The 72,089-nt window shown below is 34.1% G+C and overlaps 2 protein-coding genes and 1 long non-coding RNA gene across 5 annotated transcripts; 2 read left to right on the plus strand and 1 right to left on the minus strand.

Moving 5' to 3' along the window:
• The first annotated feature begins 14,314 nt into the window (after positions 1–14,314).
• LOC105762570 (uncharacterized) lies at positions 14,315–23,774 on the plus strand. 2 transcript variants are annotated; one of them, XR_008191828.1, is made up of 5 exons: positions 14,315–14,525; positions 15,045–15,203; positions 15,374–15,431; positions 22,612–22,696; positions 23,493–23,774. It is a non-coding gene; the product is annotated as an uncharacterized LOC105762570 (long non-coding RNA). The 2 variants fall into 2 exon arrangements; XR_001123989.2 differs by having other exon boundaries at positions 14,317–15,203.
• An 8,817-nt stretch (positions 23,775–32,591) lies between these two features.
• Positions 32,592–38,510, plus strand: LOC105762564 (T-complex protein 1 subunit eta). Its single transcript, XM_012580316.2, has 14 exons — positions 32,592–32,752; positions 32,844–33,104; positions 33,363–33,488; positions 33,585–33,788; positions 34,196–34,365; positions 34,446–34,581; positions 35,022–35,138; positions 35,265–35,384; positions 35,465–35,563; positions 35,653–35,742; positions 36,374–36,461; positions 36,572–36,660; positions 36,777–36,851; positions 38,150–38,510. The coding sequence occupies exons 1-14, from the start codon at positions 32,738–32,740 to the stop codon at positions 38,246–38,248; spliced, it is 1,689 nt and encodes a 562-aa protein (XP_012435770.1). The 5' UTR covers positions 32,592–32,737; the 3' UTR covers positions 38,249–38,510.
• Positions 38,511–59,267: 20,757 nt separating this feature from the next.
• Positions 59,268–64,408, minus strand: LOC105762573 (mitogen-activated protein kinase kinase kinase 3). 2 transcript variants are annotated; one of them, XM_012580331.2, is made up of 11 exons: positions 63,777–64,408; positions 62,979–63,299; positions 62,675–62,762; positions 62,479–62,541; positions 62,155–62,315; positions 61,976–62,051; positions 61,811–61,870; positions 61,560–61,667; positions 61,216–61,452; positions 60,408–60,511; positions 59,268–60,317 (listed from the first exon to the last, which is right to left on the minus strand). In XM_012580331.2, the coding sequence occupies exons 1-11, from the start codon at positions 64,262–64,264 to the stop codon at positions 60,059–60,061; spliced, it is 1,965 nt and encodes a 654-aa protein (XP_012435785.1). In that variant the 5' UTR covers positions 64,265–64,408; the 3' UTR covers positions 59,268–60,058. The 2 variants fall into 2 exon arrangements, with proteins under 2 accessions (XP_012435785.1, XP_012435784.1); XM_012580330.2 differs by having other exon boundaries at positions 62,979–63,317.
• Between the last annotated feature and the right edge of the window lie 7,681 nt (positions 64,409–72,089).

Consider the following 72,089-nt stretch of genomic DNA (forward strand, 5'->3'; position numbering starts at 1 on the left):
TTTCGGTTCGTCTTTTCAAATCTATGGATGTCTTTGTGGTTGCTCGTGTTGGATGCTTTAGGAAAGAAAGAAACTCTGGCTCTGCAAGATTTCACCAGCAATGGCCTCTCTTTTGCAGTCAACTACTTTCTTATTCACATCCTCTATTACATTGATTCTTATCCCAAATAGACACGCTATTCCTTTCATCGTATTGCACGGTAATGTTCTTATCCCAATAGCTTTTCTTTTCAATTTTAATGTTCATATGCACTCTCCCATGGCTTAAATTCATTCTTTAATGCCCTAAAGCTTAAGATGAATGGGGATTAGATGCCAGTTTAACCTGATACCCATATTTCTTTTATGGATATAATGCTTAAAGTTCAACTAAGACCACATAACTTTATTTCTAGTGAAATTGTTTAAGCAATTTTGCCTTTGTATAAATTGTTAAAATTCTGTTAAATGTACGGGTTAAACATGGTTCTACTTATCAGGGAATTCGTTTGACAATAGGGTTATCTTGATAACGCTTTACGCATAATATGGTTACTAGTTTAGCGATCGTGGAATCGACCAAACCTGAATAAAGTAAATTAAAAGCAATCATCATGTGTTTCTTTAATTTTCATTTTTCTTGAAGTATCCGTGTTCAACACATTCCCGGCCGTGGGTATAGCATATGACCCTCCAAATACATGAAAAGGTTATGTTACTCGGACTTGGGTGTAAGTGTTGGACATAGGCATCTGACTTGAGTATTTTCAGTTTTTTCTAGGATTGCATGTATTTGGAGGACTCTTGGAGGACCATATCTCGATGCCCATGTCCGAGCATGTGTTGGAGATGAATTCAGACACGGTAGTTATTTAGGCAAAATGAATAGTTGGGTTAAAATATAGTGAAAAACTTACCAGAAAAAAAGTCAAACATACCCATATAAGATGCGTGCCTCTACTATATTAGTTTGAAATGCCCAACAACGTCTCAAATTTTAGGCTTCTCTTTGCTAGTCACCACCCTTAACATCACTAATCTATCAGATTTTGACTATCTTTTTTAACTCTCTATATATTTGATATAGTAAATAGTATTATTTTAAAAATAAATATATTCCGACATAAACAACTCAATTATCACTTTATTAAATGAGTGTACTAAATAGCTAGTTACCGTTGGCAGGAGATGAGTAAAGTGTTTATGGGCCGGACCCAAAAAAATTTTGGCCCGCATCCTCAGCGCGGGCACGGGTCAAAATATGGGCCTAAAATTTTATCCAGGCCCAGCCCGTGGAAAAATCCCTAAGCCCAATCCTGGCCCATTTTTTTAATAAACACCAAAAATTTATTTTAAAAATAAAAAATAAAAATGTATTTTAAAATTATTTTAAAAATAAAAAATATATATTTATTATATTTGGGCCGGGCCGGACTCGGGCCAAAATATTGGTACCCGAAGCCCAGCCAATTTTCTAAACGGGCCTCATTTTTTTGCCCAAACCCATATTTCGAGCCTATATTTTTACCCAAATCCTCCCATATTTCGGGGGGGCCGTCGGGCCGGGCGTCCCCATGAACACGTCTAAAGAAGAGCCCCTCTGCCCGTTTTCATCACTCTTTTCAAATCCCCTTCCTTCCCCATCGTTGGAAATTTAAATCTTCTCTCCTTCACTTTCCCATTTCTTCACCATCTCTTTCTCTTCAAAATTGTTCTCTCTAATCCGTTTTCATCTCTTCCTTCTCAATCGTTTCTGTTTTTTTTTTCTGATATGGAAATCACTTGCTTCATCCATAGATTTTGGGTTTTCAGCCCTAGGAAATATTGTTTCGGTTCGTCTTTTCAAATCTATGGATGTCTTTGTGGTTGCTCTTGTTGGATGCTTTGGGAAAGAAAGAAACTCTGCCTCTGCAAGATTTCACCAGCAATGGCCTCTCTTTTGCAGTCAACTACTTTCTTATTCATATTCTCTATTACATTGATTCTTATCCCAAATAGACACGTTATTCCCTTCATCGTATTGCACGGTAATGTTCTTATCCCAATATCTTTTCTTTTCAATTTTAATGTTCATATGCACTCTCCCATGGCTTAAATTCATTCTTTAATGCCCTAAAAGCTTGAGATGAATGGGGATTAGATGCCAGTTTAACCTGATACCCATATTTCTTTTATGGATATAATGCTTAAAGTTCAACTAAGACCACATAACTTTATTTCTAGTGAAATTGTTTAAGCAATAGTGCCTCTGTATAAATTGTTAAAATTTGGTTAAATGTACAGGTTAAACATGGTTCTACTTATCAGGGAATTCGTTTGACAATAGGGTTATGCTGATAACGCTTTTTGCATAATATGATGACTAGTTTAGCAGTCTGTGGAATCGACCAAACTGAATAAAGTAAATTAAAAGCAATCATCATGTGTTTTTTTAATTTTCATTTTTCTTGAAGTATCCGTGTTCAACACATTCCCGGCCGTGGGTGTAGCATATGACCCTCCAAATACATAAAAAGGTTATGTTACTCGGACTTGGGTGTAAGTGTTGGACATAGGCATCTGACTTGAGTTTTTTCAATTTTTTCTAGGATTGCATGTATTTGGAGGACTCTTGGAGGACCATATCTCGATGCCCATGTCCGAGCATGTGTTGGAGATGAATTCAGACACAGTAGTTATTTAGGTAAAATGAAGAGATGGGTTAAAATATAGTGAAAAACTTACCAGAAAAAAAGTCAAACATACCCATATAAGATGCGTGCCTCTACTATATTAGTTTGAAATGCCCAATAACGTCTCAAATTTTAGGCTTCTCTTTGCTAGTCACCACACTTAACATCACTAATCTATCAGATTTTGACTATCTTTTTTAACTCTCTATATATCTGATATAGTAAATAGTATTATTTTAAAAATAAATATATTCAGACATAAACAACTCAATTATCACTTTATTAAATAAGTGTATTAAATAGCTAGTTACCGTTGGCAGGAGAAAGAGTAGAGGTGTTTATGGGTCAGACCCAAAAAATTTTGGCCCGCATCCTAAGCCCGGGCATGGCTCGAAATATGGGCCTAAAATTTTGACCAGGCCCAGCCCGGGAAAAACTTCCTATGCCCAATCCTGACCCATTTTTTTAATAAACACCAAGAATTTATTTTAAAAATAAAAAAGTATTTTAAAGTAAAAAAATAAAAAATATATTTATTATATTCGGGCCGGGCCAGACTCGGGCCAAAAAATTGATGTCCGAGGCCCGGCCAATTTTCTAAACAGGCCTCATTTGTTTGCCCAAACCCATATTCCGAGCCTATATTTTTACCCGAATCCTCCCATATTTCAGGCGGGCCGTCGGGCTGGGCGTCCCCATGAACACGTCTAGAGAAGAGCCCCTCTGCCCGTTTTCATCAGTCTTTTCAAATCCCTTTCCTTTCCCATCGTTGGAAATTTAAATCCTCTCTTCTTCACTTTCCCATTTCTTCATCATCTCTTTCCCTTCAAAATTGTTCTCTCTAATCCGTTTTCATCTCTTCCTTCTCAATCGTTTCTGGTTTTTTTTTTCTGATATGGAAATCACTTGCTTCATCCATAGATTTTGGGTTTTCAGCCCTAGGAAATATTGTTTCGGTTCGTCTTTTCAAATCTATGGATGTCTTTGTGGTTGCTCTTGTTGGATGCTTTGGGAAAGAAAGAAACTCTGCCTCTGCAAGATTTCACCAGCAATGGCCTCTCTTTTGCAGTCAACTACTTTCTTATTCATATTCTCTATTACATTGATTCTTATCCCAAATAGACACGTTATTCCCTTCATCGTATTGCACGGTAATGTTCTTATCCCAATATCTTTTCTTTTCAATTTTAATGTTTATATGCACTCTCCCATGGCTTAAATTCATTCTTTAATGCCCTAAAGCTTGAGATGGATGGGGATTAGATGCCAGTTTAACCTGATACCCATATTTCTTTTATGGATATAATGCTTAAAGTTCAACTAAGACCACATAACTTCATTTCTAGTGAAATTGTTTAAGCAATCGTGCCTCTGTATGAATTGTTAAAATTCTGTTAAATGTACGGGTTAAACATGGTTCTACTTATCAGGGAATTCGTTTGACAATAGGGTTATGCTGATAACGCTTTCTGCATAATATGATAACTAGTTTAGCAGTCTGTGGAATCGACCAAACTGAATAAAGTAAATTAAAAGTAATCATCATGAGTTTCTTTAATTTTCATTTTTCTTGAAGTATCCGTGTTCAACACACTCTCGGCCGTGGGTATAGCATATGACCCTCCAAATACATAAAAAGGTAATGTTACTCGGACTTGGGTGTAAGTGTTGGACATAGGCATCTGACTTGAGTATTTTCAGTTTTTTCTAGGATTGCATGTATTTGGAGGACTCTTGGAGGACCATATCTCGATGCCCATGTCCGAGCATGTGTTGGAGATGAATTCTGACACAGTAGTTATTTAGGCAAAATGAAGAGTTGGGTTAAAAAATAGTGAAAAACTTACCAGAAAAAAAGTCAAACATACCCATATAAGATGCGTGCCTCTACTATATTAGTTTGAAATGCCCAATAACGTCTCAAATTTTAGGCTTCTCTTTGCTAGTCACCACACTTAACATCACTAATCTATCAGATTTTGACTATCTTTTTTAACTCTTTATATATTTGATATAGTAAATAGTATTATTTTAAAAATACATATATTCAGACATAAACAACTCAATTATCACTTTATTAAATGAGTGTAGTAAATAGCTAGTTATCGTTGGCAGGAGATGATTACAGGTGTTTATGGGCCGGACCCAAAAAATTTTTGGCCCGCATCCTAAGGCCGGGCACGGCTCGAAATATGGGCCTAAAATTTTGTCTAGGCCCAGCCCGAGAAAAAAATCCCTAAGCCCAATCCTGGCCCATTTTTTTAATAAACACCAAAAATTTATTTTAAAAATAAAAAATAAAAAAGTATTTTAAAAATAAAAAATATATATTTATTATATTTGGACCGGGACCGGGCCAAAATATTGGTGCCCGAGGCCCGGACAATTTTCTAAACGGGCCTCATTTTTTTGCCCAAACCCATATTTCGAGCCTATATTTTTACCCGAATCCTCCCATATTTCGGGCAGGCCATCGGGCCGGGCGTCCCCATGAACACGTCTAGAGAAGAGCCCCTCTACCCGTTTTCATCACTACTTTCAAATCCCCTTGCTTCCCATCGTTGGAAATTTAAATCCTCTCTCCTTCACTTTCCCATTTCTTCACCATCTCTTTCTCTTTAAAATTTTCCTCTCTCATCCGTTTTCATCTCTTCCTTCTCAATCGTTTCTGTTTTTTTTCTGATATGGAAATCACTTGCTTCATCCATAGATTTTGGGGTTTCAGCCCTAGGAAATATTGTTTCGGTTCGTCTTTTCAAATCTATGGATGTCTTTGTGGTTGCTCTTGTTGGATGCTTTGGGAAAGAAAGAAACTCTCCCTCCGCAAGATTTCACCAGCAATGGCCTCTCTTTTGCAGTCAACTACTTTCTTATTCATATTCTCTATTACATTGATTCTTATCCCAAATAGACACGTTATTCCCTTCATCGTATTGCACGGTAATGTTCTTATCCCAATATCTTTTCTTTTCAATTTTAATGTTCATATGCACTCTCCCATGGCTTAAATTCATTCTTTAATGCCCTAAAGCTTGAGATGAATGGGGATTAGATGCCAGTTTAACCTGATACCCATATTTCTTTTATGGATATAATGCTTAAAGTTCAACTAAGACCACATAACTTCATTTCTAGTGAAATTGTTTAAGCAATTATGCCTTTGTATAAATTGTTAAAATTCTATTAAATGTACGGGTTAAACATGGTTGTACTTATCAGGGAATTCGTTTGACAATAGGGTTATGCTGATAACGCTTTCTGCATAATATGGTGACTAGTTTAGCAGTCTGTGGAATCGACCAAACTGAATAAAGTAAATTAAAAGCAATCATCATGTGTTTCTTTAATTTTCATTTTCTTGAAGTATCCGTGTTCAACACATTCCGTAGTGGGTATAGCATATGACCCTCCAAATACATGAAAAGGTTATGTTACTCGGACTTGGGTGTAAGTGTTGGACATAGGGATCTGACTTGAGTATTTTCAGTTTTTTCTAGGATTGCATGTATTTGGAGGACTCTTGGAGGACCATATCTCGATGCCCATGTCCGAGCATGTGTTGGAGATGAATTCTGACACAGTAGTTATTTAGGCAAAATGAAGACTTGGGTTAAAATATAGTGAAAAACTTACCAAAAAAAGTCAAACATACCCATATAAGATGCGTGCCTCTACTATATTAGTTTGAAATGCCCAATAACGTCTCAAATTTTAGGCTTCTCTTTCCTAATCACCACACTTAACAACACTAATCTATCAGATTTTGACTATCTTTTTTAACTCTTTATATATTTGATATAGTAAATAGTATGATTTTAAAAATAAATATATTCAGACAAAAACAACTCAAATTAAATAGCTTGTTACCGTTGGCAGGAGAAGAGTAGAGGTGTTTATGGGCCGGACCCAAAAAATTTTTGGCCCGCATCCTAAGCCCGGGCACAGCTCGAAATATGGGCCTAAAATTTTGTCCGGGCCCAGCCCGAGAAAAAATCCCTAAGCCCAATCCTGACCCATTTTTTAATAAACACCAAAATTTATTTTAAAATAAAAATCAAAAGTATTTTAAAATAAAAATAAAAATATATATTTATTATATTTAGGCCGGGCCCGGGCCAAAATATTGGTGCCCGAGGTCCGGCCAATTTTCTAAACGGGCCTCATTTTTTTGCCCAAACCCACATTTCGAGCCTATATTTTTACCTGAATCCTCCCATATTTCGGGCGGGCCGGCGGGCCGAGCGTCCCCATGAACACGTCTAGAGAACAGCCCCTCTGCCCGTTTTCATCACTCTTTTCAAATCCCCTTCCTTCCCCATCATTGGAAATTTAAATCATCCCTCCTTCACTTTCCCATTTCTTCACCATCTCTTTCTCTTCAAAATTTTCCTCTCTCATCCGTTTTCATCTCTTCCTTCTGAATCGTTTCTGGTTTTTTTTTCGATATGAAATCACTTGCTTCATCCATAGATTTTGGGTTTTCAGCCCTAGGAAATATTGTTTCGGTTCGTCTTTTCAAATCTATGGATGTCTTTGTGGTTGCTCTTGTTGGATGCTTTGGGAAAGAAAGAAACTCTAACTGTAACACCCCTTACCCGTATTCCTTACCGGAACAGAGTATGAGGTATTACTAAATTTTTAAAAAATTTCGACAGCATTCCTACTTATTTTTGCTTAAACCTCCTGCAAATTTAGAACACATTCCAATATACCAACCAAATTCATTTGTATAAACACACATATAGTTTAACTATTAATAAACACTACATTTAAAAGGGAACCATAACATATATTTACATGATGATCCCACATTACATAAAGTGTCTATACATGCCATAAAATTTCGGAACACTAGTAGTAAAACACCCCAAATGTGAAGGATAGTGTAGATGATTGTCTGACTTCGTTCCAATTTCCGAGTTGTTGGAAGTCACTATAACCAACAGAAAAATAAAATCGAGTAAGCATATAGCTTAGTAAGTAAACACATGATAAATAAGTAATTACTCCCATAACTACACCAAAATATAAACTTATTCATGAATAACTTTATTGTTTAGGCAATTTCCAGCAAGCTATTTTTCTGCGTCATAGTCGCTAATTTATTTTTATCTGGAGCTACAGGGCTCCAAATTGAGTTCCGTAAATTTTCCTGAAACTAGACTCATATACCATTTCACCATAAAATTTCAGAATTTTAACCCAGCCAATTAGTACAGTTTATTCATTAAACATTCCCCTGTTTCACTGCCCAACGGTTCTGACCCTTCCTCACTAAAATTCACTTAACTCTCTGTACAAAATTTGAAAAATTGTTTCGCTTGTTTCTAATAAAAATAGACTCAATAAGGATTCCAGGGATATAAATTTCATGCCATAATTATTTTTTTACAATTTTTGGTAATTTTCCAAAGTTAGAACAGGGGATCTCGAAATCAATTCAGCCCTGTTTCAGTAAAATTTAGATATCTCCAAAAATACAACTCCTTTGCTTATTCTATTTCTTTCATATGAGAATAGATACATTCAACTTCAATTTCATATATTATTCAGCTTCCCATTCATTTTCCACCATTTATGGTGATTTTTTCAAAGTTACCCAATTGCTGTTGTTCAACACAATTTATAATTAAATCGTTCCTTTTATGCTTTTTGATATTTTCTCCCATCTCATACATGGGTCGATTTAGTATTCAACTCAATATTTACCCCATAAAATTTTCCACCATATGGCAATATTCATCTTCCACACTTTTTCGTTGAACACTGGAATGTTAGCCGTTATTGGTGGATCCCTGACTTAGCACCACCACTGAATCGGGAATCAAGACTTAGCAACCCCTCGGGGAATCAAACATAGCAACCCCTTTTATTTCAAAGATATGGTGGATGTCGACTTAGCACCACCAATGAATCGGGAATCAAGACTTAGCAACCCCTCGGGAATCAGCACATAGCAACCCCTTTCACATTTCAAAGATATGGTGGATCACGCACATAGCACCACCCATAAATCGGGAATCAGACACAAGAACCCCTTTATATACAACATACTACGGCTTATTCCGAGTGTTCAACCCATAACCCATATATTGCAACCCTTTATCACCTTTCCGATTTAACAACATTTTAGGATATTGCCAAACATTTATTTTAATTCCAAATAAATCTCAACATATATCAAATAATATCAAAATAATACATTAAGTCACGTGTTTACTTACCTCGGTGCAAAATATCGTAATTTTGCACTTTACTCCACTATCTTTTCTTTTCCCGCTTGATATACTCTTCACGTCTTTCTTGATCTATAATAGCAAATTTAACTCGTTTAATATTCACATTTATTAAAATAATCCACCACCCAACTTTTGAAAATTACAATTTTGCCCCCAAACTTTTGCATAATTACACTTTTGTCCCCAAGCTCGGAAATTAAACTTCATCACTTATTCTTAAGTTTTATAACATGCTGAACATTTTTCCCTTCTATGGCAACATCAAATTCCCACTCCAACACATACTTTTGAATATTAATTATTTTTACCGATTATGTCTATTTACCTGCTGCTTAAAATTGCTTAGCAAAAGTTGTTTAACATAATCTCTAGCTTCATATTCCACCATAAAACAGCAAAATAAACACATTTCACCTATGGATATTTTTCCAAATATGAACCCTAACACGAATTAATGGTAGAATAAGCTAAACCAAGTTACCGGGACTCCAAAAATACGAAGAACATTAAAAACGGGGCTTAGAATCACTTACTATGGAGCTTGAAAGCTTAAAAACCCTAAATATGGCTTCCCCCTTGCTTATTTCGTTCACCATGAAGAAGATGAGCATATTTTGCCATCTTTTTCCCATTTAATTCTATTTAATAACCAAATGACTAAAATGCCCCCATTTAAAAAAAATCTATTTCACCCATTTCTTATGTCTATTTTTGTCCATCAACTAACTAATGGTCTAATTACCACATAAAGACCTCCAATTTAAAATTTCATAACAATTAGACACCTCTAAGATGTAGAACTCAACTTTTGCACTATTTACAATTTAGTCCTTTTGACTAAATTGAGTGCCCAAACGTCGAAATTTTCGAACGAAATTTTTACGAAAATTTTCCGTGAAATTGTAGACCATAAAAATATAATAATAACCATATTTTCCCTCGTCGGATTTGTGGTCCCGAACCACTATTCCGACTAGGCCCAGAATCGGGCTGTTACACTGGCTATGCAAGATTTCACCAGCAATGGCCTTTCTTTTGGAGTCAACTACTTTCTTATTCATATTCTCTATTACATTGACTCTTATCCCAAATAGACACGCTATTTCCTTCATCGTATTGCACGGTAATGTTCTTATCCCAATATCTTTTCTTTTTAATTTTAATGTTCATATGCACTCTCCCATGGCTTAAATTCATTCTTTAATGCCCTAAAGCTTGAGATGAATGGGAATTAGATGCCAGTTTAACCTGATACCCATATTTCTTTTATGGATATAATGCTTAAAGTTCAACTAAGACCACATAACTTCATTTCTAGTGAAATTGTTTAAGCAATTGTGCCTTTGTATAAATTGTTAAAATTCATTAAATGTACGTGTTAAACAGGTTGTACTTATCGTGGAATTCGTTTGACAATAGGGTTATCTTGATAACGCTTTCGCATAATATGGTGACTAGTTTAGCAGTCTGTGGAATCGACCAAACTGAATAAAGTAAATTAAAAGCAATCATCATGTGTTTCTTTAATTTTCATTTTTCTTGAAGTATCCGTGTTCAACACATTCCCGGCCGTGGGTATAGCATATGACCCTCCAAATACATGAAAAGGTTATGTTACTCGGACTTGGGTGTAAGTGTTGGACATAGGGATCTGACTTGAGTATTTTCAGTTTTTTCTAGGATTGCATGTATTTGAAGGACTCTTGGAGGACCATATCTCGATGCCCATGTCCGAGCATGTGTTGGAGATGAATTGCATACGTGAGTTATTTAGGCAAAATGAAGACTTGGGTTAAAATATAGTGAAAAACTTACCAAAAAAAGTCAAACATACCCATATAAGATGCGTGCCTCTACTATATTAGTCTGAAATGCCCAATAACGTCTCAAATTTTAGGCTTCTCTTTCCTAATCACCACACTTAAAATCACTAATCTATCAGATTTTGACTATCTTTTTTAACTCTTTATATATTTGATATAGTAAATAGTATGATTTTAAAAATAAATATATTCAGACAAAAACAACTCAAATTAAATAGCTTGTTACCGTTGGCAGGAGAAGAGTAGAGGTGTTTATGGGCCGGACCCAAAAAAATTTTGGCCCGCATCCTAAGCCCGGGCACAGCTCGAAATATGGGCCTAAAATTTTGTCCGGGCCCAGCCCGAGAAAAAATCCCTAAGCCCAATCCTGACCCATTTTTTTAATAAACACCAAAATTTTATTTTAAAAATAAAAAATCAAAAAGTATTTTAAAAATAAAAAATAAAAAATATATATTTATTATATTTAGGCCGGGCCCGGGCCAAAATATTGGTGCCCGAGGTCCGGCCAATTTTCTAAACGGGCCTCATTTTTTTGCCCAAACCCATATTTCGAGCCTATATTTTTACCTGAATCCTCCCATATTTCAAGGGGGCCGGGCCGAAAGGTCCCCATGAACACGCTCTGAGAATGTTCTCCTACCTGCTTTTCATCACTCTTTTCAAATCCCCTTCCTTCCCCATCATTGGAAATTTAAATCATCCCTTCTTCACTTTCCCATTTCTTCACCATCTCTTTCTCTTCAAAATTTTCCTCTCTCATCCGTTTTCATCTCTTCCTTCTGAATCGTTTCTGGTTTTTTTTTTCTGATATGGAAATCACTTGCTTCATCCATAGATTTTGGGTTTTCAGCCCTAGGAAATATTGTTTCGGTTCGTCTTTTCAAATCTATGGATGTCTTTGTGGTTCCTCTTGTTGGATGCTTTGGGAAAGAAAGAAACTCTGGCTCTACAAGATTTCACCAGCAATGGCCTTTCTTTTGGAGTCAACTACTTTCTTATTCATATTCTCTATTACATTGATTCTTATCCCAAATAGACACGCTATTCCCTTCATCGTATTGCACGGTAATGCTCTTATCCCAATATCTTTTCTTTTCAATTTTAAAGTTCATATGCACTCTCCCATGGCTTAAATTCATTCTTTAATGCCCTAAAGCTTGAGATGAATAGGGATTAGATGCCAGTTTAACCTGATACCCATATTTCTTTTATGGATATAATGCTTAAAGTTCAACTAAGACCACATAACTTCATTTCTAGTGAAATTGTTTAAGCAATTGTGCCTTTGTATAAATTGTTAAAATTCTGTTAAATGTACGTGTTAAACAGGGTTGTACTTATCAGGGAATTTGCTTGACAATAGGGTTATGCTGATAACGCTTTCTGCATAATATGGTGACTAGTTTAGCAGTCTGTGGAATCGACCAAACTAAATAAAGTAAATTAAAAGCAATCATCATGTGTTTCTTGAATTTTTATTTTTCTTGAAGTATCTGTGTTCAACACATTCTCGGCCGTGGGTATAGCATATGACCCTCCAAATACATGAAAGGTGATGTTAGTCGGACTTCGGTGTTAGTATTGGACATAGGCATCTGACCTGAGTTTTTTCAGTTTTTTCTAGGATCGCATGTTTTTAGAGGACTTTTGGAGGACTATATCTCGATGCCCATTTCTGAGCATGTGTTGGAGATGAATTCAGACACGATAGTTATTTAGGCAAAATGAAGAGTTGGGTTAATATAGAGAAAAACTTACCAATAAAAAAGTTAAACATACCCATATAAGATGCGTGCGTGTCACATGTACCGAGTGTCGGTGCACTCATATGGTCCTCTGAATGCCTTTTTCGCTCCAAACTATCAAACTGGATGAATTCTAATGTTCGTTAGTCAGTTGTTTCAAATCAGTTTTGCCGTTTGATTTTTATTTGATCACAAAAAAATCCACTCCGCTATTCGGATAGAATAGGTTTGATCTATTATCTACCTAAACCCTAAACGTTCCTTTCTCCTTTCTTAACTACTGTTTTTCCATTCGTTTCAAATATTTCCTTCTGTCCTGTTTTTTTTCTCCCAGCCTCCTTTCTTGTCCTTTCTTTCTTCACACACACAAATACGGTACGTTAGGTAGAGAAACCCTAAGTTTTGTTTGTCGTTTCTGTTATTTGTGATTTTTGAAATCCCCTAATTCATTGGAGATTCATTTCATGGATGAATATGTATTTAACTTTGTTTCTTTCCTTTTCATCTCTGTTTTTAGTTTCAAATATATGCTTCTTTCTACTAATCTTTTCAGTGGACTTTTGCCAGGGTTTCCTGTTTTCTTATTCAAAGAGTCACTGTTACGTTCCGTTGAAATTATGGATCTCGGTGTGATACTTTTTGGTTCTTTATCTTGTACTATACGTTCTTTTTTTCCTTCAATTTGTTTGTTTCCGTCTACTTTACATTTCCTTTTATTTTTTTCTTCACTAAATACTGTTTCGGTTTCTCTTTTAGGGCTTCTGTTTTGGCATTTGGGCCTGTGCCCTCCTTAGTTAATGGCCTTTTGGGCTTTTATCCCGCTTGGAGGCTGTCTGACCCTGTTTGCAAATGCACAGTACGTTGCTTCTATTGTGAAAGTCTCTAAATCTGTGTTCTCTTTTTGCATACTGGTTTGTGATCCATCTTTTAGCTCGGGCCACGGATTTGGTTTTGTTTTCATTTTTTTAGTGTTTTGGGTTGGGTTGTTTTGGAATGCGTTTGAGCTATTTTTATGTCCAGTTTTCTTTTGATAGTATTTAATTTTAAAAAGATTAGTAAAATATTTTTGAACATAACTGTTTAATTTTGAAGCAATTGTTTTAAAATTAAATAAGTTTTAAAAATTTTAATATAATTTAAATTTTTAAGCTTTTTTACTTCTCTCTGTTAATTTGTCAAAACAGTAGTAGTGATTTAAATAAGGTTTTAATTACCATAAATGTTACAGTTGCATTATTCGTAATCTGAACATGCTTTTATGTTATTTGGACATCATGCTTTGGATTTTTCTGTTTAGTTGTAAAGAATTTTTGATACGGTACAGATTTTTAACTGGCCTGCTGTAGTTAATTTTCTTTCTTATTATGCTCCGACTTTATTCCTGTCATATAGTGCCTGAACAGCTTCTTCAGTAGTTACTTTTTTTTGTCTGGATAATAGTTAGATAGAAGTATAATTTGTTTCGAGCTTTCTTATTGCCCGCAATAGGACGACATTTTCTGGAAATTAATTAACTATCCGTAAAAACTGGTCAGTTTTTTTTTATGTTTTTAATTTTTGAGTTCGGTGTTTTGATGTTTAGAAATTGCTGTTTTGCTATGTGTTCTTATTGAGGTGGCCTGTGACTTACTTTGTTGTTTTATGCTGTTTATTTCATTTTGTTATTTTCTAAATAAGAGGACCTAATTTTAAAAAAAAAAAGGTGTCTAAAAAAATGACAGATACATCAACAAATAATATATGAAAAGAAAACATTTCTTTTAATTATTCTTCTAGAGCAATTTACATAAAATATATAATTATTTCAATAGTTTTCCATGCTTTATAGAAATGCGAATTACCCACTAAACAATCAAAACCGGCATATAGGATTCCAGACTGGGACATTCTGTTTCTTAGTTTTCTCAAAAATTCTGTAGTTTTAAAAAAAATAATCTAATTGGGATGCTTGTTAATATTGATAGTAATTGAAGAATTGGAGAATTTGAACCGATTTGCTAATTGCAAAGGTTTTTTTCGATTTGGGTTTCATGATCATATACGGTGGAGATTGTGAAGATTCGTGTATGCATATATGTTTTCTTTTTCATACTGCTAGGTGCTTGCATTCATTAGTAAGGATTGGGTATATTTCCTTTAAAATAGTTGGGATTGTTCGTGTTCTGTTGGGTATGATTTGTAAATGGATTTTAATTGGAGGTTTTAGTTAAACCTATGGTATCTCTGTATATCAGCTGAATGGGAAATTTTATGTGATTATTAATATATCCATGTGGGGAGATACTCGGATTTTGGTTAAAGATAGAATTATATTCATCTGTATTACCTAGCCTTACATGAAGGGAAATTGAGTTGTAATCTTTTAAGTGAATAAGTTCTAGTCGCAACCCTTAGATTAACATAATTTTGATTTGCTTATTGGTTAATGGTTATTATGAGACTGAAAAAAAGATGCATTGGATATATTCTCTAATGATGTCATAACCAATTTCTTCTTCATTTATTGTCTTAGTTGATTTCTCAATGCATTCTGGTTCGGAACAATTGTTCTTTTTCTTTTGATTTTTTTTGTTTTGGGTTTAGGGTTTTTAGGGTTTATATTTATAGAGTGAATGATGAAATAAAGAAGAGCCGATTGTTTGTTTTGAGTTCTCACTTAACCCGTTTGCCTCCGGCATCTTCCCTCATGGCTTCGGAGAAAGAAGCTGCCATTGCTGCTGCTCCCTCTGATTCTTCTACCATGTCAGCCCAGCCCTATGTTTCTCCTTCTCCTTCTATTCATCAATTTCTTCTTTTAGAAAAAAAGAATTCTTTTTTTTAGAATAATTCTCGACAGTAAATGTTCCTTCCCTTTTCACTTCGATGTGAATTACCGGGATCATTCCTTCTCATTTACTTGTTTTTTTTTTCAGATTTGACAAAATCATCAACAAGGAAATCCCAGCTACCGTAGTGTATGAAGATGATAAGGTGCTAATCTTTTTTCTTTTTACTTCTGATTTTAAATTCTGCAGATTCTGTCACTGCTTATTTGTACGCTGGAAAGATCTTTTAGAAATCAGGCCTTTTTTTTTCCTTCTTGAACTATGGCTTGATTCTTGCTACAGGTGATGCTTATTTTATATATATATATATATTTTTCTATTTGTTTCTTAAAACAAATTTCCCTCGACCAAATTCTGGTCGTGACCTGGAACTTGGTCTGGCTTTTAACAATTCAAAAGGCACTACTTTTGACCTTTTCCATTTTTATCTTAAAATGGATAGAAATGCAAACACCTCCTGCCCTTATAAGTTGGAGAAGATATGTCATCCTTGTGCATTTTGACAAGTAGCCCGCTATTAGCCTAAAGTAATGCATGGAGACTTGTTGGGTGGCACATTCTAAGTTAGAATGAGAGAGTAGAGGTTCTTTTGTTTATCTTAAGAGCTGTCTATATAAAGGGTTGTGTTTTTTATTTTTGTTTAATTTATTTTCACTAGCGGTCTTGCTAAGGGTAATAGATGAGAATTTGTTGGAATTTTGAGGGATGCTGATTGTATTTAAGAGGATGGATTCTAAGGAATGAACGTGGAAGTGGCCATATGCCTTGAAATTATTGGGTTCATTAATTGGATTAGTGAGCTGATCAAATTTTTTTAGGGAAATGAGAGAGCAAATGTATTAGGTAAGGTTGGCATTTGAAGGGAAGTATTTTCTTGGCTTGATGGTGATATTTGTTCTATTTTATTGAGTTCTCTGTGCGATCATCGGTATTTCCATGTCCTGGCGCTGTCTGTTCTTATTTGGTGTTCGAGTTTTGGTTGACTTGTGCTACTAATGTTTTAATTCTACATATTGGTTCTAAAATGTCTTTGTCCTTTGTTTGCTTTTGTGAGTGTTGTCAGTTATTAGTGAAATTTGTCTTAACAAAAATAGAAGATAGCAGGGTTTTCATGTTCAAGTAAGAGTTAGAAAGAATGCAATTGGCTTCATAATTGTTAATGGAAAGAGGTTAGCACTTCCAAATGAAGTTAAGTGGACCACGTTTAAAATTTTAGATAATTTTGATGATGAAAACTGGTGAAGGCCACTCATTGATAGATTAGAGTTTAAGTAGCTTTCAGGAATGCTAGCTGAAACTTTGGAACATCAATTCCAAATTGAACAAATGAAAATGTTGTTGGCATTAACAAAATCAGGAATATGTCCGCAGATGCACAACTAAAATTAGACCTAATGTATAAAGCTTGATTAGGTGAGCTGAATGAGGTAGAGATATTGTATGTAATAAAGCAAGACTTAGGGTTACTTACCCCTAAGGCACTATATGTCTATAGGTTCGAGATTAGCAACTAGTATTAAAGCTTAACCCATAAATCATCTAAGGTTATATGGGATTACCTCTATGCCTAGAGTTTACACAAGTATATCACCCAACTCTCACTTATATTACCCAACTTCAATCTAGGTAACCTAATCCAATCGATGTTAAGCTACTTTAAAACTTATTGAGCATTCATCAACACACTCTTAAACATTTAAATAAAAACAACCATTTGGTAAAGTAGTAATATGAACCATATTAATCCATAAATGTAACACCCCATACCCGGCCTAGTCGCCAAGCCCGAATATCAAGGTGCCACACCACCGTCTCATGTCAAATACAACAAGTAAAAGCTCATTCTCAACAAAACGTCTTCCATTTTAACATTTTTACAGGTTTAAATTCTATCTTAAGCTTTAGCTATCGTCATTATATGCTAACATACATCAAATAGCCTTAAAATAATAATTAAACATGCATATGGTCCATTTTAGCAAAATCTCAAGACATCAATGTAGGTATCGATATTAAAGACATGGTACCGATATTTTGCTCAAGAGGTATCGATACTGCTTGAAAAATTGGTACTAAAATTACTTACTTTTTTTCATTTAAAAATCCAAACTTCAAAAATTATCGGTACCCCTACCAAAGTAACAATATTTCTTCACAGAGTATCGATACTCGAGATAAGATCTCAATACTGAATCTCTATTTTGTTTTCCTGCACGTTTGAAAATACAAAGGTATTATTTATAAAACACGAATATCGATACCTCTGCTCCAGACCTAAAAAATACAATATTTTTAGTCATTCCAACTCGTACTAGTTCAACATGCTATCATATCATCATCAAATAAGCACTGAAACGACCATAATAATAGTTTCAAACATCACAAGCAAATTCGAACAATAGCGAACATACTACGAAATAAATCACAAAATCCTAAGAGCAATTAAATTATGGAGACAACTCAAAATATCATATCCAATACAAGCACAAAGACTACCACGTTGCCTTATTCCCAAAACATGACCAAATAATAAACACCTATGAAAAATGAAAATGGACTTGCTTGGATCACTCCTCGAAACCACACCGTTCACATTGGCACACAACTAATCTGCAAAGTTTAAGAAGGGAGTGGGTAAGCTTAACAAGCTCAGTGAATTATTAGAGTAACCATAATATACACACAATCAAAGGCCAATCAAGAGCATACTACAACACATTCACAATCATATTCCATTTGAGTCAAAATTACATGTTCATGCTTCATTAATTCATTTAACAATAATTTATCAAGACTAAAACAACATATACATGCTTTAATAACTCACAAGTTTAACTTATATATTCACAGGCATTCTCAAGTTATATGAAAACAACCTAATCCACAATTACATACGCAATTTACTGTGAGAACATACTAAAATTTTCATGTAACTTAAATCAACTTATTTAGCATATTATTCATAATTAAAAGCATCATCTCTAATCGTATTATCATAACATATAAGATTATATTTAAACAATAAATTGACACTTGAGACTATGAAACATAAAGTGTGCTCTATCATCACTCGTCGGATACACGAATCTCTAATACACCAATTGACTTATAAAGTCGAACATATCCCAAAAGTGAAGCATAAAGCTAGCATTCTCCAACACACCAAACATGTCCCGTTGAATGGAGCATAGCTCGCATTCTCTTATCTCTCCAACATGTCCCAATGCCTCAATGCCTAAATCACATAACACATATAGGTGAGTACTCACAATCCTATTACATGCCAACTATATCCAACAGTCTCATAAGGTGACAAGGCCAAAATATCCACATCATAAGTACACATTTTTAATCAATGATTTGATGCACATCATTTCTGTTTATATTCATTAATTCACATCACAAAATTGTACACAATGCATGCTTATCAAGTTCACATTTAATTGCACTTAAAGTGCCACAATAATGCTCATTGAGCCATCATCTGTCAACATATGAGCGCATTAAAAATTAGTTTATCACATACAAAAACCTGTTACATTAGCATTATATTCCACAATGCAACACATACATACTTACCAACTTTTGCACACTTTCACTGCACATCTTTGTATCACTAACACAACACCATTATTGTCATTCAACATATTTAATATACTCACAATACAATACAATTCATAATATTGCATCATAATAATCAATTTATAGTTATTCACATCTTCGCATAATTTGCCAAAAATAGAACAAGAAAAATAGAGAGCTTACACTCGGAACTTAGGATAGAGGTTTAGGTTATTACTAAGCTCCCAATCAACACTAAGAATCATGTCTACAAGTAGCAATTCCAAACACTCACCAATTACGCTTTAGTCGAAAAGCCGAAAGCTTAAACTAGCTTTTTCTTGTCTTTCGCCTTGCTCGTAGAAGGTTCTAATGGTTCTGATGCTTCACACATACTAACCACACAATAAACACAATTAAAATTCAACCAAAGACTCACTTAAACCAACCAAAAATGTAAGCCTAAGCTATATTCCTCAAGAAACTGAAATTTTGACTAACAAAATTGAAACTCAAATATCTCGATCTACACTTAATATTTTTGCCTAAAACGAATTGCATTCATCTAATTATTTACCTACAACTGATTCTTAACCTTTAAACTACTCAAAACTACTCAATTCATGGTATCAAAATTTTTGACAAGTTTATGGCAATTTTCACAAAAAATTATTAAACCCTTAAAAATTCTTAACGAAACTTTAAAGTAAGGTTAGAAACCTTCTAATCATGTTAAAAATAATTGAAAAAAACTTTGAAACCATATTTTTATCCACAAACTCAAAATTCACCATTAAAGACCCAATTTTTGACTTTTATTTAGAACATGCATTTCAATAGCTAAAAATTTAGTTTAAGGGACTAGATATCATTTAAAACTAATAGAAAGTCGAATGGTTACCTACGATGGAAGAAAAACAAGCTTTGATACAAATAAAAAAAAACCACGTTTAGAGAAGATGATGTAGATGATGAAGTTTTTGGGTGATTTTCTTGGTTTAAATGGAGGTTTCTAGGTTCAAGGGTGATAGAAATCAAAGAGGATTAGGGATTAAAAGTAAAAATTGATTGAGAGAGTAAAGGAAAAACAAAGGGACGACAAAGAAGAAGTTAACGTGAAAACTATTTGGAAAAGGGGGGTTTTAGGTTGATTTTGGACATTTGGTCAAATTGCTTCATAAAAAATCTTAACTTTGTCTCTTTTGCAAATCAGTCCTATTTTCAAAATTAAAGCTATTTAAAACTCATTTTTAGGAATTGATTAAATTTTCTAAAAACCATAATTGAAAACATTACCGATATGCCATGTCACAGAATTTCGAACACTCAAAGGCTATAAAACTCCTAGGCCTTATTTTGGGGTGCGACAATAAACATTAATCGAAGTTAAAACATCATCTAAAGCAAACCCCAACTGTATTAAGTTAGCTCATGGCTGGGCTACACAAATTCAAGTTGTTTTCGTATCAATATCCCAAAATATCAATTTGGAAAAGAAGAATTGAAACAAAATACAGAGGAAGAAATCTGGATTTCAAAACTCCAATTCCCTAATTCAGCCTCTAGTTGCTCTCTTCACCAAACAGACAGCTCAACTTGCCCTTCTTGCCACCATGAGACCTCTATCCAAGTTCAGAAAAATTGACGTCTTTGTCTCTCCCATTTTTATTGCCTTTTATACTTGGGTTGTCCTCTAAGGTAAAAGTCGTCAACCAATGCTTGTTTTTTCCCTAATTTTAAGGTAAATATTCTCTATTACATGTGCATGTGAGGGACCAAAGCTTGAGTGCTCTCATTTCTGGTTGGGTATTTGTTGTTTTCTTCACTAGCATTACCATGACAACCTCTCATAATGCCTTAGCAAACCTCCATCCTCTGCTATCCTTCTCCATTAAACCTGCCAATCAGCCACAACAAGACCTTTCCACAATCAATTAAAAGTAATGATGCAATAAAGTAATCACCATCTCAAGTTCTTAGACGCATTGCTCGATTGACTAGAAATGATCATGTAATTACCTAAAATGAAGCTATTTTTACTTAAGTAGAAGCAATTAATTAAGTCTAACAGTATGAATTATAACTAATTTCAAAAGTTATCACACCCCAAACCTGAATTATTCATTGTCCTCAAGCAACGCAATGCAACGTAACAACTAATGCATGCTCTAATGCACTTTATTGCATGTACTTACACTATCGAGTTGGTTAAACATTGGCAATTTTTAGTCTTCAGAATACCCTGCACTCAAGAATATGTGCAATCTGTCCAATAAAAACTCATTAAATCCAGAAAAGCAAGAACCTTTCCCTAAAATTAGAATTTCCTTAACTGTAGTTGTGTGCATTCGATTGTATTTAGTTAATTCTTAAAAAACATTGGAATTCCTGGTATAACTCACTTATTGTCACTTTCAACTTGACTTTAGCTAATGCTTCTCCCGTTTATTGCTTCACTCTTTGTTTTTGGGAATTCATCTCATCACACATGCCTTTCTACTTGGAAGTGAAGATGGAGCAAACACCAAACTCCCAAGCTACTTAGCACAATCATGATTTGAAGTTATTTTCTTCACTCATGTTTCCAACCACCTTTCTACTTCGAAGTGAAGATGGAACAAACACTAAACTCCCAAGCTACTTAGCAGTCTTCCACAACGAAGTGTCCCAAAATTACTTTAAGGTACCCTTAAGAAATGAATCTCCAATGGAAAATACTGGTAAACAATCTTATCAGGTTGGTATAGAAAAAGAACCAAGTCTGTCACACAACATTGATAGAAGATCACCACAGTAACAGGCTGAAAGTTTTGCTTGTAACAGCCTGGTTTAGACCCTAGTCGGACAGTGGTTTCGAGACCACAAATCCAAGTCAAAAAAATATTTTAATATTATTTTTCGTGCTTATAGTATGTGAATTGATATGTGTGAAATTTTCGTGATTTAATTTATCTGTTTGTGTGCTTAATTTGTGAAAAGGGCTAAATCGCATAAATAGTAAAAGTGGCATTCTCATTGTTAATATACTAATTTGTTATGATTGGATTTATGGGAAGTCCTTAAAAATTTATTGTACCATTATAAAGTTAGTGGACATTTATGTCCAAGATTCAAATTACTTAAATTATTGTTTTATTTAGGTTAAAATAGTAAAAAGGTTAATAACATTAAATTAAATAAAATAAAACATAAAAAAAAGCCATGCATGTTCATTTTATTTGGCCGAAAGTTGAGAAAGGAAAATAAGCTCTTGAGCTTTCAAGTATTCAACACTTTGGAGCCAAAAATTTGGTATGTTTCTTGTTCGATTTTTGATAATTTTTACGTTTTTGAGATCGTTGCTTCGTATTCTAGCCAGCCTATGTACTAATTTTTGAATTGGTTGATGAATTTGTGGTTTTCCATTTTTGATAGCTTGAGATTTTTGTTGTTTGATGATGGAAAATAAATCTTTGATGTTTGATTATCATGTTTAATTAAGTGATTTTTGATAAAAATTCAAATTAGGGATTTATTTATGAAATTAGAAAATTTAAGGGCTTAAATGTGAAATAAATTAAAGAAATGGGCTACTATGAACCTTAGTAAATTTTGGCTATACTAGAGTTTACTGAAATTATGTGTATTTTGTGTTTTGTGAAATAGGGACTAAATTGTGAAAAATGTGAAATGTTAGGGGAAAAAGTGTAATTTACCCATTTATGTGTTTATGGATGAAACTGAAGGAATATGTTAATAAACAAGTTAAATTTGTATTAATTTAGATCAAGAAAAGAGGAAATCGGAATTGGATCGGGGGAAATCTAAAGTTTTCGAATGGTCGTCTCTATTCGTTTGTCTTCATCCGAGGTAAGTACATAATTAAATAAATGTCGTTAAATTTGAATGTATATATTTTATAAGTGCTGAATTGAATTATTGCAAATGTATGTGTATATGCCGAATTGAATTAAGCATGGGAGTATTACTTATGAATTTGAATCGATTGAATTTCGACGTCCAAAAGCCCTGTACGAACCTTAGGAATAGTTAGGATACATATGTCATGACATAGGATTCCGATATGTAATTACGTGTAAGACCACATCTGGGACATTGGCATCGATTTGTGATTTACGTGTAAGACTATGTCTGGGACATCAGCATCGTATATGAGTTCGTGTAAGACCCTGTCGGGAAAAGTGACATCGATAGTTGATTACATGTAAGACCACGTCTGGGACGTTGGCATTGTACAAGCTTTTTGAGTTATCCGAGTATCCTATTTAATTCCAAAAAGTTCAACGGGCAATATCGAGTTAAGATCGAATGTGAAAATGAGCTAAATGGTTCAAGTACGTATGAAGTTAAATGATTATGAAAGTAAGGTAAGTATAGTATTTGAGATGAAAATATAAAATTTGCTTGTTATAAAAAGGCTACTTATGTACATGTGATTATTCTTATTCGTCCAAATGACAGTATAAGGTTAATGTTAATGTGATGATATATGAAGTTGCAAGCATGACAAATGTATATGTGGTTAAGGTTTTCTTAATTTGGCCTAGTTTAATTGAATTATGTATGATATTGAAATTATTTAATTGCTTATGACTTACTAAGCTATTTAAGCTTATTGTGTGTATGTTCGTTCGTTGTTTTATAGATTTTGGAAGCTAGTTATGAGCTCAGGGATCATCAGAGAAATCCGTCACACTATCGATTACTATTTCGGTATTTTTAAAAGCTTGAATAATGAACCTATGGCATGTATAGGCTAGTACTTATTTTGTTTGGTTTTGAAATTGTAAATATAAAGCCATGCGAAAATAGCTAGAAGTGATGTTTATGTTTCATGATGGAAAATTATGTTTCATGGTATGTATGTATGTATGTGATGTGCTTAGTATATGATTTCGGCATGAAGTAGTGAAATACTTATGGCTTATGATTAGTTCATTTTGGTAAGTTTGATATATATATATATATATATATATATATATATATATATATATATATGGTAGGATTTGCAAATGTAGATTGTTATAACTCACTCAAGTGAATTTGGTATGGTTGATGAATGTGTTTTAGTTGTGATTATTGTTGACTCATTATTGAAATATAATTTGTATTATGAATTGGTTTAGAAGTGATAAATGATGTGATTATATGTTCATTAATGATAGTTTGATTGGATATGTATATATATAAGTATGACATATTTGTTAATGAATGAATTGTTGGCAAATTAATTGATTATGTGTATGAAATTTTAGTAGCGATAATTTTCATGCAATTGGATGTATTTTTTAGTTGTTATTTGTACTCAAAATAGTTCATTTTAAATATGGTCATATAAGTATAGATTTGTGTTAGTAAAAGAAGCATATTTAATCAAATGTGTTTAATAAATTTGGTTGTGTATATGAAATTGTGGCATGAATTATAGCATATGGAATTGGCATGGTTTGAATCAATTAAAGTGCTTGGAGAATGGCTAATGTTAGACAAGTGAGTAATTTATGAACTAGTCATATTTGCATTTGAAATTCGGCCATGTAGAGTTGCTTGTTTGTATTTGTATAATTTTGCCTATTTAGCCATGAGGTATAATTCAACTTAGGTTAATATGTGCAAGTAGGAAAGCTTATAAATGAATGTACCCCATAATTGTTAGACAATAGGTTTGGCTAATAGATATATAATGTATATGTGATATGATATGATATGTTATATATATATATATATTTATTAGTGAGTTCGGCAAAGAGGTTAAATAAATAATGTGGATATGTTTAGATTTCCAACGCATGATTAGTATATGTTTTATAAATGGTAAATCATGTTGATTTATGTTTTGTTAAGTAATGCATATGTACGAATGTATAAGTTGAGGACTATATGGTTCGACTCAGTAATTATGGAACATGTTTAAATTATTAGTAATGTATGTCAGTTCTGAGTTGTGTTTAGTTTGGTAATGCCTCGTAACCCTAATCCGACAACGGATACAGATTAGGGGTGTTACATTGCTCATCATTTAGGTTCTCCTACTCCTCTAAGAAATCCATTAGCTTCAAGGTCATTGCAGAATAAATATGTGTTGTAGTCAAATCCTTTTAGTTATCCTTTTCCAACTGACAATATTGACAAATCACTTGGGGGAAACACATCTGCTGTTGAAAGTATCAAAAAACAATCTAATCAGGTTGATACAGAAAAGGAACTGAATGTGTTTCAACTCTTAAGGTCTCTAATATTAAAATCAAATCAAACTATGATTGCAAATACAAATGCTGAGCTCGATCGAAGTGATTTTGCTGGTCTTGTTGACCAATTTGTTAATGTTAATGATAGGAGACCTGGTTCTGGTATTAATGTTGTCTAAGTGGATCTTAGGTTGGCTTAGAGAATAATGGTTTAAGTAGGCCTGAAGTTGATATAGATTGTCAAACCACAAAATTTTGTTTATTTATTTATTTTGCTAATGGCATGTATTCAACATAATACTTTTTTTTTATTGTTGCCGCTCTTATTGTTATTTTATTATCTCTACAAAATTTCATATTATGCGCTAGACAAGAAATAAATTATTGTAATATATGCAAAGATAATGTAAAATATAAATTTAATAGATATAAAATAAATTTAATTAAACAATAAGAAGATAAAAATTCTCAATTGTTTATTTATTTCATTTTAAAACAATTTTATGAAAATTTTGTATGAAATCTATTAAACAACCAAAAATATTTTACACATATTTATTTAAGACATAAGAAAATATTAACTTTTAAAAAGGTAATTCATTTTCTAAAATTATTTTACTTTACAAGACAAAGAAAAGGACCCTCAGAGGTTATTTTAAGGGGCAAAACACTAAAAAAAACCATTTTTTTTTAAATTTTCGAAATAGGCCGGTTTTTTAATTATTTATCATGATGTAGAGAGGTGATAAAGTCAGTAGCGTCCACGTCGCCAACACCTGCCGGCGTATGCTACCGACCACACGTAGCGCTGCTTCCGGGGACGCGATTTTGACGCTGATTTTACGTTGGGTTTTTTGGGTTTTAGGGTTTAGGGTGCAGGTTTTTTAGGGTTTAGGGGTCCCAAAAAAATTATTTCGAGTTGACGTTTCTGGTCAAATAGTATAAAATCGCTTCTACCAGGATGCTATCAGAGAAGAAATTGTGAAATCGTGCCCTCGTGGACGCCATTTCGGCACAGTTGGTCATGTCAGAAATAATTTTTTTTGACGTTTTCTAAGCAAATAGAATAAAATCGCTGATACCAGGATGCTATATGAGAAGAAATTGTGAAATCGCGCCCTCGTGAACGCTATTTCGCTATAGTTGGTCATGTAGGAAATAATTGTTTTTTGACGTTTCTGAGCAAATAGTGTCAAATCGTGCCCTCGTGGACGCGATTTTGCTACAGTTGCAAGTTTGGGCTGAGGCTATAAATTAGGTAGAAAATGTTCTTAGAATGCATAAGTCATAGCAGAAACATTTTAGAGAGGCTAAGAAAGTTAGAGTTTCAAAATGATTGAACGTATTAGTGCTGTTATTTACTACGATGGTGAGGTTTGCCACACCGAGAATGGGGTTATTTTTTTGTCGGAGAATACGGTGCGACTATCATTTAGCCAAAACATAGATTTGACAGAACTTCGTAAAAGAATTAGGCGTAAAATCTTCGAAACGACGCCAATGAAAGTTCTGTCAATCACGTATCGATTTTGTTCTTCTGTTGATCCGGTGACATATGAGTCATTCGACATAAAATGTCCTCGTAGCTTGGAGGCAATGGTGCAGACTCATCTTGCTAGCAGAGCAACTTATATTGAGTTATATGTACAATTTACGTCACCAACTGATGTACTTCCGTCCAGTGTTCGAGATGTATACACGACCCCTGGCCGACACTTGGTTAGCGGGTTACAAAATACGGAACAGCCCATGTTCGGTAGCGGTGTCGAATGCACATCCCCACCAAGACACTCTGTCGGTGGATGAGACATGTACATCGGTGGCTCGACGTTTGACGCTAGAAATACGAGATGGGGAACTGCATCAAGTTCTAGTGGATGGCAATCTACATCCAATTGGGGACATTATCAAATGCCCAGAAGAAGGGATGACGTACTACCTACGACATCAACCGGTGAGGGGACGTTGTACACTGCAGATGATTGTGGGTTAGAAGATGAGTCTAATGTGGATCCACCTCGAGAGCCCGGGCCGGATGGTGCAGAGGTGGGATTATTTTCTGAACCAGAGCATATTCCAACAGAAGGTGAAGATGGTGATAGGAGTGCGATGATGAAGAAAATCCACGATTGAGCATACTCACCTCCAAATTTCACATGTATAATGTCGATCCGTCGCCAGATGATGCGTTAGAGTTTCCAGATCTACCACACCGGTTATGCGATCGCACAAGTCCGGGGTAGATCTCGGTGAACTTGAAGTTGGTAACCGCCACCAATAAGGATAGTTTTATTGGTGCTCTGAAACAGCATAGCATCAAAAATGGCGTTAATTACCACGTCGTTAAATAAAAATCTGATAAGTTTGAGGTGAAGTGTGCGGTGCAAGACGGCACATGTTCATGGAAAATCGTCACCTCGTTAAGGAAGAGGACAGGGTTGTGGGAGATCAAAAAGTACAAAGGTCCACATACATGTGCTGCAGGTATAGTATTGAATGTGTCTGAATAATATTTTTATTTTCCAATGTTGCATTATTTAATGTACTCCCTCCCTCTATAGGTGTTTCAGAAGATCATCCGAAAATGGATTCAGCTATGTTGGCTAGCTTGATACTGCCCACGATAAAAGCAGATCCTAGGACTTCATCTTGGGTGATAATTGCCAATATCCGTAGCCAAATGGGGTACACGCCTCTTCCGTAAGGCTTGGATAGCTAAGCAAAAGGCATTGGAGAAGATGCATAGTGGGTGGGACGCCTCATATAATGAAATATGGCAATGGCGTCAAAAGAGAGATACGTCCCAGTGCCATCACGCACCTTGAAACGGAACATGCGTATTACAACGGCCGATTGCTACGTGGATGCCAAGTGTTCAAACGCCTATTTTGGACCTTTAAGCAATGCCAAGACGCATTTCCATCGCAAGCCGTTGGTACAAATTGACGGTACCTTCATGTTCTAGAGGTACACTCATCGGCTATTGCTTGCGAGTACGGGGACGGCGGTGGAGAATTCTTCCAATTGCATTTGCAATAACACCGGGAGTCGTCGATGACTGGGATTTCTTTCTCTCTAGGTTAAGGAGGCATGTGTGCCCCTAACCTGATATATGCGTTATTTCAGATCGGGCGCCAGTATACTAGCCGCATTTGATCGAGAGGAAGCCTCGTGGCGGCAGACACACCATAGATATTGCCTGAAACACGTTGCTTCGAACTACTACAGGCAATATCCATCTAAGATCGAACGACGACAAGTGACCAACATGGGTATTTACTATATAACTGTATTATTTCGTTTGTCATTTTGAATTAGTTTTATTGGTAGAAGTGGTATAAAATATTCGCTATGTTCTTATATTGGTAGGGTATGAAATGAATAAAGATCGTTTTCACGAGATGTTGGCAATTTTACGATCCCAAAACGAAGAAGGGGCGGACTACCTTTGCAACATACGTTTCGAACAGTGGGCACAAGCATACGACGGAGGCCTACGATATGGCCATATGACGTCGAACCTAGCAGAATGCATAAATTCTATTCTTAAAGGAACACGCCATCTACCGATAACAGCGATTGTGCGAGAGACATATTTCCGTTTGGCGGCGCTATTTCCAAAGCGAGCGGCAACTTATGCAGGCCAGATGCAGGGTGGGCATGTATGGTGCAGTAAGGTAGTTCAAGAAATTAACAAGGCTAACGCGATGGCAAACACCATGCACACAGTGTGTCACGATCGAGACAATTTATGGTTTCGCGTGACGGAGTTTGACAGACCGCACCAAGGTGTTGTTGGCGGGCAATATCGTGTACACTTGCGAAACAGGACTTGTGACTGTGGGAAGTTCGACGCACTTCGTTATCCATGCGCTCATGTTATTGCAGCCTGTCAGAAACTCCGTCTGGATCCACTGAGTTATGTGGACGAAGTGTACAAATTAGAAAACATGTACCACGTATGGAGACACGTTTTCCCACCGGTCCCAGATGAACGTAAGTGGTCGCCCGTATCTCTTGCTCCTTTTAAGCTGTTACCGGATAGAGAATTGCGTCGCAAGCCGAAGGGTCGACCTTGCTCCACTAGAATACGGAACAATATGGATATCCGAGAAACATCCAGTCAACAGAAGTTGTGCGGATGGTGTAGGAACCCAGGCCATACAAGTCGATCATCCCTAATCGCAATAGTTGAATGTAATAAGTGATGCAATTACATTTTATTCAATTATTAATTGATAATTGTATTAATTGTTAGTTAAATTATCAAATTACGAAATATTTCTTAAATGTTAGTACAAGTCAAAACATTTTACGAAATCCAACATTATGTAAAACTGTGTAAAATTATTATGCCCAAAAACTTTTGTCAATGGTTAGTCAAATTATCAATTTATGTAAAATTATTAAGCGGAAATAGTGTGGTACAAATTAGTAAGATTATCAAATTAGGTTAGGATTTTTAATTAAATTAGGTTAGGGTTAGGTTTTTAATTAAATTAGGCTAGGGTTAGGGTTTTAATTAAATTAGGCTAGGGTTAGGGTTTTTAATTAAATTAAATTAGGTTAGGTTAGGGTTTTAATTAAATTAGGTTAGTGTTAGGGTTTTTAATTTAATTAGGTTAGGTTAGGGTTTTAATTAAATTAAATTAGGTTAGGGTTAGGGTTTTTAATTTAATTAAGTTAGGGTTAGGGTTTTTAATTTAATTAAATTAGGTTAGGGGTTAGGGTTTTTAATTAAATCAAATAATATCAAAATAACTTGGAAAAATTTCTATGTGTATTACATCATCATAAACTTCTATTTCATTACATCAAATGATAAATTTTAATACGGTAATCAATGTCTATGACCGGGGGATTCGGTTCCATATGGCGGCCGTCGTGATTCTGTACGCTACCGGATTCCTCCTTCCTCTAGCTTCCGTCGGCGGTTGTTCTTCCTCCGGTGGTGATTGTTGTTCTTCCGGTTCGGCATCTGGTTGTCGGACTTGGGACGATGATCCACCTTCAAAGAATAGTGTATGTGGAGGTGTTTGCATCATGAACGGTGATTTGAGTTTGGAAGCCATGCGTTCTTGGCGATTGGTAAAAGGAGAGCTCCCGACGACCCCTTGCGACCCTCCTGCTTGCCGTCCTAGTAATCGGTGGTCCGCTTCGGCATTCAGAAATGGAGCGATCCGCATTTGGCTCCAACTTTGCCATAGGATTCTAAAAGGATACATGTACGGGTTAGGGTACATATAAGGGCTAGGAAACATACCTGGCATCATAGGGAAAGGCGATTGCGTGGGTATCATCTGTTGAATTGCTGCGTCAGGTGACTACGTAGGTGCTCTCGTTGGGGACGGTGATTGCATGGCCGCTGATGATGAACCGGGTGAATGTCTGGGCCTCGTTGAGGGGTTGCCCTCGTAATCTTGTCCCCTTGGATTTAGAGGCGGACGCATTTCCCTTCCGACACGTATTTGCCGCTGCCTCTTCTCCGGCGTAAGTAAATACGGCTTCCCATGGACCCTAAACCATGGCATGTATTCTAGAACGCACGCTAACTCGGGAACGATGATTTGTTCCCGAGTAGGTAGATATTCATTCCGATTTTCCCACATTTCTATGTACTCTGACCAGTATCTAGTCCAATCCGTACCTAATAGCCGAAGGTCGATTTTGTGGTGCTCGTCAAACACCTCAGGGTCCGCAGGGATCGGTTGTCTACATCCAAACTGTCGTAGGACTCTATCTGTCTGGTGGGGCTCCACGGTTGCATAGTTGATCAACACCACTTTCACATGCCAAGCATTCGGATTTTGTAAAAACTCTTCCGGGATTACTGCCCGGACTGCCAGATCCTCGTATGGTGTCCATTGAAACTACATGAACATGATAGAAATATTACATATATACATAATACTAAATACTAAATATCAATCCACTAGCGAATGTATGGAAATATCTATTTGCAATAATACTTACTTCCTTCCGATCGCTGCTCCAATAGAAGTCAGATATCTTCAAGTTCAGACGGTAATCCACGATAACTTACCGGATGGTTCCACCTAATTAAATAAATTTTTAGCATACTTTTATTCTTACAAAATCTACATAACAATTTCACAATGTAATATAAAATTTACCTCGTTACGAGTGGGAATGTATATGGGTGGTTCACTCGAGGACGTAGAAATGGAAAGCGAAATCGTGCCCATGATTGCAGTAGTGACAGGCAACCTCCGATTTTTGCCCTCCTCGGTTTTGGTCGCCCCACACATCTCCCGATATAATGTTGCCAAGACGGCAGACCCCCAACTAAATTCACCGGCTGCTCTAAAATCAACGAGTTTTAGCAGCCACCTTAGATGTACACGGCTCCTTGACGTGTCGGCCATCAGATAGCCTCTAATTATTTGAAGAATGTATGATCGGGCATATCGAATTCTTTCAATTTCGGTTGAATTTTCATTCAGATTGGGGAAGGTGGCACGAATCACCCATCTCCACCTTACCTCCATCCATTTTATCGAGAACAGTACCAAAAGCTCGTAGCACATCGCCTCCCAATTGCTAGATTGGCGGACCCGGATCGGGTGCCCGCCCACCCAAGCAACCCAAATGCAGATGGACATCTTCTAGAGTGATAGTGCACTCTCCACATGGAAGATGAAATGTGCGTCTCGGGTCTCCACCTCTCGATGAGCGACTTGATCGGTTCAGCTCAACTTGCATCCCGACCTACCGCCGCCACGTGCAAAATCCCGCTTCCAGCAGTAGTTCTCTACTAACGGTGATGGAGGACCATGCATATTCAATATTGCATTCCAATACCCGATCTTCGACTTTTATAACAAAAATAAATTAATATTTATCTAAAATACATAAATAAAAATATCTTAAATAAAATTTAAAATTTAAATTTAATACTTACCATTTTCATTTGCTCCACCGATATGTGATTCCTATCAAGACGAATAAATGATTCTACCATTGTTGAAAATATAAAAAATTTAAAATTATTTTTAAAAATAAAATATTTAAAATTTTCTTAAAAAATGAAATTGAATGGAAAAGAAATTTAATATGGAGTTGAGAGATTTTTTGAAGGAAATTGTGAGGATTTTGAAAGGAATTTGAGAGTTTAAGAGAATTTTGGAAGGAAATTAAGAGAATTTTTGAAGGAATTTGAGAGAATTTTTGAATGAAATTGATATGAGATTTGTTTGTGAAAAAATAAGGGGTGGGGGGTTATATAGTAAAAAAAAAATCTGACCGTTGGGGGGGCGTTGGGGCACTGTTCACGCTACATGAAGTCAAGCATATTCATCGTCAACATGACCTGCTTGACGTGGACGCTACTGACTGTCACGTACCCTAACATCGCGCTTATGTGGCCGCGATTTCGGGAAAAATGGCCCATTTCGGTAAATAATTAAAAAACCGGCTATTTCAAAAAAATAAAAAAAAAAGGCTTTTTTTTAATGTTTTGCCCTATTTTAAGTACAAACTATAAGAAATCAAAAAAAAAAAAAAAAGGTACAAACTATAAAAATACTATAAAAAAAAAAGTCATTATAGTTTAAGGGATATAAGCATATAGTCTAAAAGGTTAAACACCCAAATTCGGCCTTCCGAAGGAGTTAAACCCCTAAAAACACTTTCTTCTTCCAGCTCTCTTCTCCCTTAAACAGCAAGCTTAACCCTAGCAACAATGGCATCCATGCTGGTACATTCACCTTTCTTGACTCATTTTTCTTCGCATCTTGAATTTATTTCTTTTTAACTGCTACTAAAATGTTTCTCTTTCTTCTTTGCAGCAACCCCAAATCATTCTTTTGAAAGAAGGGACGGACACATCACAGGGGAAGGCGCAGCTCGTCAGCAACATAAACGCTTGCACCGCAGTGGCTGATGTGGTTAGAACGACCCTGGGTCCCAGGGGCATGGACAAGCTCATCCACGATGACAAAGGAAATGTCACCATTTCCAACGATGGCGCCACCATCATGAAGCTCCTCGATATTGTCCATCCTGCCGCCAAGATCCTTGTTGATATCGCCAAGTCTCAGGACTCAGAGGTCACACGCATTGTTCTTCTTCTTTTAATTTCTTTTTTGTTGTAGATTCGGACTCCTTTTCTCAAATTTATAGTTTGAGTTAGAGTTCAACTAGTCGCATGAACATTGGGTTTTCATTGCTAAACTGATAGTTCAATTTTAAGTTGGTTTTTATTCCGCATCGTGAATCTGATTAAAGGTATTGATGTTATGGAGATCCAATGCTTTTTCATGCTGTTTAGATGATTTAAAGAACTTTTTTTCATGTGTATCTTACAGGTTGGTGATGGTACTACAACTGTTGTACTGCTAGCAGGAGAATTTTTAAAAGAGGCCAAGCCTTTTGTAGAGGATGGAGTCCACCCTCAAAATCTTATTCGCAGTTATCGAACTGCTTGCAATTTGGTGAGTTTATTCCCCCCTCCCCCCTCTTCTCATGGTTTAGATGTTGCTGTAGTCTTTATGAGTCTATTTATGTTGAATGTATTACGTAATGGACAGGCAATTGAGAAGATCAAAGAACTAGCTGTTAGTATAGAGGGGAAAAGTCTAGAAGAGAAGAAAAGCTTATTAGCTAAATGTGCTGCTACAACACTTTCTTCAAAACTCATTGGTGGAGAAAAGGAGTTCTTTGCATCAATGGTTGTGGATGCTGTTATTGCTATTGGCAGTGAAGATAGGTTGAATATGATTGGGATTAAGAAGGTAGGCTTCTGTTTCTTGCCTTATTTTCAACCTTTTTTTTTTGCCTTTTACCCTTCTCTGGCTTTAGTACTTGGATCTTTTGAATTGGTGCCATACATTTTTTTATGGAAAATGATATTTTGGACCCAGTGTGTCTCATACTACACTATCTTACTTTCTCGCTGAGTGTAGCGCTTAACTCTTCTTTATGTTTAGGTTCTCATCACTTAGTGGTTTAGTTTCATGTAAGTATAAATGTTGCAATTCACCTTTAGGAAATGAGGTGGGCATGCATTTTGACTTTGATTTTTTTCTAGAAACTTTTATATAGTGTAAAATATGGATTTTAGGGTCTAATTTACGATTTTATGTTTCTTGTATCAAATATCACTGTATCACATCAAAAATTGATCAATATATTTTTCTAGGTTCCTGGTGGTAACATGAGGGATTCCTTTTTGGTTAATGGTGTTGCCTTTAAAAAGACATTTTCATATGCTGGTTTTGAGCAGCAGCCAAAGAAGTTTATGAATCCCAGAATACTTCTGTTAAACATCGAGTTGGAACTGAAATCTGAGAAAGAAAATGCTGAGATAAGGTAGTAGCTTTTGCTGTCTTAGATTTGAATTGTTTTTCATAAGTGGCTATTGACTCTGCCTTTTGCTTTTTATGCTACAGACTTTCAGATCCATCACAATATCAATCAATAGTTGATGCAGAATGGAATATCATTTATGACAAGTTGGATAAATGTGTGAAGAGTGGTGCAAAAGTTGTTCTTTCACGGTTGGCTATTGGTGATTTGGCGACACAGGTGTGAGATTTTGCCTTGATCGTAGATACTGCATTTGTATTTACTTGTTTCTTTAACTAATTATAACTAACACAAGCTTTATAAAGCATTTTCCTTTTGGGGTTATGCTTTGACTAAATGAGTTAATACTTGTTTATGGTTGTGAAAATAAGTTTTATCTGGTGAAAGACCTATGGCCTTTCTCTGCCTGGCTACTTTATTACCTGCTTGTATGAGTTCTTTCATTGGACATTGTATAAAAGATAATGTAGCCATGTGCATTTTCTTATTCGACAATAGTTTTTATTCTCTCTATTATAAATCATAACTATTTCTTTCCAGATTCTATGTTCTACCTATTGATAGTTTCGCTTTTGCATAGAATTTTGAGTGATATTTGTCAGTAATCATGACTAGTTTTTATGCTCTCAAGTTTTATTGACTTGAATGTTCATTGGCAGTATTTTGCAGATAGAGATATTTTCTGTGCTGGTCGTGTAGCTGAGGAAGATCTTAATCGGGTTGCTGCTGCAACTGGTGGAACCATACAAACATCTGTTAACAATATAATTGATGAGGTTGCAACTTTCATTAGATGTACTGCTGAAAATGCAGCCAACTTTTATTTTTCAAGTTTAACCTGTCAAACTATTCTGTCTTATTGAACTTCTTTAATTTAAATTTCTTCTTTTTTTGTTTTGAAGGTTCTAGGAACATGTGAGGTTTTTGAGGAAAAGCAGGTTGGAAATGAAAGATTTAATATATTCAGCGGTTGCCCATCAGGACGGACAGCTACTATAGTTCTACGTGGTGGAGCAGATCAGGTTTTTCATATTTCACTAGTGATATTTATGGACATGTATCACTTTTCATGCTGATGCTGGAGACTGCATTATTATTTCAGTTCATTGAAGAAGCTGAGAGGAGCTTACATGATGCAATTATGATTGTTAGAAGAGCTTTGAAGAACTCTACTGTAGTTGCTGGAGGTGGTGCTATAGATGTATGTATTTACAATATAACAAGTTAACTTTTAAGCATATTTGAGGACAATTTTTTATCTTGATATGTAAAACTTGCCTTTGGTGGCAGATGGAGATAAGTCGATACTTGAGGCAGCATGCACGCACAATAGCTGGGAAATCTCAACTTTTTATTAACTCTTATGCAAAAGCACTTGAGGTGGGTGTTTCTGCACTTTTTTTTTCCTTCCTGGCTTAGCTGAAAAGGTTACTCATCTCCTTAGGATATAGATTCTGTAAGGCTGGGTCTCAGTCCTTAGAACTTGTGAATTTTCCCTTCTCCAATTTCCCCCTAGGCTTTGGCCTCTTGAATACCAAAAAAAGTTTCTTTTGAAATTTTTTATGCAAAATAAGTCATGTAACTGACATAAATACACATAGACATGCCACAACATCAACTTTATGCTAAAGTCTCACTCCTTGATTTTGCTGAACCTTGTGAGTTATTAGTATTTTTTTCTTGAAAATGGATACTCAAATTTGAATTCGTTTTCATATCAAAAGGAGCTTGCTGTGTGAATAATTACCAGAGAAACAATGTATTTGATACATCTGCAGAAAGATTTAATATTTTACCCATGTTACTATGTACAGTTTATTGTCCTTGTTTATGTATGCTTTTATTTGGAGATCACTATATTTTGCTGCCATAGTATGACTTCCTCAAATTTATCATGAGGACAATATATTTAGGAAGGTAGGGTGTAAATTTGCCTTGCATAAAGATGAAACTTTTGCATTTAACAATGGAAACAAGTATCTGACATCTTGATGTATCTTCTCATATTCAGGTTATTCCACGGCAGCTTTGTGACAATGCTGGATTTGATGCAACTGATGTGTTGAACAAATTAAGGCACAAGCATGCACTTCCATCTGGTTTCATTCTTTTCTTGTCCTTTTTAGTTTTTTTTTTTTTTTTTTATCTTTTCTTTTAACTATTGTTGTCAGTGAAAGGTTCTCATTTAACAGTTTGAGATTCTGAACAGGTGAGGGTGCACCTTACGGGGTGGACATCAACTCTGGTGGAATAGCAGATTCATTTGCAAACTTTGTGTGGGAGCCATCTGTTGTAAAGGTGGCTTGACCAATTTCCGACTAACAATTGGTTATTTAATTCTTCACCTTTTAGTTCTTTGCTAATCTTAATTTCATAAATTTTGTGCCTCTGGCATCTGAAATGTTTGCTGACAGATCAATGCAATCAATGCTGCAACTGAGGCTGCATGTCTTATTCTAAGTGTCGATGAGACTGTTAAGAATCCCAAGGTAATGACTGTTGTTCCCTGTCTAAGATGTACATGCATACTTTTCTATATTCTGTGTTGTGTCAGTTGCTTCGCTCCATGTGATCCTTATATCTCTATATGATGCAATCATTTGTGGACCAAAATGCTCCAGAATTTCAGTGATTGGTGTCTTTATCAGTGATATCAAGGGGGTTCAAAGCTCACTCTAGGTGCTAGAATCCTTATATTGCCTTGGGCGCAAGGTGTAAAGCACTAACCTGAGTGAAGTAAAGTACAATATATTTATGTGCGAGTTTTTTGTATGTGTGTGTTTGTATATAAAGCTTAAGACATAAGTGTGGTCTAGTTTATCTATGGAACATGCATTTTTTTGTTCGTCAATATGCATGATTTCCTTGTTTTCTACCTAAAAGTTCAAATGCGAGTTATTTTATGTAATTATCTTCTTTTTTGTTTATCTGAAAATGTCCTTAAAGGATGTCAAGTCTTAATACAACTAAAAATATGGGAGCAGAAAGTGTCAACCTATGTTGCAAGAGGAAAAATAAAGAGAAGTGGATGATAGCTACAATGTGAAATTTTCAGTTGACCAACTTGAGGAAATCTCTTTGATTTTAAAATTACTCAAAGCCCTTCATTATTTAGAAAACTTGAAATTCGAAGCCTGTCTTAATAATTACTCTAAACCCAAAACTTTTAACAACAAAACTTTGTACTAGCTTCTATTGGTGCCATAAATTTTACCCCAGGTAACCTACCAAAGATTTCTTATCCGTAATCCCTAGCCTCTCTGGAGTTGTTAAAACCTGTGAATCATGATGTTGTTATAGGATTCCCTCTGGTCATAAGGATCTTATTCATTTCCTAGTAGAAGTGGAGATTGTTGAGGTCAGTGATTGAAATTGAACTTGGTTTACCGCTTGTCAATCCTCGCTTATTCATCTATAAAATTGAGAATATTTTTGGTCTTATTTTGGGGGGTAGTGATTGTTGAGTCTAAAGCAAATTTTCCTGATAACATTTGCTTGTAGGTATAGATATGTGTTGAACCACAAATCTAAAATAGTAATATCCGTTGTCACATTGACGCTCTAATTTTATAATAATTATTTTTGAGAATATGAATGAGAAATGGAAAGAGAATTATTTTCGAGGACTTCCTTGTGGCAGGAAAAAAAACAAAGGCCTTAAGTTTATTAGTGCTGCAGAATGACCTACATTATGTCCATATTTGTGGAACTACTTGTCGGTGTTGATGCATGCCAATGTATTAGCAGGGCTGTAAAGCTCTTTCTTTGCTTTTGTGTGTTTTTGCAGTCGGAGAGTGCCCAGGGAGAAGCTGCTGCAAGTGCCATGGGTGGCAGAGGTCGCGGAGGTGGTTTCCCTGGCCGTGGACGAGGAATGAGGAGGCGTTGAGATAGCTGTTTCATTTTTTTGTTATCAAATTTTATTTCCTTGTACGTCGTAGATGAACTACCATTTTAAGGGCCAAAATGTGAAGGTGCCTATTTAGATGTGGCATCCGAATGACCAAAATCTGGGATTGAATGTTGGATTTTTTGTGCACTCTGGCTGGTGCTTTCGTTTGCTGTAGAAAATTACACTTGTTCCTTAAATTTATTTTTCAAAGGAATTTTTGTTTGTGAGTGAAGGAAAATGAAAATCTGTTTTTAATTAATTTGTCCATCAGATTTTTTAAAGTTACGCGGTATTTTAAAATTTACTAATATTAAAAATAGGTTTAAATATGTTAGGTTATTGTATTTTTAAAATTTTAAATTTAGTTTTATAAATATTGAATCTCTGTACTTTTTTATTTGAAAATTTTGTTCTCTCTAATTTTGACGTGGCAATTAGAAAATAGATAGAATAAAATTATAAAAATTAAGAAATTATATTAAAATATAAAATTATTAATAAATTAGAAAATTATAACAATAAATTATTTAAAAATCAGAATGATCTTATTAGCCTAAGAATTATACAAAAGTCAATTTAGCTTTTTTATTTATTATTTTTACGCTTCATTTAATTTCAAATTATTATCTTTTATAAGTTAATTAAAATGGGATGAAAAAGTTAAATGTGGATGTCACATGTTAGTTTACATATACCACATTAATAATTAATTGAAAAAACTAAAATTAAATAATATAAAAAGTTGCAGAAAGTTCTAAACTTTATAAAATATAAAAAAAATTAATAACTGTTGGATGTTGTCATAATGCATATTACACTCATAAAGGGAGGATATGAATTCAAATATTAGAGTAGACATTGTTGAGAGAGATAACCATGAACTCCGAAGGGGAGGATACGAATTCAAATATTAGAGTAGACATTGTTGAGAGAGACAACCATGAACTCCAAAGGGATTAAGTATTGTTTGATAAACTGAAAAATAAATTAAGTACTAAATTTAAAATATAAAATATATTTAGTATATTACTTACAATCATGTACGAGATATAATTAGATTGTTTAATAAATGCAATTTAAAAAATTTAAAGGTTAATGTTAAAAGAAATAAAATAAAAATAATTAAAAAGTTCTATATTAAGTGATAAGTAACTACTTATCATTTCTCACACTTTTTATTTAAAATTCTATCATTTGTTCTTTTATCATAGAACCAAACATGCTTAAAAATTTAAATAACTGAAAATATTAATTTTAAGTTAATTTAATTTTTCAATGGATTATTAAAACAAACCATTAGTCTGCATAGACAGTAAAATGAACATAAAAGACATTGCTTATACTAAAACATTATTAAAATTATTAAAAAAACTAATAAAATATTATAAAAAATAAAAATGGTAAAAAATAAAAAATTATAAAAATAAAAAAAATTCAGAAAAAAAATCTAAAAGAAAAAGTTACAGCTAAATTAATCATATATGCCAAAAAAAAGTTTATTGGTCAAATAGGCCGTTTTTTGGAGAGAGTGTGAAAGCCAGTCTAGCTACGGTCATTTCCCCAACGGTAAAATTTTAAACGCGCCAGCGATAAAATTTTAGCCTAGCCTGACGTTAACTTTTTGTCTTATAAATACCCAAGCCATTTTCCATTCTTTTCACTTAAATTCAACTCTTTCCATTCTCTCTAAACTTTCAATTCTCGCTATTCTCTCAAGATTAGTTCGAAATTTTCCAATAAATTTGTATACAAATATTCTAGTTTTATTTTATTATTTTGTAAACTATTCATTTTGATTAATATTTCACGAATGATAAGTTCTCTTATTCGTTTCAACAATAAACACATTTTCGCCACGCAATCGGTAATGGTAAGGAAATTTTTTAATTTTCATTAATTTCAATCAAGTTAATTTTAAAGTTTTTAAAATTTTAAAATTATTTTGTTGATATAAATAGGCGAATGATCGGGTTTTGGAGGGGTTCATACATAATTTATCTGAGAGCACACCGAGTAAAATTTGTTGTTATTTGCAAGATGCGAGATTCTTAAATGCGTCGCGTATGCTCAGGGCTGTAAATTGTATCCCGCACTTATCAGCGCGTTGGTGGAAAGATGGAGACCTGAGACACACACATTCCATCTTTCATGCGGTGAGTGTACAAATCACACCTAAGGACGTAGCTTTACAACTCGGTTTACTTGTAGATGAGCCAATCATTAAGGGGGCAGTAGTCATTCCTAGTAAGGAGGACATTTGCGAGGCATTTTTAGGGAAGGTGCCGAACAAGTTTTTGTTGGAAAAAATTCGGTTTGAAAATGGCTTTCTTGCACAACGAAAAATTAAAATTTTAAAAACTGACCCGATTTGTGATATTTATAACAATAAACCCTAACTAAATTCATACCTGTGTTTTTGGCTTAGCGGACGTTTGTTGTTCTCGGCTTTCAACCAAACGATCTTCTTAGCTATTTTCGTACCACGAATTGCTTCAAGTGTGGGCTCTAACCAATTGGATTGAAACACAGAACTAGAAAAAGTTCTCTCTTTATTTTGGAAAAACGAAAATTCTCTCTTCTTTAATAGAATCTGGTAGAATTTTTATTTTAGAGAAATATATATAATAGTTGAGAATAATTTCTCTCTATTTTTCGGCTGAGTAACAATCTCTCAAAGTTGTGTATTATGTCCTGCCGATGCCATCTATTTATAAGAAGAGAAGGTAAAGCCCTCCTTGAGTTGTAGTAGTTATTTTAAATAGAAAAACAACTTCTTACTTAGAGTAGGAGTGGGGTGGACAACACACTCTAGTATGGGTCTCTATCACATCAGGTCTAATTACGAGTACTTCTTGAGCTTTTTGACTCAGTACTTTGTAATGTAATCCAACTCGATTTGTTTTTTTCTATTTCCCAAAATAAACTTTAGTATTCTATATATAACAATTTTCTCGTCCCTATTTTATCCCCGATAAAATTTTGACAATTTTACCCTTGGTAAAATTTTGAGAAAATGTGTTCAATATTTCACAACTCAAAATGTTCACTGTGACCGAATGATTTATTTTCATTTTTGGGCTTCAAAATAGTTCAAAAACATAAACTCATTCTTTCGATCATTTTTAAGTAATCTATATATAATTGCAAATGAATCATTTCCATTTCTATTTTGGAAACCTACATTCATTTCCAAATAATTTCATTTTTTTAATTTCGAAAAAAAAACATAATCATTCTTGAATGTGTCTCATTTCTCTTTTCCTACTGTTCATTTTTATTCAAACACGCAATTCATTTATGGTTTCAACGAGCTAGTGGAGGGATCGATTGGACATATGTAATTAGGGCTCAAATGATTTATAATTAAGTTTCAAATTTTTTCCTATTAATTATAAACTCATTTAGTCATGAAGTCATTCCACTATAGTATCGTGATTGAGCTTCCCCTAACGACAAAACATTACTAAAGTAATTATTCAGTGCTCGTCAAGTGACATTGTCATAAGTGTGTTACATTCATAAGATATCCTTGATCTCTTTGGGATAAAATACATTCTCCCAATATGATCCTATTTTATCTCATGGTAACCACTACTTATTCCTTCATAAAAAGTTAATTACTATCGAATAGTAATTAAGTCATTCATCATAAAAAGAAAAGACCCATGACCATGTTTACTTTTCATCAACCATGTAATGCCAATAAATGGTTATCACTTACCCATGTCTCAGGTTATGAATTCTACTGTTGTGAATGACGCTACATACTGCAGAAGTCGTACACCCACCAACTTTCGGTTCCTTATCTATTCAAACTTGGGCTTTTTCTTACATTAAAGTGTACGAGTCACGTAGTTGGTATGCCAAACTATGAATGTTACAAGTGAATAAATCCATAAACAGATTTAGGATCTATTCTGCTTGGGTCCTATTTAGTCCAGTCAGCCACATCCGATGCCCAAGACAAGGAATCTCTCCAATTGGACTTGATATAAGACATATTAGTCTTTCAATCAGTTTGCTCATTTTCTATTAGACTAAGTACATGTTTAGGTTCATCTACCAATACAAGCTTTCTTTTCGTATTATCATCCGACCACGTAATACCGCTTAATATTAGTTAAACATTAAACAACCAATGAGCAACATTTGCTTCCATTTTTCTTTGAGTGCAAAAACCATTTGAGGAAAATTTATACAAAGTATATTAATTTAATTAATCAATTTATTTTATTAACCAATTTGTTCAAAAAAATTACAAGTGTATATTGACGAAAATACTACTATTAGGGCACCAAATCCAATAGTCTCCCACTTGCCCTAGTGAAGTAGATGTGTCATGTTTCACATTCTTGCGCCCATCAATATGTTTCCCAAAGAGCTCTCTAGCTATAAGAGTCTTGGCTAAAAAAATCTCTAGGGTTTGTCCTCATATGCGATCTTTGACTACGTCTACCATTTCGTCAAACACTATCGTCTCCCTTATGTGGTTTATTTTGGTTTAGCTATATTCATTCTGTTATTGTGTCATAGCTTTTCTATACCTCATATTTGACCCTCCATAGTGAAGTTAGCAATGCAACCCTACTTCACATTTATTCATACAATTGACTCGTTGCCTAGGACAAAAACATAACTCAATGTCGATGCCCTTAAATCTAGATACATTTGGAAGTTAGAATCAATATATCCGATGTTGATGTCCTTGTTCTCCTTAAATACTTGATTACCTGGATTCCCCTAATATTGACTCACCAACCCCACTACAAAATAGATATCTGGACGTGTGCATAATATAAAATAAATGAGACTTCCTATTGCCGAAGCATAAGGAACCTTTCTTATGTTCTCTCTTTCTTCTACTGTCTTAGGACAGTCCTTTAAAGAGAGATGAAATCCCGATATGCAGGGCTGATTTTCCTTCTTCGAATCAGTCATTGAGTAACGTTCCAATACCTTGTCTATGTATGAAGCCTGAGAAAGTGCTATCAATTTGTTCTTTCGATCCCTTAATATTCAAATTCCTAGAATAAAATTATTTTCTCCCAAGTCCTTCATGCTAAATTTTTGGTTCAACCACAGTTTAACCGATGACAATGTCCCTATATCATTCCTAACAAGTAAAATGTCATCGACATATAGAACGAGAAAGGCCACCTTTCCATCCTTTAAACGTTTGTAAACACAAGGTTCATCTACTTTTTGCTCAAATCCAAAAGTCTTGATTGCTTAATCAAATCTTTGATTCCATGAGAGGGATGTTTGTTTAAGTTCGTATATAGATCTAAGCAGTTTGCAAACTTTATGCTCGTTTTCTTTTGCTATATATCTAGTGGGTTGCATAATATAGATGCTCTCTTCAAGATACCCGTTCAAAAATGTTATCTTGACATCCATTTGCAAGATCACGTAATCGAGAGCCGTTGAAATGAATAGTAATATACAGATTAACTTGAGCATGACAACCGAAGAGAAGGTTTCTTCGTAATTGATACCTTCTTTCTGAGTATAACCTTTTGCTACAAGTCTGGCATTATAAGTTGCCACTTTTCCATCTATATTTCTTTTCCTATTGTAGATCCACTTACACCTTATGTGTCACACCCCAAGTCTAGCGGACTTAAGATTTTGGTGTATAGTGGCAAAATAATTTATTTTTCGAAGTGTAATATGCCCATATGTTTCTTTTGACGCTTAGGTGTGGGCGTATAGTAACTTTTGTGTAAGCAAGTGAATATTTTATTTCAGGATATTTTGCTATTTAAAGGAAAAGATAGTATTAAGTAATAAAGGGTAAGTATGATTTGAATTATCACCAAATATATAGTATGCCTTGTTTGTTTGAAGTATTGTGCTAGTTAGGTTGTAAAGAAACCTGGTCAGGAACCAACTGGATAGACTAGTTTGATCTTTATAATGTGGGATTCTCATTTATATTTCTCTTGGAAACTATATACCATTTAGAAGGCAAATTCTAAAATGTGTGACACTTGTTAAGTTCAACTAGGTATGATGGGTCATATTTATATAGGTGAGAAGGGTTCTAAGAAAGATTCTTCTTCTTCCTTCGAGATTACTTTCAAATTATTTTTCTTAAATCCAAAGATATCTTTTCCTCGTTAAGCTGAAAGTTAAGGATTCTTGGTTTATTGGGTGATTATTTCATCTCTGGGTAAGTATTACAACTCTGCATGTTAGATGTTTTTGAAAGAGTGAGTTTGTATGTGGTATATGAACAGTAAATTGTAGGTATAAGGCTTTGCATAAGGGTTATCAGAATTTGTGATGATAGTAAATTGTATGTAAATGAGTTTGAATTGTGGTCCTATGTTCTGTAAGCAATTGTTGCTTCTAGTTCAAGAATGATGGTCGAGTCTAGAACCTTAAACTACAGTAAGTGAGTATCAGATGAATCTTTACCATGACTCTTAAATCTGAAATGTTTAAGTAGAAGTATATATATACATATATAAAGGATAATGATATCTGAAGTAATCGGTAATCATATAAGTATATTAAATATGAGATGTGTGATATGATGATATGTATAAGGTTCTGTTAAAAAGAATAATGTTTGGTAAGCATGCAAGTAAGGTCTGAGATATGAGAAGTATGAATCAGTAAAAGGTGAAAAATCTGGGTAAGTAAATGTTGAATATTGTCCCTTTTGTGAAGCCTCTAGTAGGGCAATTATATTGCTAACCAGACTGGCTAATCATGATATGGAAACAAGCGTAAGACCATGAGATTGAGACCCATTACATTTTAAAATGATTTGGAAACACTCATGGTGTAGTCTCCAGTAAGATGAAGATAGGATTGACATATTACAATACATGAATGTGTGCATAAGTCTATGTGGTTGAGACCCATGGCATGATATATTTGTATGTATGTTCATGGTGTAGCCTTTGATAATGTATAAATCGAATTGGCAGATCACGATACATGAAAATATGTATAAGTCCATGAGGAAGAAACACATGACACCTTTTGTAAAAGTCTGTCGGGACAGTAAATACATGATTCTGCATGATGCCTTTGTGGTGTATTTTGTTTAGCCCTGGTGGCATACTCTGTTAAGTCTGTATGATGGAATGTGATTATTTGCCCTTATGGTAAGTTCTAGATAAGTTTTGATAATTCTTTGGTAAGTAACTTTGTAATAAGGTTATGACATGTCTGAAGTTAATGTGGTTGTCTAAGATTTGTGATGTAATTGAATAAGTCTAATGGGAATTTCTTGAAAAGAAGTGTGTATCTGTTTGTTTAGAGGGAGTATGTAACACCCTTAAACCGTATTCATCGCCAGAATAAGGTTACGGGGCATTACCATAAAAACATAACTTATAATCATTCATTTTTAAACATTTTATAAATCATATCATAGTCCATTCAAACACGTGCATATCGTATCTTATTTAAGCCTTCGAGGCCTTAGAGACACTTTAAAAACGATTCGGGACTAAATTAGAAACATTTAGAACTTATTGGAAAAAGATAGAAAATTTCACACTATAGGGGTCACACGGCCGTATGGACATTCGAAGTAGGGACACATGGCCGTTTCCCAGTTCGTGTCTGTGCCAGTGTAACTCTCTAACTTGGGTCACACGACCAAGCCACATGCCCGTGTACCAGGCTATGTAACCTTCAAATTGACCTCACACGCCCGTGTGCTAGGCTGTGTAACTTTTGAAAAACCACCTTTAAAACCTATACACGGTCGTGTATCACACATGACCGTGTCGCATGGTCGTGTATCACACACGGTTGAGACACATACCCGTGTCTTAGGCCATGTGGACAAGAAATAAGTCAAATTCAAGCCATTTCTTTTACCCAATTCAAGCACACACCTACAAGCCATTTGCACATTCAATCAAACCTTAAAACATACCTAAAACTTGCATAATAAGACCAATTCAAAAGGTCATTTATCCATACAACCAACATGCCAAAAGCCATTTCAAACACAATGTATCAAATATACCTAAACATGTGCATATTTAACCATTCATCAACTAACTTATTTTCCATACCAAATCATATCACAATTTACACATTTCAACCATACCATACTAGATTCATGCCATGTCAAAGTAACATTACCATTTGGACCATTTGTCACATGCATTACAACCATATAAATGACACAAATCTAGCCATTTCCAAATAGTGCCAACAACCAACATATATGCATACCATATGTAAGAAGCCCAATTTGCCCGGGCCCAAAACCTCAAACACAAATAAACCAAAAATAAAATAAAAACCAGTAGCAGTCCTTTTTTAATTGTTTAGTATTACAAAACCCAATACCATATAAACCTAACCCATTACCTAATTGCATTACCCTACCCCAGGCCCAAATTACAAACCCATTGCAGCCCAAAATCAAAACCCAACACCTAGCCTAACAGAGACCAAAATCGAAAAACCCTAGCACTAGGGTAAGCCTCCAGCCAGCAATGAGACCAGAGCTTCCCCCTCACGCGTGTTGCGCCCATGCTGCGTGTAGCGCCTCGAGCCGAGCCACGCCACCACCAGGGACCACGCCAGACGCACGCCCAAGACGATCCGTACTGCAGAAACGCATGAAAAAAGCAATGACAAAAAGGACAGAGCAACAAAAAAAGAAGAAAAAAAAAGAAAATAGATGTATTTTTTGATTCGGCCATATAAAGCCATTTTTTAGCGTTTGGAAGGGGGAGTTTTTATTTTTAAAATCGGGATAAAATCGATTGAAAAGGAGGGTAACGAGGGCTTTTCTTTTCCCTTTTGGTAGCATTTTACAGAAATTAAAAAAAAAGCAAAAAAAAAGTTTAAAGGTGATTGCCGGTGTTCTCTTTTATTTTTGATTTCTTCTCAGATGTTTTTATTAATTTCTTTCTTTATTTTTTATTTACTTATTTATATACACATATAATATAAAGAGAAAAGTGAGAAAAAATACAAAAAAATACCTTTTTCGAAATTTCAGGCCACCGTATACGGTGGCCGGCACGACGCCGGAGCGGTGGGCCTTGGCCGGAATCTGGACTTAGTCCAGAGAGTTTTTTCCTTTCAATGTTCAAATGATTTTTTTCTCAAAACATTGATTTTTATACCCTTGTGAAACGGTGTCGTTTTGGCTCAGCTCCAAAACACCCAAAACAACGTCGTTTCACTCCCAGACCCGCGCACGAGACCCGACCCGCTACAGGATCCGCGCATGTTAGGCTTGAGGGGATATTTGCGCAATAAACCCCTCCACCTTTGCGGTGCATTAAATGCGGTTTCTTTTTTATCTTCAATTTTAGCCCCGAGTTTTCGCGTCTGTTTCAATTTGGTCCAGAGATGCATGCGCCTGAGCCTTAGCAGAACGACGCCGTTTGATAAGCGAGGGGTTATTTCCCTCTTGGTCCTTCGCCCTTTTGCGCCCATCCGTTTTGGTTCTCCTCGGCGCATTTTATTATAGTTTTAACCTTTGAATTTTATCTTTAGTTCAAATTGGTTCATTTTGTTATTTTCATTGTTTTATTAACTAATCTAGTTATTATTATTACATTTTCCCTTTATATATATATATATATTTGCGCTACTGTTATTATACCATTAGTTCCTCCTCATTATTGTTATATTTTTATTTATATTTACTTATTTAAATTTTAAATAAGTTTGTCCTATTATATTACCATTATATAACTATTTATATATATATATCTTTATACCTTATTTTATGTTTATATTTTCTTATATATCTATACTTCTTTATATATGTATTTATATATATGTTTTCTATACCTTATATATACATATATATTTATATACATATTCCTAGTTTTCATATATATACGTAATTCTATACTTTTTAATTTTCATATACACATGCTTCCATAATTTTATGTATACACACGTATATATCTTTTATATTTTTATAGTTTTATACATTTTATTTGTTTATTTCTTTATTTACATCTTCATTATCATTTTGAATGAATGTTCTAATTTTATTCGTTTGTATATGTTGTTATTTTGTTATTAATTTGTCCTTTTATTCATTTTTATTGTTGTTACTCGTATTATTTTACTTACATTATCATCGCCATTCCATTACACCCATTTTTTTATTTAGATTTCAAAAAAGAATTTTTAAAAATATAAGTAATATTCGGTATTTTAGATCTTCGAGAGAATCGATCCCTAACGTATTGGGTTCCGACTTTTTTCGTTGAATTTAAATAATCGAGATTACTCTTTTAAAAATGATAAAAAGCTCGTTATCGAGAATTCAATACGTTGTGTCCTAACGCATTGGATGTGACACGTTGTTTTCTCGAGACGATGATTTTTCGAAATAAATGCAATATTCAATGTTTAATATTTTGAGAAATTGTGCCTTAACGTATTGGGTTGCGATTTCTTCATTTGATTTAAACAATTGAATATTCTTTTAAACTTTATTACACGAATCTTTTCAAACTCAAGTTTTAAATGTATCGGGACATTGTGTCCTAACTTACTGGATATGATTCTCTTTCTCGAATAACGTGAAATATGCCCCTTTTTTCTGAAAATTTTCAACGTTTTAATACAAGGATCGTATTTTTAAAATTCTTCAAAGTTCTCAATTTTAGACATTAAGACATTAACTAATCAACTAAGTACCAATTTTGGGCGTTACGAGGGTGCTAATCCTTCCTCGTACGTAACCAACTCCCAAACCTGTTTTTCTGAGTTTCGTGGACCAAAATCGTTTTTTTAATAAAATCAAACCGTTTATTAAAAACAACCACTTTTCGAGCTGATCCAATCACACCTCATAAAAAAGGGTTGGTGGCGACTTCCGTTTCGTTTTTCAAAACCCAAGTCAACCCCGTTTTCATCAAAAAATGGTGTCAACACCATATTTCAATCATACATATCTATTCAAAACCTTTCTAAAGCATATTATAATTTGACCATGTTGAGTACAATTCTTCACCTATCACTTTGGCCATTCAAACATGCATTATCACATTGTCAAAACAACACACATCAACAAGGCATCAAAAGTACCAAGGTTACATCAACCAAAATGACATATACATGCCAAACTCATCAACTAACATAAACCACAAGTCCACCTATACATATCACTATAACCTTGATTAAAACATCAAAATCTACCGACATAATCTCTAAATAGTTTGATAGATCTCTGACAAGCTTCCAAATCGATCGAGCTTCTAATAATCTGTAAGGTAAAGGAAAATAACTACGTAAGCAATGTTTGCTTAGTAAGCTCGTATAAACTTTAAGCATAATATTCCATTTCAATAATAAAATTATAGAATAAACATAAACCTATACCAATGCCATAATATTCATAAATCTATATAATCATCAACTCATAAATGAGTAATTTCATTAATATCACATATATTTATCATTCATAACATGATAGGATTTTATGAGACATAATATATAATCATCAACCTTTTATAAGATTATACACCTTTCAGTTTACTTACTTTCCAATTCATTCCCAATGCTTATCATAAGCCTAAACAACATTATCAATTCCCGACTTAGTGTAATTATCTATGATATAGGTAGATTCATCCATAGCATAAGTAGTTTGCTCACATATAAATACATCATTTAACTCATCGAATCTTTTATATCATCATATTATATCCCAGTTATGAACTTACTATTTCACTTTCTTTTCTTACCCGTTCCATTTGCATATTACAAAGCATAGGCATAAAAATAAACCATGAACACAAGCTTGGCACAAGCTTAAACATCATCATCAATACACAAGTTAGTGCATACATACATAAATTACTTTAATTAAACATATAAAGATCCATTTTCATGTGAACATATTTCATTTGAATCTTTTAACCTTTCCATGAACATTTACCATTCCTTTCCTTTTTCCTATCCGTTGAACCATTTAGAATATCATTGGATAAGCGGAATAGCTCACACTAAGTGTGCTAACATATAACTGTAACATTTCCTTTCCTTTATACCATTGCTTACACGAGTTGTGAAATGGGTCTGCTCATACGAGCTAATGGTCAGAATGTAAGCTACTTGATGTTGCCCACACAAGCTGTAGAGTATCCACAAAAAAACACAAGACCTCAGCCATCGGTAGGACATTCAAGACCAGCACCCGAAACATGAAAACCCTAATGACATGTCATTTGTAACCTATGAATTCCTAAGGTTCAAACGAGGCTCGATAATCATCGTACTGCATTGGATTTCCATCGTTTCATGACATGATAAATTTCATAATAACATATATATATTGAATCATTTACATTAGAACAACACATTAACTGTAACAGCACGATTTTCAGTAGTGACGGAACAGTGATTTCAGAACCATAAATTTCCGTCCTATTGAATCATAAATATTATTTTTATAATATTTATAGATTCATTAAAATCGTATTAAAATTTGGTTAAGAAATTTTAACGTTTGAATAGTTAATTGAGGAAAAAGGACTAAACTAAAAAAGGTGCAAATTTGAGTAAATCTTGAATTTCATAGATTTAATAGCTTAATTATGGAACAAAAAGGGACTTAATAAATAATTATTCCATTAGGATATTAATGGACCATAATAGGATTTTAAATTGTGATTTTATAAGGTTTTAATTAAGGGTGATTATGCAATTTGATAAATAAATTAATGTTTAATAAAATAAAACCAAAATCATCATCTTTTTGAGATGTTCCACCGAAAATCAAAAGAGAAACCACCATTTTTGAAGCTTCACACTCGGCTAGCTTAAAAACCTTGCATGTAAGTCCATTTTGATTTCATTTCTTGTATTTTTTTAATGTTTTTGATATCGTTATAACTAGGTTTAGTTAGCTCGTACCTTCGTTTTTGATTCTATTAAAAATTTTGGAAGTTTCCATTGATGAATATTGAATGTTTTTTATGAATACCAAGTATTTGGAGCTTTGATTGTGTTGCTTGATGATTTTGTAAAGTGATTTTTGTTAGATTTTAATTTTAAGATTAAATTGTGCAAATGTCAAAATTTTAGGGTTTGAAAGTGAATTTAATATTTATTAGGGACTTTTTAAGGACTAGTATATTTGGATGGAATATTAACTTTAAAAATGGTTAATTTGATGAATTTCGTGTTAAGGAACTAAATTACAAAAATTGTAAAAGTTTAGGGTAATTGTATAAATTTGAAAAAAAAGTATTAATTGTAAAATGGATTGGAATGTGAAATGTAAGCTGATAATTGAGAAATTATATATTTGAGATCAAGAGCCCGTAGATATTCGTGGAAAAGGAAAAATAGCAGAATAGTCCCTGAACTTCTGCAACTACTACAATTCAGTCCAAGTAAGTTCGTATGGTTTAGAATTTAACATCTATATGAATTTTTGAGTAGATTAACATGGTAAAACTTATATATATATATATATATATATATATTAATTGTTGACAATGAATGGTTATTTGAGATATATTATTGATTTTGATGCTTGGTTTGGATTGAACGTGGGATAGAGTACAATCATGATTTGATGTGTTATGGTGGATTGGAGTGGAGATGATATTGGAGGGATATATTTATATATTACCCGAATAATTCGAGGTTAAGCATTTGTTGCGAAACTCTCGTGTTATACTCTTTGTTTGGTGTGTTTTGGTTGGACTAGCTCTTATGAAAGTCGGTGTGTTTTGGAGGGATTAACTCGTGTGAGCATCCAGTGTGTTTTGGAGGGATTGGCTCGTGTGAGCATCTGGTGTGTGTTTTAGTTGATCTGACGATGTACTCTTATCCGTAAGTCATTCTTCGGATTGAAAATCTCGGTAAGGTAACTTATTGAGTAATTTTGATGAAATCTATATATATCTGAGCTTTGAATTGATCGTTTATGATTTACCAATTGGGATTGTGGATGACAAGAAACTTTCATGGTTGTTATTACTTTTGAATTGTTATACTTACTTCGTTAAGATTTATCGTTTTAATACGTCAAACTTACTAAGTTTCATTACGCTTACTAGTTTTAATCTTTGGTTTTGTAGATACTTAGAAGGTTGGACGATCAGATCAACACTCAAGTCACACTATCCAACTTAATTCGATAGTTTTTGGAATGTTTATTTCAGATTATATGGCATGTAATAGATTTGAATGTTGATATTCATGTTTTGGATATGTAAAAAGTTAACTATGAACTTGGTTGTGTAAGTTGTTTGGATGACACCTTTTTGGTACTTTTGATATCTTAAAAATATGTATTAAGTGGCTATGTGATGCATGTTAAGATGACCAAATTAGTATGCTATGAATTGATTATAGTGTAGCTAATATATGGTATTGAATCTAGAATGGTATGGTTGGAAATAAGTTAGTTGATGAATGGTATGGTTATTGAGTTTGATCATGTGCTAAATTGATTATTGGTTAATTGACTAATTATTTGTTAGATTGAGTTTATGTTTATTCTTGATTAATTAGTTGTTCGATTATATTGAAATTCTTAATACACTAGAATTGATGTCTTTTTTGGAATATTTGGATAAACGAGACCAATAGGAGAGTTTATCTTTAAATAATTCGATATAATTGTATCAAGTAGTGAGCCTAAGAGGAGATATACTTATCTAAGTGAGATCGAGAGGAGAACTTAGTTGGTAATTCCAAATTAGGATGATACCTGTAATACTCAATTTTAGCCCGGACTCACATATGGAAACATAATCTTCGAGGATATGCAATCTTAGATATGATATGCAATCTTAGATATGATATGTAATCTTAGAAGATGTGATTTTGTAATCTTAGAGATTTAATTTGTAGATACCCTTTAATCTTCACCGTTGATGTAATTGATTTGTACCGTTGGATTTGTGGAGGCTCAGCTATAAATAGAGGCCTCTCCCTTCATTGAAAAGGGAGAAAAAAATCAATAAAAAAAAGGAGAACGATTGGCAGTTTTTTAAAGGTGGCTTACTGTTTTTTTTCTTTTTCAATTATTTTTTACTTATTTACGATTTTAAAAAAAGGGAGAATGTGATACCACTGCGAATTTTATTTATTTATTTATTTAGCCCTAATAAAGGGACGCGTTTCAAAGGATGGGGATTTTTCCCATTTGAGGCCTATGAGTTATTCGCGCCTTTTAATTGGGCCCTTCATTTTTTCCATTTAATTCTGTTTTAGTTGCAATTTAATCCCTTTTGTATTTGTGCTTTTACTAATTAATTTTTTATTTTTATTATTATTATTTATTAATCCTATTATTATTTGTACTATTATTGTTATTATTATTTTCATTATTTCTTCTTATCAATTTACTTAAATTTCATGCGCATAGTTTTATCTTACTATGTATTTTTTTACATTCTATTATATGTCATTATTTAATTTCATAAATATATTTTTCCTATTCCTTTTATATATTTGCCTCCAAATATGGTATATCTTCAACGATTTTGGTTTTATTTTTTATTCATTTAAATATATTTCTATATTTTAATAGATTTATATAATAATATTTTTTACGATACCATACTTTGTATATATACATGATTGATATTAAATTATTCTTGTTATAAATTATAGATTTCATTTTGTCTTATTACCATATATAACTTTCCTCTTAAAAACTATTTTATTATATTTTACCTATTTTAATGTATTTCGTTTACATCAAATTATTTTTTACATATATTATTGTATATTATTATTAAGTCTTCTACTTTTCTAAATATACGCATTTTACATATATCACTTTTTTTTCCTATATAATGTTTAGTTAAAAGTTTATCAAGATATTATTATTTCAATAGGATTTATTTCTTTTGAAAATTAGCTTTTAATTCATTACCTTTCGATTGCCAATATGGTGCAAGATTGTTGTACTTATTATTGCGACATTATTACACACATTTAATATCACATTACAATCATCTTCTTATTCAAATTTTAAAAAAATAGTACTTTTCAAAATTGAGATAATGCTTGTATTTAGGATTTTCAAGGAAATTGAGCCCTAACATATTGGGTTCCGATTTTCTTCGTTAAATCTAACAATCGAGCATTTCTCTTTAATCAAAAAATAAGAACTCATTATTGGGAATTCAACAAGTTGTGTCATAACGTATTGGATGTGACGCATTGATTTCTCGAAATGAAGATTTTTTCTAAAAAATAATAAAGGAAATATTCCGAGTTTGGGATTTTGGAGGAATTGTGCCCTAACGTATTGGGCCGCGATTTCTTAAATCTTGAATAAATAGATATTCTTTTAAATTTTTATTACACAAGTATTCTGGCCTAATTTATTTTTGAGGAAATTAGAATGTCGTGCCCTAACGCATTGAGTGTGGCATTTTCTTTCTCTGAAATGATAAGGGTCTTAATACGTAACGTTTAAGAGTTTTTGCTAAGGATTATATTTTTCAAATTTTCGACATTAAGACATTAATTAATTAACTAGGTACCAATTTTTGGGCGTTACGAGGGTGCTAATCCTTCCTCAAACGTAACTGACTCCCGAATCCGTTTTTTTAAAACTCGTAGACTAAAGCTGTTTTTTTAGGTGATCCAATCACACCTTAATAAAAGATTGGTGGCGACTCCCAATTTTCATTTTTTAAAGTCGACAACCTAAAATTTTTGTTTTTTCAAAAAAATGGTTTCGACAATACCAAGAGGAGATTCCTAGATAGGTTATGGGCTTAGTTAGCAATCGACTAATCAATCAACCATCGTTTTATCATTTGCATTGTTCAAAGCAATAGGGAAGAAGACTAGATTAATTTGTTTAAATTTGTTAATTTAGAAATAGCTTAAATCTCATTTTATTTGATTGTGCTAATAATTTCCGAGTTAACTAGATTAGTAATTACTTAAACTCGTATTAACTTGACAAACAGGTTTACCATTTGACAATCCCTTAGATTCAATCCTTGGAATACTTTGTGTGTGATAGCCCGAAATAGGGCCTAATCGGAATAGTGGTTTCGTAACCACAAATCCGAAGTGAAATAGTTTAATTTTATAAATTTTTATTAGTTACTGATTGATTGAAATATTGTGTGAAAATATGGATAGAAAATTTTAATGCTTTAGTGCTTAATTGAATTTTTAGGACTAAATTGAGAAAAATGTAAAGTGTGTCTAATTAGTGATTAAATGACTTAATTGAATTATTGCATGAAATTGGAAGTGTTTATGTGGCAATTAGACCATGAATTAGTGTTATGGACACAAAAGGGTATTTCTAGAAAAATATCTAAGTAATGGGTCAAGGGCATTTTGTCCAAATTGAATAAAGACAAAATAAAGATGAAAACAAGTGTTCATCTTCTTAAAATCAGACGTTTGCTGCCAAAAAATTCATGTCACCATAGCTAGGGTTCTTAAACTTCCTAAGCTCAATTGTAAGTGATTTCTTGCCCGCTTTTGATTATTTTCGTATTTTTATGCTTATTGAAGCTTGAATTTCATGTTTCTACCATTTAATTTAAATGAAATTAAAGTTTAAAATTGACTCATTCATGATATAATTGTAAATTGATTAGTGATGTTAGATAATGAATGTTTGAAGTGTTAATTACAAGTTTTACTAGATGAATTTTGATGAAAATGTTGAAAAGGGCTAAATTGTGAAAGATGGTAAAGTGTGCATAAAGTTGTGATTTTGTGAAATTGAGGGCTGTTATGAGCATGAAATATGATTTAGTGAAGTTTGAAATTTAAAAATTTAGTGAATTTTATTTTTACGAGCTTAGGGACAAAAGTGGAATTTTTGAAAAGTTTCGGGGAAAAATGTAAATTTGCCAAAATGTTGTGTATGAATTGTATTTGAATGAAATGTTGATAAAATGTATTAAATTGTGTTAATATAGATCAAGAAAGAAGAAATAGTGGAAGTGATCGGGGAAAAGAGAAAGTTATCGACTAAATTACAAAAATAGTCGTTTTGCATCCGAGGTAAGTTATGTGTAAATAATAGTTATATTTTTATAAATTGTGAATCAATATTGAATGTGAAAGGAAAATTATTCATGAATTATTCAAGTGAAAAAGTGTTTAAAATAAAGTGTTAAGTGTAAATTCCCGGTTGAACTTAGGAATAGAAGTGGATACAAGTGACATGTCACTAGAGACCAGTGTTACAGTGTTACAATGAGTCCCGGGTGCTGGGTGGTCTAGCATGTGTTGCAGACACCTGACAGCTTGTGTGAGCAGGCCCGTGAACATTTCCAGTGTTATTGATCAGTGGTAGCTTCGGCTACATTTCAGTGGTAGCTTCGGCTACATTCGGTGGTAGCTTCGGCTACATATCAGTGGTAGCTTCGGCTACATATCAGTGTGGCACTTATGTGCTAAATCTCTACGTATCCGTGTATATTCCAAGTGTTCAACGGGATTAATAATGAATTAAAGTGAATATGAAATGAAGTGTGTGTGCAGGTACAATTGAAAGAATGAGTATATGTGATAAAAGTGTGACAATGTATATGCAAGTGATTTGGTAAGATTGTGCATTTGTAAGTGATTGAAATTGCTAAGAAATGTTTTGATTAGTTATATGTTAAAAGTGTTAATTGTTAAATGAGTACCTATTATTTACATGTAACTTACTAAGCTATTAGTAGCTTACACCTTTCTTCTTTTCCTTTGTTTTATAGTGATTTGAACTTGATCAAGTGGGGATCGTCGAGCTCGTATCACACTATCATAATCGTCTCGGTATTATGTGCTTTTCAAAACGTTTAAACTATGGCATGTATAGAGTCTTAATCATTTTGAGCATGTTCAAATGATATGGCTAATATTAGCTATTGAAGTAGCTAGTAAAAATTATGTTTTGGGTGTTATGTATGTTAAATAGTAACTAATTCAAAGAAGCAGTTTCTTTGACAGCAGCAGTGACGTGAATGTTAAAATTCACCATAAATAGTAGAAATGGAATTAGAGAGTGAATTATATATGGAATTAAAGCTTATCAAGTCTATTTTTATATAAAAGAAATGGTGTAGGCAAAGGAATTCTGTATTTTGAGATATTTGAATTTTAGTGAGATAGGGTCAGAATGGTTTTTGAAGTCCCCTGCTCTGACTTTGAAAAATCATTATAAATTGTACAGAAAGAATTATGGGTCATAATTTATATGTGTAGATTTCTTAGTGAGTCTATTTTCAAAAGAAACAAACGATAACCTTATATGAATTCTTTACAATGAGATAATTGATTTTTAGTGCCAAGAGGTCAGATTTGTCGAGCTGTGAAACAGGGGATAATTTAATGAATAAACTGTATTAATTGGCCAAGTCAAAAATTCTGAAAATTTTATGGTCAGTAGTAATATGAGTCTAGTTTCAGGGAAAATTTACGGATTTAAATTTTTATTCTCGTAGCTCGAGTTATAATTAAATTAGTGACAGTTACACAGGTAGACAGTTTTGCTGTGAACAGTGAATTTAATTTTAAAAGCAAATTTTTATGCTCCGAATTGGTAAGTTAAATTGGATGACATCTCGTACTCGATTCCGGCAACGGTCTCGGGTAAGGGGTGTTACATTGTGTGTACTATTGTAACACCTAAAAATATAAGTAACCTGTCAAACTTGCAATAAAAGTTGGGTTTATTTCCCGATATTTTATGCTATTTCTCTACGCAATGTACAATTAATGTGGCGTGCGATTAAGTGGTTGATCTTCCCACAAGAGAAACAGAGAGAATTCACACCTTCATAAAAAAATAGCTTGTTTATATCCTTTAGAGTAACAAAACGAGGGAGGGGTTTATGGAGATTAAGTTGAACGCATAAACAGTTATATCTACCCCTTTCTCCAGCAATGGTGTGACTGTCAACTCTTAGGAGAGGTCTAGTGCCTCTACCAATTTCCCTAAGAATGTCCATATCAAAGTATTCAATTGGTAGTTTGGGTAATCTTAACCAAGTTGCAACAGAGGAATCTGTAGCAATGGATGCCCTAAAGTTCGGCTCCCACTTGCACACAATGAGAAAATGACCCCCAATAAACCATGGTCCATTTAGTATAACATAATCAGTACTCGGAATTTTCATGAAAGGAAACAATAAATAGTAAATTGGATTTTACCGGTAGGTTTTCAAAGGAGGTAAGCCGACTTGAGACAAACTGGTAACCTGTAGTTTTCTCAAAGACTTTAATGATGAGGGACTTGGACCATTTATTTCTGATTCTTTTCTTCTCATAGAGTATGTAATGTTGATATCTTCTGCATTCGGTAGTTGAGCATCATTTGAAGGATTCTGTAACTGATAAAAATCTTCCTCATCAATGGTCATCAGTTGGACTGTTTGGTCATTAAGAGGATGTCGAGTATTAAGGACATTCATGTAGGAGAAAGAGGAACCAGCAGATAGAAACACACCTTGTCGAGAGGAATCGTCTTTAATGCACCTGTTACTGTCAGCAAGCATATCTTTTTCTTCAGCTGAAAGAGCTTTCCCAAGAAGTTCATGCGAGAGAGAAGCTTCCATCTGTGTTGGTATCACTATTTCATCTAATGTAAATTTTAAAATATAAAGGAAATGAATGGTATTTTTATAGATTCAATGTTTTTATTTTTATTTTTTCAAATTTGGGCTTTCATCTATTGATGTAATGAACAAATCCTAAAGATTTGAGTCACTTCGAGCAATCTTAGCATGTCACTGCCAGCACATTGGGGGTAGTTAGAAACTTGACATAAAGCTTGGCAGAGGACATTATTTGATCCCCAATGTCAAAGGACATTTTAAAAATTGGTTCTGGGGCCTGGGCAACTTGAAAGAGTCTCGATGGTTGGAGTTCATCAACTCTGGCCTGCTTTTTCTTTTACTGCTTCTGTGTTTTTGTGGCTTCTTTTATCTCAATATTTTAAAAAATTAATTAATTAATTTAAATAATATTTATTTAAAATTATTTACTATAATAATAAAAAATTAATACATGTCCTAATAAGTGTAACAGCAAATTACCACCTTGATAGCGATTTGGGATCCCAAAGTGAGATAAATAAACTAAATTAACATCTGGAAAAATCTTCAACAGTCCGAACCCAATGGTATAGAATTAAAAGCAAGTGAAAAGGACACCTTGGAAAACCCAAATAAGCATTTTGGGCACGTTAATCATGGAGCCGCCTTTCTTATAGTGCGTTGACCTTGGAAGTTTGAACACATGATCCAGTAGCAGTCCAGATTCAATGACTTCGTCAATCTCTATATCCCCACCAACTACAATCAGAAACAGACCACCTGGTACGGTCAGTCTTCTTTGTTTTGTTAGGCGATATTGGTATTTGTAAGATTTGAAAGGAAAAGTGGAAAATGACCCACTCAGGCTTCAATGGGAACGGAGGGGTTACCCTTCTACCGCTGCTTCAAAAACAAGCATCAATCCGTGGCTAAAATGAGATGGTTTCGCATAACAAAATTACCTGTTCAACCAGTAACGGTATTACGTGCATCATTAACTAGTCTAGAACAACGAGAATGTTACAGGCTAAGTGACCACCTTCCATATACAAAAATCAACGAGAGTGTTACAAGTTCAAGTATTGGAGCATCGTTTTATCTTCACCCTGCAACAAAACTCCCATTGTCCCCTAATATTCCCACTACGAGTAGCCTTAAGCTAAAAATGCAATCACTTTTCTAGTTGGCTAGAAGAATGGGATGGCCAAATTTACCAGAATAGGGAGGGAGAATCCTTCCATCAAAGAAAAATACTCAAATTCATTGGACTTGGGGATGGAGAGGAAATGGATATTTGTCCTGTCCCCTATTTACAGTTATCTCAAATAGGTCTCGTTCGTGGAGGAGTGCTCGGTGTTTGAACTTTTAGTAGTGAAGTTTGAAGCCAAGGATCCAAATTGTACTTTGGATTTGGTCTCGAGGCATTCCCAGAGATACCACACAAGTTGTAATCGCTCTGTCCTACAAACTGATAAGCCGGATGAGGAGGAGAAAGAAAACAACTCTTGTGAGCTGCACCATATCTTAATGGACTTGAACATGGAGATACAGGCAAAGATGTGATTGCTCTTGCATTATCTCTGTGCATATGAATACATGACAGGCAAATTACTTTAGAACTTTGGGCCATAAACTTTGAGTGCAGAAACGAAAGACAACATAATTAGTACCTCGGATTCCTCAAAGCTCTTGAAGCTGTAGTCATTCCCCTCATCTCATAATCTCCATCAAATGAAGGGACATTATTTCTAATGGACTGCAGTTCTAATATGGGCTGTTCAGAAAGTTAAAAATAACAAGAGAGATTAGCTTAAATTCAGCTTTAGTTACTGATAAGAAAACTTCAAGTGCATATGCTCATTCATATTTGCAAGCTTAAATAGCGCCAAACAAGATAAAGGTATGGCTGCTACTTGAAAAGGAAGAAAAGGAATATCAATTTGCATTTCAAGAGTAAAATAAAATTTTGAAAAGCATCATAAAACATGGAAGAAGCTAAAACAAGCAAAGAAATTGCATTAAAAAATTGATGTATAGAAACATTAATTAAGAAACTATCGGTTCATATACCAATCAATTTCAAAACAATGTAATAAACATGAGCCAATTTTAGATCAGTTTAATACACATATTGTTTCATGTTTAGGATTTTAACAAGCGTAATGATTGCATCCATAACCTTCACCCAATTATAAATTCTAGTAAATAAGGTCATCTAGAAAGCACAATCTGTTCAGTAGCATCAAACCTTGTATGAAAAATAGTAGGTTTCTGTTTGTGCAGTATCCATTTCTGAACCAACATGATATGATGATCAAAGTCCATGATATTTAAATTAAAACCAAGTAGCAGAAGTTGTTCCAAGTGTTTTCTAAATAAATCAGTTCAGGATGTATAAAAGATCATGTATATACAATCAGAGTAATAAAAACCATCAGAAAAAGAAGAAACAGAAACAAGCATCTTAAGAATATATACCGGAGTGCGGCTTCCATCAAAAGTGTAAGGAAATGCATCCTTGGTTATGCAGATGTTAGCAACTCTTGTTGTTGCTTGGTCATGAATGAAAGGGTGATCTAGCAGTTGCAAGGCTGTAGGACGTGCTGACGGTTCTCTTTGCAAGCAAAGCCTTATGAAACTTTTAGCTTCATTAGAAAGGCGATCAGGAATCTCTGGGATATCTTTACTGTTTCCAATTTTAAATATTGCAGCCACCTGTTGAATTCAGAATTAACAGAAGGATTGATCCCAATTCCTGAACAGTTTTGAGCTAGCCAGAAAAAGACATTATCCAAGAGATGTTAAGAATTAATATGTCTCACCCCTTCATACTGATTCCATGGTGGTTTTGATGTAGCCATTTCAAGTATGGTACAGCCTAGACTCCAGATATCCACTGCAAGGTTGTAGCCATTTGTATTCATTACAACCTGAAATCGGAAAAATGTACAAATAAGTGGCCATAATGGGAAAATTAATTAGCAATGAAATAGACTTGAAAAGGTTTTTAATGCGGAAAAAAAGGGGGGTCATTCCGTTATCATATAATTGAACGAGAGAGGAAAAGCAATACCTCAGGTGCCATCCAGTAAGGACTTCCCTTGAATGAAAGCATTGTGCCACAAGCTGTTATCTAGATCAGAAAGAAAGAATTGTTCATTAACTGGTAAAAAAAGGTTTTTAATTCAGTATACTAGAATTAAGCCTATCATCCCCAAGATGAGATAAGGTAACATACATGTTTTGCCATGCCAAAGTCAGCCAACTTGATTTCACCAGTAGGATCTACTAATATGTTTGCCCCTTTTATGTCTCTGAAACATAAAACCCACAGCTTTAAAAACATAACAAAGTTGATGCTAAATTTCCACACTACAGACAACTAAATCATCCATAACTAGAAGTACATCCAAGTACCTGTGGACTGTATTTCTTCCATGCAAGTAAGCAAGCCCAGAAAGAATTTGTCTTGTATAGTTTTGAATGACAGGTTCCTTGAAGGCACCATATTCTTGAAGCAATTTGTGGATTGAACCACCAGAGACATATTCCAAGTAAACTGAGAGTGTTTCTTCACCCTGAAAAAATGGCAATTAGATTTACAATGAAGCAAGGTACAATTAACTGGTATCAGGAGAAGGATTCCAAATATCATTCTCCATTCCCCTTTCTTTTCATTTCGTAATGTAAGTGAATTATTTGCATGTCATGTCTTCTAAAGCAGTATTTAAAAAAAATTACCAGTTCACTTCCATAGTACCGAACAATGTTTGGATGAGATAGCTGACTCAGCAAATTTATCTCCTGTTGACATTAAAAAGGATTAGAAAACCAGACACTAAAATGAGGCAACTTGTAAATGATCTCAATATCAACTGGTAAAAGAATCACAGAAATTATGTATCACTATTCGGTGAGAATCAGACAAAACTATTACCTGGTTCAGTTGCTTGAGGCTTTCTTTTGATGTTTGATCATCAGAGACAAGCCTGACTTCTTTTATTGCACACATCTGCCCACTTTCACTGTCAAGCGCGAATGCACAATACTTAGAAAAGTATACAATGGGAAGAAACTGAAAACATACTTAAGATCTTGGTAAATATCTTTTTTATCTTGCATATTAGCCGAATTGGAACCATGAAATACATGACAACAGCTAATTTCTGTGACAGATAAATCTGAAGTCTTTTATGAGTGGCAGAGTATGATAATTAACTGATACAAAAAGCAAGTCCTACCTATTAAACCCAAGGTAAACATGTCCAAAAGTTCCCCTTCCTAAGAGTCTACCTCTTCGCCATTTCGATAGAGTAAAAGGTGTATTTTCATTCACTCCACAAGTTCTTGTGCTAGGCAAGGCAGCAGAGGGACTAGTAGGAGAACCTGGTGGAAGAGGCAACTTATGACACACGGACTTGCCATCTTCCTTTCTGCCTGTAGGAGACTCTAGACTAACTGCAGACAATTGATGATGAAGAGGTGATGTCGGGCTGGTTGCTCCTCTCGACCCCGGACCAGGGCTTCTCGACCTCGTGTTCATTCTAGTTTCACCTTGGCCTCTGGGATCAATATAGGACCTAGATTCAGTTAATGTCAGCTCTTTGAAAATCATTACAGGTAATGCTTCATTTGAGTGTGAACAACCCAATACCATACAATAATATTGAATATTTGGCTCGTTACAGACATATGATATATTATTTACAGATGTAAGTATCCAACATGTATCATTCAATTTGTAAGTGTTAACAGGAAATTTTAGTTCCAAAAGCTGAAAATATTAACAGATGGCAGACCCAAAAGGACGGAAATATATATGGATAAAATTATTTAAATAAAAAAAAAGAACATGTCAAACTCTGACACCCAAGAAAAGACAGAAGAAACTATATCTTATTAATTAATCAACAACTGCTTTATATAACAAAAGAAAAATTATCAGTAACTGCCCCATATTAATTCAGAGATTTTAATAATAAAAATGAAAATCAATCCTTCAATATTTAGAATCCAATACATGTAAGGGAAAAGGAAACCTGTATGCAAGGAATTGAACCGGATCATTTGCAATCTGATTATCTTCAGAAGAGCTATCACTTGAAACCGAATGCCACCCAGATCCTAACCCCACAACATGATCACTCTGCATCGATGAGGTGGATGGTGTAGGCAAAGGAATCCCTATTTTTTCACCCGAATCCGAATCCAAACCCGAAAACCCGGATGACCCACCACCACTACAACCAACAACAACGCTGAACTCCCTGCTGGCACGTGGTGAATTACTGGTGGTTAAAACAAGCCCTCCTCCACCATCAAAGCTCTTGGAGTAGTTGTTGTTCTTGTCATCGGCGGCGGCGGCTGCTACTTTCATTTTACCAGAAGCGCCGCCGCCGGAAAATCCGGCAGTAGCATCTGGTTTATTAGGCGAAAGCTTGATTACTCCGATACTAGTGCCTCGTGGACTTCGATTTTGACTCTCTTCTTTGTTCTTATTCGACTTTTTACCCCACCAAGCAGGCATTTTTTTAAAAAGAAAATGTTATTCTCTATAAGACAATGAAGAAGAAGAAGAAGAAGAAGAAATGTTTTGATTTGTGAAGAAACAAAAATTATATTGAGAAGAGGAAACCGAGAGGAAATGATGAGAGAGACTTCAGACGGAGAGAGAATGATAGCTTTTTATTTCTGCATTTATTTTAATGATAATATTTAGTTATAAAATTATTAATTTTTTTCATATATTTTTTGAAACTATATATATTTATATATATATATATATGATAAATATATCGTTTTTTTAATTGGTCAAATAGACCGTTTTTTAATATTTAGGGAAATAAACTAATTTTAGAGATAGAGTTTCAAAAACGTTCAGCTGGATGCGCTTTCGTACTAATGGTAAAATTTTTAAACAGTTCAGTTGTTATTTTATTTTCCTATAAATACCATATCATTTATCATTCTTTTCTCTTAAATTTAACTCTCTCTATATCTTTTAACTCTAAATTCTTTCAAATTTCTCAAGATTTGTTTGAAATTTTCTAATATATTTGTATAAAAATGTTATAGCTTTATTTTATTATTTCATAGATTATTCATTTTAATTAAATTTTCATAGATTATTCATTTTAATTAAATTTTCACGAAACAAGTTTTCTTATTCGTTTCAACTACAAGCACATTTTTGCCCATCGATCAGTAATGGTAAGGAAAAATTTTAAATTTCGTTATTTTCAATTAAGTTAATTTTGAAGTTTTTTTAATTTAAAAAAAATTAATTATTTTACTTTGTTGATATAAATAAGGTGGATGATCGTATTTTGGAGAGGTTCATACACAATTTATCAATTAGCCCAGACAATGAAATTTGTGGTTATTTGTAAGATGCATGATTTTTACATGCATCTCGTATGCTTGGGGGCTTAAATTGGATCCTACACTTACCAGCACGTTGGTGAAAAGATGGAGACCTGAGACACGCACATTTCATATTTCATGCGGTGAGTGTACAATCACAATCAAGGACATTGTTTTACAACTCAGTTTACTAGTGGATAGGCCAATCGTTACGGGGGCAGTGGTCATTCTTGGTAAGGAGGACCTTTGCGAGGCATTTTTAGGGAAGTTGCCGAATAAATTTCAAGGTGTGGCTAGATAGAGATGAAATGGTTGGAAGATAATTTCGAAGACCTTCTTAAGGACGCAACTGACACCGAAAAAGAACAATACGCCTGAGCATTCATCCTGAAGTTCATTGAGGGCATTCTAATGCCCGATAAATCTCAAAATTTGGTACACAAAAGGAGCCTACTACACCTAGTCGACTTCAAAGAAAGCAGTTGACTGAGTTGGGGATTAGCCTTGTTGGCCACGTTGTATAAGGAGTTGTTTTGGGCGATGAAATTGAATAAGATGTCAATCAATAGTTGCTTGCTCATGTTGCAATCATGGGCATGGTGGCGACTATCATTTTTAGGTTCCCCAGTGGACAACCCTTATACATTCTCGTTTGCGACAAGGTAAAATTTATTTGATAATAATATATAGTTACCAAAATAAATGTTGTTTATTTATTATATGTTGGAATTAACATACTGTTTGAGTAAGTGAAACCATGGGCGGAGTTATGTGGGGCTACCGGAGTAGCTCGAAGATATCCGGCTACTATTAGATCAACGCTTGAAACCATTGATTTTTTCAAACCTATAATAATTATGCAATGATTTGGAATTTAAAATTTTGCAGCTAACAAAATTTATAATTGTGCACTATAGTTTAAATGGATGTCATACTCGCCAATCTGAATATCATAGAATGTGCCCCGTTCGAATTTTTGGCCATTCAAAGTATGTAGGACGCAAATGTGTCATTGATAGTTTACCCGACAGTGGAGATGCACGAATCGGATCGAGTGATGCAGCAGTTTGGGTGAAAGCAAAAAAAAATTTTGGCACTGCAAGACATCGAAACACTACACAAGCTTGATTTGCGAGGGAAAACCAACAAAAATTGACGAGAATTCAACAAAGAGTATATCAAAATTTGGGATCATTGGATGAATTCCATACCCATTCATGAACCTTTTTTCACACCAGACACGACGAACTCTATGGAGATCATGTCTTGGTTTAGACTAGCAAGCCATATCTACTTTCGGGGGAGGAGAGGAGTAGGAAAATTCGTCCAAAGAAATGTAAATGACACTCGCAATACAGGCTTGCCAGCAAGCTATATCTACTATCAATGTACCCTTGTTGGACCCAAATGTAGGGAGTAAACATCAGTTCTTCTATACCCTATGTTACGATCAACATCTGCACCGGATTGGCAATCGATGTAGGTTGATGACATACCGATATAAGTGCTTCCACCTCAGGACATCGAACAACTGAAGTTAAAATCGAACGCACTGACTAAATGTCATGCCCGAGTGTCGAGGTTTGAGTTACACTTATAACACGACTAATAATGGTCGCCAAAGTTGAAATTGGTGCTTGAAACCAAAGAATGTCTTTCCATTTATGATTCGAGGACATCATAATGAGAGCTTTGTAACAAAGCAGTGAACCCACCGTACAACCGTATTGTAGGACTTTTTGTTTCTACTTCGGTTCCCGCATTAACCGCAACATTGGTCAAAGATAGACTAACTCCATCAACCTTGACAAACTCGACATATAACTCCATTATAGCATTTCCACTTAAGCAATGTGAATTTACGATCGCCTCTAGCTCCAGCTCACCTTTCACATCAAATAGTTCATACTTAAAGGGTCCACTGATGCTAGATATCTACATTTCAATTACAAAATTCTTCCTCAGCTTGAACCCCAACTTTTCTCGTGATTCTAGTCCGTAGCTCATACAATTGAATGGTACGATTGAAAGTCAATTCCACAAATTGAGCTCTTGCAAATACGACCCCAACATCCATATTGTAAATTTGACTATCGTAATAAATTACTGATTTCACTCATCGACTCGATTCAATTTAAAATGAATTAAATATTTAGAACAAAAAAAATCTTCAGATTCATACCCAAAGAAATAAAGACAACACTTACAACGCAACTCTTCAAAAAAGAACGAATTTGCTTGTGTCTAAGCATTGAATACTTCGGTAGTTTAATAACAAAAAAGAATGAGGAGAGAGGGAAGGCGTGCTTCAAAACACGTTTCAAAAAAACCAATTTTAGTAGACACATGCTTGAAAGAGTCTTCAGTGTTCTTGAAAACATGCTTGAAAGTGTACCCAAGATTCCCGGGGGCAGGGAACCTTGGTAGGCTTTGAGTGGTGGTAGACAGAAAGCGCGTCCAGTTGGCAAGCTTGTTGGAAAAAATTTAGTTTGAAAAATAATTTTTTTGCACAGTGGAAAATTAAAATTTATAAAATCGACCCACTTTGTGGTATTTATAGCAATAAACCTTAGACCAAAATCGTACATGTGTTTTTCGATAAGCAGATCCTTGATATTTTCTGGATGTTTTTCAACCAAATGATCTTCTCCGCTATTCTCGTACCACGAATTACTTTGAGTGTGGGCTCAAATCAATTGAATTGAAACACAAATCTGGAAAAAAAATTTCTTTTTGGGGTGAAAACAAAAATTCTCACTTCTATAATAGAAACCGATAAAATTGTTATTCTGGAAAATATATTTATAATTTGAGAATAAATATTTTTATTTTTTAGCAGAATAACAATCTCTCAAAAGTTGTGTTAATAGAGTTGTAGAGATTTATTGTAAATAGAAAAACAACATCCTACTTAAGGTAAGAGAGCGGTGAACGACTCACCCTTATATTTCTACTAGGGTTTCCACCCCTTTCATGTTATATGAGGGATTTTGGGCCTCTCTCACATTGGGTCCAATTACGAGTATTGTAATACCCCTAAATCGGGTCTAGTAGTTTCGAGCATATTTTTCAGGTTTCGAGTGTGAAACTAGGAATTTATGAGGTTTCTAGCAATTTTAATTTAATTTAGGAGGTTAATTCCATCTAAAATCGATTAAACAATAATTTAGAAAAATAAAAATATTTTTGGAAATTTAATTTTAAAGTAATTAATTTGGGTCGAAAAATACTTTTAAAATAATTTTTATTGGGGGTTAATTTGAGCTAAATTTAAATGTTAATTAAATTAGATTTAATTGTAAAATAAGGGAAATTTTGGAGTATTTATTTGGCAAATGAACCTTAAAATTCAGAATTTTAGAGGAAAATGATTAAATGGTAAAGGGAAATGTGGGAGTGGCCATTAGCCAAATTCCCCAATTTTGAAATCTCTGGTGCGTTGTTTTAGTTTTAAACACAATGCATCTAACCTACTTTTCACACCATTTACATCATATTAGAAAGCTATAAATTTCGTTTTCTTTGCATGGTTTAAAGATCTATCATCAGAGAATAGATCCAACCAATTTTCTTCTCAAAATACTCTCTCAGTTCATCCGAAATTATTCTCAAAAGTAGCCAAAAATATTCTTAAATTTGTCAAGTTTCTTAAATCAAGATTTTCAATCAACGAATTTAGAGCGAATCAAAGTTAATCTTCAATCCTAAACTTGTTTTTATGAAGATTAGAAACATTTTTACATGATTTGAGTGATAATTACATGATTTTTTATCAATGTCATCTTCTTCAAAAGCTTAAGGTTCTTTAATGGTGGATCCTGAATTTTGAGAGGAAATCCACAAATCAATGTATGTTCCAACTCAAAGTGGATCTATTAAAAGGTTTTTGGTTTTATTTATCAAGATTAAACATGATTTGTGAGGTAATTTGAAGAAATCTGAATTTCATATCTTCATGAAATGATTTTTTGGATTTTTGTAAAATTGATTTAAATGTGAAATTGATGCTTACTTTATGTGTATTTGGTTTAGTATTGATGTTTGAAAGTGATTAGGAGGGATGGAGAGACTGATTTTGTGAGGGATCGAGTTTTTAACTCAATGTTACAAATCCGGTAAGGCATCTTTGTGAGAGAATTTTGATTAGCATAGTTAATTAAAATTTATGTTTATTATAGCATTAAAAAGGTGGTGATGTCTACTTTACCTCTATTGAAGCTCCGAGTTTTGAAGAAGACCGACATAACCAAAATTGAAGCTTGAAATTACTTAGTTGATCACTTGTTTCTAAGGGCAATTTGGTAAATTGACCTTTAATTAGTACTTTTATTAATTATTACAATTAATTAATTATGTATGAATGGTTGATTTTGCAAGATTGTTATTAAATGTGCAAAATTTGAATTTGTATTGAAAAAATTTAGTAAGTGAGTTTTTGGGTGGTGTTGTGCTATTTAATTAGATTAATTTTAAGGATGATTTTAAGCATGTGTATTGAAATTTTTTATCATGATATGTTGGTGTTACAATTGGTAATTGAATGTGGGAAATTGGAAAATAAATTACTTGATTTAATTGGATGCTAAATGGCTACGTTACAAGTTATGCATAATCATTTTGTTACATTAAATTGAGCACAATAATGATTGATTTGTATGCTATGTTTGACTGAATATATTGGCAACATGTACGGTGGATCCATTGGATATAGTCGGCATGCCATAGGATTTATGGGTACTCACCATTATTTGTGATAATGTAAGCATATGGCTCTAGGTGGACTGATTTGTTTGGAGTAGATAAGGGAGTGTTGAGCATGAGTCTCCACTCGATGGGTTATTTTAGGCGCTATAAGGGAGCACGTGCTTCGGCCCGCTCAATTCGGTGAACTGTATTTGATATTTGTGAGAGTTCAGAGATCCGTTTATTCGATGTATGAGCACCCGGTTAATCAATGAGAAGTGTATGTCAATATATTAATGTATGATTATTGCTATATCAATTGATGATTGAATGCTATGAATAATTTCTTTTCGGTATTGAAAATGCTTGTGGAAATTCAATTGACATGTTTCATTATTTTGGCTGATAATTGGTGATTGATTGTGAATTAAACATGAACTAGATGTTAATTTACTTATCGTTTTTATTAACATTGTTAATTTACTTATCGTTTTTATTAACATTCACTGAGCATTTTAAAGCTCACACCCTCAAATTCATGCAAATAATAATTGGGATTAAGGAGCTGAGCAAGAGGGTTCCAAGAATTTAGGCTTGGTAGAGACTTAATTACACACTTTAGAAACTATAGTCGGGCATTGTGGAACTCCCGGGAATTAGTTTGATTTTGGTTGTAATTGGGCTTTGGCCATTGGACATTTTATTTGGATGGTTTTATATTAATTTTGAGGCATGTTTGAGTTTAATTATTGAATGATTTATAGTGTATTGTTGCTTGATAACACAGTGATTGATAACACGGTGTATGAAATATGAAATTTATACTAACAATTGTTTAAATGAAGCTTCCATGGAGTGGTTTACTAGCGACTAAGGTACTCCACTTGTTTGTTTTATTTGGTGTTTGATGTGCATCAAATTGATTGCTTAATTGTATTTATTTGTGGCTAATTGATGTCAATAAATTCAATTGAAGGTGTATGTATATATATGTTAATTAATTGTAGTTAAATCGGGTTGCATTGGCCATTAAAATGAGTTTTTCACAAAATAGGTGTTGTGGTTTTCACACGGGTGTGTACCTATCCACATGGGTGTGCGAGGGGTTGCACACGGGCGTGTGGGTAAGTAACACGAGCGTGTGGAAACTGGAGCTATCACACACGGGTGTGTAGGATTTCCACACGAGCGTGTGCGGTCTGCCAAAAATTTTTTCACGACACAAACATGGTCATTTGATGACACGCAGTCTGGGGGACACGGCCGTGTGGGTTTTTGAGGGTTTGGATTTTTTTCTTTTTATTTTGTTATTCTAATTTGTTCAAGTTACATTTTAGTCCGAAAAATTGATTAGCTAATTAGAGCCCTAAATAATAAGGAAACTTGGTAAAATTTTAGGATTAGTCTCGTAACGGGTAAAATTCAATATAAACAAACTTATTTCATAATTTGGAATAGTTTCTGATAGTTTGTATTTGTTACAATTTGGCCCCTAATAATAAAACTTGAATTAGACATAGTAAACGAACTCGAATGAAGCTGAAATTTTTAGGCTTGCATAATTTTGACTAAAGGAAGGCCAGTAAACATTTAGATCTAAAATTGGGTTAGTTTTAACATAGGTAGTAAAATGAAAAAAATATCCTTAGGTTTGACCCATAATTTACTTCCGCATTAATAAATAACTAATAATCATATAAGATTGAGGTGTTATAAGGTTGGGGTGTGTCTTGGGTGGCCGTTAGCCAGAGAGTCACTTAGGTGACTGATGTAACTCTTTGAATTCGAGTTGGTCCGTCTCGGTTCGGTTTGGGGTGTCACAAGTACTTCTTGGGTCTTTTTGACCTAGTACTCTATAATATGATCCAACCCGATCCAAATTTTCTATTTCCAAAATAAATTTTAATACCTACATATTAAATAGTTTTCTCAACCCAATTTTACTCTAGTAAAATTTTGACAATTTTACCCTTGGTAAAATTTCGAGAAAATTCGTTCAATATGTTACAACTTAACATGTTCACTATGAACGAATAATTTATTTTCATTTTCAAGCTTCAAAATAGTCCAAATATATAAATTCGTTCTTCCATCATTTTTTAAGTAATCCTATATAGGATTGCAAGTTTCCATTTTCATTTTTATTTTCATTTTTAGAAACCTACATTCATTTCCAAATGGTTTCATTTCTCCATTTCAGAGAAAACCATAATCATTCCTGAATGTTATCCATTTCTCTTTTTTTTCTATTCATTATGTTCATTTTTATTCAAACACACAATTCATTTCTGGTTTCAACGAGCTTA

The sequence above is a fragment of the Gossypium raimondii genome, chromosome 12 (genome assembly GCF_025698545.1).
Source record: "Gossypium raimondii isolate GPD5lz chromosome 12, ASM2569854v1, whole genome shotgun sequence".
Taxonomy (NCBI): Eukaryota; Viridiplantae; Streptophyta; class Magnoliopsida; order Malvales; family Malvaceae; genus Gossypium; species Gossypium raimondii.

Excerpts from the sequence above, each read along its gene's own strand:
- LOC105762564 (XM_012580316.2), top strand. Across the intron at positions 34,366-34,445 it reads AAAGAAAATGCTGAGATAAG|ACTTTCAGATCCATCACAAT; the intron begins GTAGTAGCTTTT and ends TTTATGCTACAG. Across the intron at positions 34,582-35,021 it reads TTGGTGATTTGGCGACACAG|TATTTTGCAGATAGAGATAT; the intron begins GTGTGAGATTTT and ends GTTCATTGGCAG.
- LOC105762573 (XM_012580330.2), bottom strand. The coding sequence starts at position 64,264 with ATGCCTGCTTGGTGGGGTAAAAAGTCGAATAAGAACAAAGAAGAGAGT. Across the intron at positions 63,318-63,776 it reads GTTCAATTCCTTGCATACAG|GTCCTATATTGATCCCAGAG; the intron begins GTTTCCTTTTCC and ends AACTGAATCTAG. Across the intron at positions 61,668-61,810 it reads CTTACTGGATGGCACCTGAG|GTTGTAATGAATACAAATGG; the intron begins GTATTGCTTTTC and ends TTCCGATTTCAG.